Genomic DNA, 72,089 nt, shown 5'->3' with positions numbered 1-72,089 from the left:
ATGTCTAACCCCTGGTTAGCTCAATTGGTAGAGCGCTCCACCTGTAATGGAGAGGTCCCGGGTTCGATACCCGGACCAGGCGGATCTTTTCGGTCGCGCACCAGTCACCTAGCTGTGTTTGGAGATTTGTGTTTGTCCTTTGTCCCTCTTGTTCCCCTTCTCCAGGGATTATTTTCGTCACTTAAATTTAGTGCTTGAAAATAGGTGACAATTGTAGCGGGCAAACGCTGGCGGCACACTTTCCCGTGTTGATCATGTGACCGATGAGTCGCTCCACTCGCTCCACTTTAGAATCCCCTAAATTATACTCGTGTGAAAAAAAAAAGGATTGGGGTACCTGTAAAAGAAACAAAAACAACTAGCATAGCCAAGGTTTCTTCCTTTTTTTTTTGTGCTGCTTTTGGGGAACATGTACACCGATATCAAATTATTTTAAATCTTTCAGTTTTCTGTTGACAACAAAAGGTTGGCACTTTTCAAGTATGGGGACACTTGATATAGACAGTGTATTAAGCTCAAATTATTAGGACATTGCAACCAAAACTATACTGTGTATATATATATATATATATATATAAAGTGGCTATAATGAAGACAAAGTGCTCAGGTGGCAATTGTTTGTATTCTTTTATTTTCCAAACCTGATTATACAATTTTATATTGAAAATATTTTCCTCTAAAAAATAAATAAAACTCATAAAACAACCTTGTAGGTACTTTTGACACATTGTGGAAATGGAAATCTGAAAAGGAGTCCTTTTCCAGCACCGGACTATCAAACTATAATAGTTATAGTAATGATACTTTCAAAAGCCAGAAACAACCCTTTGAATATGAAACAAACCAGAAAACTTACATGGAAACAGGGAACGTTTAACCAAAAAACAATGTTATGTATGCATTACAAACATATTAAGTCATCAAAATATGCAACATCACAGTCACTTCACCATTTTAAAAAAAGAATACCTGAAAATATGTATAACACAAAAAGGGATATGATTTACACCAAGCAAGATACTGCGCCATAAAACCAAAGTTTCAACAATAAAAGAAAGTATGAGTGGGTACCCAAAAATAACCGGAATGAATTTCAGGAGGCCGGGCATTCGTAGTACCAGCATCCACCTCTTGCAGCACCCTTCCCAAGTTAGTTTGCCGACCGGCGGCGTCTGCTAAGGATCTAGCGGCATGTTGTGAATTTCCCCAAGCGCTTCAAAATCATTCCTTGTTTTTTGCAATGTCTGACTTGAAGGACCTTCCACATCCATAAAATGATTTCCTTTCAAGACTTTTCATACGGGTGAACAGAAAAAAGTCACGGGGCGAGGTCCTGAGAATATGGGAGGTTGAGAAGCGGTGTCATGCCAGGACAGTGTCTGCTGAGGCATTGTTGTGATGGAACTATCATTCCCCCTTTCCCTCCTATCGGGGCATTTCTGCCTTACTAAGTTTCGCAAGTGTCGCAAAATTCTCCGGTAAAACACCTAGTTAACAGATTCACCAAGAGGAACAAACTCTGAGTGATCAATGCCCAAATATTTTTGTGTTCTTCTTCAGTTGAGGAGGTTAAAGGTCGCCCAGAACGAGGTCGCTCATCGATCAAAAAATCACCAGTCTTAAAGCGAGAAAACCACTTGCAATTTCTTATTAGCATCTTCCTTGTAAGCTCTCTGAAGCATTACAAGAGTTTCTGGCACAGTTTTACCTAAAGCAATAATTCACAGCCCCATGTTGTTCTTTCATATCAGACATCGAAAAAAAAAAAAAAAGATTTTGAAGTGCTTGGAAAAAATATTTGCAGCAGACAATGCCAGTCGGCAAACTCGCTCAGAAGAGGTGCTGCAAAGCGCTGCTAGCGGCGGAAGCTGGTACTACAAACAGCCCGCCTTTCAGAAATTCATTCCGGTTACTTTTGCATCCAACCTGGAACGAATCACTGCACCAAAAGCTTTCGATATATGCCATGTTTAAAAAAAAAGATGGCAACCAGTCAAAGAGGCTCAATAGACCTTATGAAAAATTGTTTGGTGATCTGACAACACTGAGAGCGTCGCCATTTTAATGTTGGCAAGCGTCGTCGGTACCAAAGCACGGTGGAGGCATCAGAGAGAGCCGTACGGGCAGTGTACGGTAGCGCAGCAGCTGTTTTCCGCCTTCTGACCATGAAATGTGGACAAACAATTTAAGCAACCAACCACAACTGTCTGATGAAGCTCTAGGAGGCCTGTGCACGCTGGCAACAACCTCGTCGAAGCAGCGGAGCAAGTCCTTCGCCTTTGCTGTACAAGCTTACACACTGCGGGTTGTCGCCAGCGTGTGCACAGGCCTCCGAAAGTTTCATCAGACAGTTGCGGTAGGTTGTTTAAACTGTTCGTCCCCGTTCCATGGCCAGAAGGCGGAAAACACAGCTGCCGCGCCATCACACACTGCCCTCCACCGTGCTTCAGTACCGACAACGCTTGCTAACATTAAAACAGTGACGCTCTCAGTGTTGTCAGACTACCAAGCAATTGCGCATAAAGTTAATTGAGATGAGGCAATTTTCTCTGTAACATCAAGCAACATCAGCCACAGTATGTGCCCAAATAATGGCAGACTTCGATAATTGGTGCTGCAGCTACCATACTCCATTCACCTCTAAGCTGAGACTGTGGTGGAAGCTACGTCCTCGTTAGATTAGTCATACGCCTCTCTTTTGCCACATCATCACGCTCCCGGCCATACCCACGCGCAAAGAGTTGGGTCAGGTGATAAAAGCAGTGATGTGATTGGTCATAGCCATTTTGGAGCAGCTGTTTGAGCAGCCAAAAGTTCATTTTGGAGAAGCAAAAAGAGCTCTTGGAGCACAACCGCACACTTCATTTTCATTTATATCACTGCAAATGTGAGGAGAGATGGCAAATATTAGGAGAACAAACACCAGCTGTTTAGTTGCTTGTGGAAGCACCAGACACGGCAACAAGACAACGACTGATGAAGAACAGCGCAAACGGCTGTGGACGATGATTTTAGGTACGAAATCCCACTAAAAAAATGTTAAAATACAATCATTTTGAGCACCTAGATTTATGTGTCCTTCAAGTTCTAAGGGTGGTTGCAACAAAACTGCAACTCTTAATTCAGAAAAAAAGAACCCATAAAAAATAAACCTACAAGAGTCCATATATACCTTCTTGCACCCCGTCTCGCTCTGGAGGAGTACCTTTCCCCTTAATATGCAGGTGTGCTGCGGCGAAGCAAGACACGCAACATAGCGACGCCTAATTTGCAATTGTTGCTTCACTGCATTACACCACGCGGTGAGAAGCGCACTCAACAAAGCTAACTAACCCACCAGAACAGACCACGAACACGAGACTTGTTGTGAAACTTCTAAGCACTGTCAGTGCTTGGTGCGAAATCAAATCGAATAGTATGTTATTTGAGACGATTATCGAAAGTCCTGAAAACCCGCACGAGCCTACGCTAACGATTCGCCCCGGCAGCGAGGCCTGCAGCTGTTATATTTTCAGTATTACTTAATTGAACTTAAGTTCTGGTGCAATGTTTGTGCAAATTCCTCACATTTTGATCAAATGTAGCAAGTGTAGCAGAATAAGCACTTAGGCACAGTTTGGCACAATTGGCGCAGCAATCACATCACTGGGTGATAAGAGGGAGGCGGCTGATTGGTCCGGCAGGGTGAACATAGTATAACTAGTGCACACTTTTGAAAAGGGTCTATTCAAGGGTAGCTGACAAGCTGTTGTTGGCTGCAATACAAATAGCAGAAGCGCATACTGCAATGTTCACTTGTCTCCTATGATTTTGATATAGCCTTTGTTCTTCTCATGGGCAACACTGGATCCCACCGCTGCCGGCATGTCGTGGTCGAGACAGGTTAACGACGACAACTGATTCATTGCATACAATACGTGGTCCTGTGGGTTGTCCGGCTGGTGGCATCTATTACATGGTGGGCCTTATCTGCTAACCCTCTTTCGCATCTTTTTGCTGGTGCTTGCCACATGAGGTGCTGTGCTCGGCGGTGGGCACTGGTGTTTCCCACTACAGTTCTAAATCACTATAAAAAAACAAAACAAAAAAACAGGGTGACAAACCTGTAACAATGTAGCAAACAGATTTGTTTTAGGCTGGCTTCACACGAAAAATCTTTTTCAACATTTTGACATTGCAAGGCGAACAGAATTCTGGAAGTTTCACAATCTAAACCAACAAGCACGCCCCCCAAAGGATTGAGGATCCATTCCACCGCCTGGCCATGGTCTGACGAGCAGCTGAAATCTCGTTACATCTTGAAGTAGCAATAGCTGCAATTCCAGTCTCCTGAGTTCACGAGCAGCAACCGCTGAAATAGCAACATGCTATTTCTGGTATGATCACTATCCAAAAATACAAATAGTTCATGCTGCATAGACCCAAACTTTCGGAGTGATCACTTGCAACTATGCCTATGTCTTTTGCTGATGCACCTAGAACCATAAATTACAAAACTAGAAAAAATTAAAGCAATCAAATTTTGTTGTCAATTAACCTTCTGATCCTGCAGTGATAATGAAATTAAACTACAAGCATATACAGGCTCATTAAAAAAAATATGTTTAATATCTATCTTGAGTGAATTGTTATATTTTTATTGTGAATGTCCCATTCTTGCAAGCACATCTAATGCAGTCGTTGAAATGTGACAGAGACATCTTGGGACATTTGGGATACGAGTCACTTTACCACGGCCATTGCTAGCCTGGCTCCAAGCATGCCGGTTGGCCGTGTCACCGAATACTTTATCCAGAAACATACATTTGTCTCCATTCATTTACGGCAGCGCACCCACACTGCCAAATGTTGCTCTCCTAACGGTGTAGACACCACGCATCTGAGAGAATGCATTAGGATCACACCGTCCACACTGTACAGCAGTCATGCCGCACCAAGGGAGAGGGCTGCCGTGGGCACATCGAGATACCGGGTTTGCCGAGACAGTAGAAGCAGAGGTCTCAACTAATGCTCCAGGTGTCCGTAACCATAAATGGCAACAGTCATCTATTGTTGCCATCAATCGTCCCAATAGACAGATCTCACCAAGCGTTCCACGCATGCGTGATGCCGCCATAACTTTAGTTCACAGGTGGAAGTGCACGAGACGGCTCGTGCCGTCTCGACACGTGCGAAGCTCCAACGGTGTTCTCCCACATGCAGAAAGACTAAAGTTCCTTTGATGCATTGTGGCAGCGGCGGCTTAACGAAACTGGCTGGTGAGATTGGTCTATTCAAAGGCAAAAACCCTGAGGCTGCTGCACATCCAGTCGTTCCAACCATGCAAAGCCTCTTTGTGTCCAGGCCATTGGGTTCTCATGGGGTGAGATATTTTCATAGTAAAGTATCTGGTGTCGTCATGTCACACCCTGGTGGTTTTCAACACCCATGGGCTATATAATTCCTCTTCACTTTCAAAGAATTCTGTTACATCAGAAAGATGAGAGGTTGAAAACAGGGATGGAGAAGAACGTCAGAGGAAAGGAGTGGTGAAGCAAAGCGACTGACCGAATCGTCCTAGGCGAGCCAACGCAGGACACCTGTTTGTGCTGGGCGTGGGCTGGGGTGGTGTGTTGCCTAACCTGGGTGGCCTTTGAAGGTAACCTAGCCCGGGCTTGGCTCAACTGCCAAGACCCTAGTTTCATCAGACACGGGGACACCTAGCACAGCCAGGCTTGCAGGGGGTCTGAACCCATGCTGGGCTCGGGGCTCATGGTGATTGGTGACACCACTCACCGAACACCCACAAGCGCACAAGTCTCCTGTGGCAACGCAACCCTGTAAAAAGGCATTCAGTACATGAAGTAGATACTGATCAAGCCAAGCGAGAGATACACTTCAGCTGAAAAAAAAATTAAGGCTCAGCTCAGACATATGATAGATGCCCAAGTGCAGTTGTCTGTCAAAACCAATGTATTTTACATGCTTTAAGTGAACTAATAGTTATCATAGATAAACTCAAAGCTACAAAGCAAAATGTACCCAAAATACTGAAAGCTGAGCTAAAGTATGCACAGCTTTCTTAACCAAAATACCTAAGACTGCTTTTATTTCACTTGTCTTTCTAATTAAGTGACATCTCTTTTTCAGCTACAAATGGAATGTGCTCATGTGAAACCTATAACTCCATGCTAAATCTGGGTCATTCCTCCTCTGCAGTGTGCTGGCTTGCTCAAAATAAAATCAGGTGGCCTTATCTTGGTCTCAACAAAAAAAAATTGTCGAGGCTAGTGCTGCCTTAGCAAAGCTTTTTCTTGAAGCTTCCTTAGATAGACCGACTGAGTTACTTTCGAACAAACCAGCCAATAAATAGATTATGGACAGACAGAATCAAGATTACACATTCCACTGAAACGAGTAGCCAAGTGAAATCACCAACTAGCTGAATGCTCAGGCGGTTGTAACCTGCCAACTCAGTAGCCTTCAACAAAAACTCTTTTCATTGCATCAGTAGGCAAAGTAGATGTGAAACACGTGCACAACAAAGACAGGCATTGTATGATGGTTCCCACATGAATCGTAGCTGGCGTCCTATGACACTGTGACATGGCACGTCCCGATGTCGCATTGTGGGGAGCTGGCCGACGCAAGCAGAAATTGCAACCTCACATTTTGGTAATTTCACTGCAGTGTCAGGTGTATGCAGTTTGAATGTTTTTGTGTTCTGCGAAGCTACTGCAAGCACCATGAGTGACAAGGAAGGTGTTGTGATATCACCATCTCAACTACAAACAAACAAAGCATTGCAACAACGACAATGATGCCGAGAAGCGGTGCTAAAATGCTGAAAGGTAGTGCATGCTTTGGTTTTGCTGCATAATCGGTTTTGTTTTAAAGTTCAGAAGGTGAAGAGGAATTGCAACAGTCAGGGTCCTCTGGGGTAACAACCGCTACGAAGTCACATAAGCACTGTGGAAGGTGTTAGCTGTGCCAGGGCTCACGTTTCATAATGACGCACTGTGCCTGTTGTCAGGCGCCCGTCACTATATACCTCAAGCAGTGCGAGAAAGATGTGCGTAGGTAAACAGTAACAGCCAGTCAAGCAGCACCAAAACAGGACCTGGAAGGGTACATGGGCTCATCCAGCTTTGACACCAGAGAAGCCTGAGCCAAGCTGGGCTTTGAGTGGAACCTCAGCAGAATCCACGAAAGAGGACCAGACAAGCCTTCCTTCATGTACGTCACAAAAAGGTGCCTACCACACACTATTAAGTATATAGGAGGTCGAATTTGGGACGCAGTTTTCCCTCAAAATAAGCTTTAGTCACTTTCCATGATCCCGAGTGTTGCTTGGGGTCTCGTGAAATGACAGCCCCGGCAAGTTCTTGCCCACAGGTACCACGACAAATGCCAAAAACAGCACCAAGAATACAAGAACGCACGAGAGGCTTATTTGCATTCACATTTTCTGCCTTGTATAGGAAGGCGACACACCCTTGTAGTGATAGCTGGCAACTGGCAATTGAGCAGGCATTATCAGTATACAGGAGGCTATGCTCCATGACGCCTATCCCTATCCTGGGGCCCTATGTTGCGCTTTTTGGACTCCCACGGTGACTAGGGAGAGGGAAGTGACGTCAAACACGCAGCAAACGCAGATTGGATGTTGATTGGTGAGAGTTGCTGATGACGAATTTCCGCAGAAGAAAACAAAGAAAAAGTGAGCTTTGTTTTCTTCTGCGGAAATTCGTCATCAGCGACTTTTACCAATCCACACTTAATCTGTGCTTGCTGCGTTGTTGACGTCACTTCCTTGTTCCTAGCCGCCGTGGGAGTCCACAAAGTGCGACATAGGGCCCCAGGCAGGTCAGTCATGAAGAGCTTGGCACAAACCATCTTCTGGAACCCCGGTGTTGACAAAGATATTTAAGACCATGTAAGAAGGTGCGAAACATGTGCCCAGTCCTGTTAAATGCCCCTGGTGCAGGTTAGGGTCAGCTGATTGGATACCAAGCAACGATGAACATGGCTTATATTATGTTGTACAGCTGGAGAGTTACGTGATACTGATCGACACAAAGCAGATAGAAGCATCGGCCGAGACCACAGTGGAAGCCCAGTGCGACATCTTTGATCGATTTGGACAGCCAAGGACACTTGTGTTTGACGACAACAAACCCAGATTAATAGTACTGTTTTCAAGCAGTTTTTACAACAGTCATGTACATCACCCCACCACCCCTTTGTATAACCCGCAGTTCATCAGGTTATCCGAGCATGCAATATGTGGAGACAAGGGGGAATTTATGAGGTTCAACCTCACAGTTTTTGGCACCAGGCTTGCAAGCACTTCCCCGCTGTTGTTGAAGTTCCACTGCTGCAGAACCTCAGCAAAAGATAGGAAGTATTCTTCTTAACTGTTATTTGGCTACCACATCAGATCCTTGATTGATTTTTGTCTATATGCATTTGGACTCGTCCCCGCACATGGGAGGCAACCATCCTTTTGGTGTGGGACAGACTGTGTGGGCGCGCAGTTTAGGCCTATGGTGGATTCCTGAAATTGTCTGCTCACTTGATGGTATACGAATGACAACAGTAGGCACCTCAAGAGGACAGCACCAACACCAGGCAGATCAGCTCTGGACACAGCTTCCCCACAAGTGGGCCAGCCTACCTGTTGTAGTTTTTTGACGGAGAGGCAACAATGTTGGAGGTTCAGTGGTTCAATCATCAGGCTGCTCCTTGGCAGCAGGAGACATCCAAAAAGCGCTGGTAGAGCGGCCAGGTGATGGGGTACCCTGATGGGAGACGAGTAGTGGCGGGGTTCACAGTCAGCGCGAACCCTGCCAACGACAAAGCAGAGGTGATTGAATTTTAGGTTTAGATTTCATTAATTATAGAGCAGAACATCAGAACTGAAGAATAAGAATGGCAAAGAGGTTCAAGCTCGGACTCGAAATTGCACTCGTAATAGTGCAAATAGTGTCTGTGACAATGTAACAAACTAGTAAAAGCCAATTATTAGATTCTCCTTTCCTTAATTTTTTTTTAAACAAAACCCCAAGAAAGACATTAAGGGGGTACAGAATCAAAACTTGGAATATTTCCAGAACACTTCGAAATAAGTGAAATATGATCCACGATATCTGTAAATGATAATGGCACGCTTGTATTTTTAGCAGATGGCTATATTTTTTGTTCCAACCGACAGATTCTGGCGAGCGCTTCAAAAACAGCCATCGAGTCGGCACGCAAATCTCGGGATATTTACCCGTAACGTCACGCTCGCAACGTCACGGGCCCATACGAGGCCAAGGGTATAGTAATTACGATCGCCGTCACTAGGTGGCGCCAGCTTTATCGTCAGCGCGTTACAATTCTGACAAGTCGGAATGCCCGAGGTACGGTGTACTAGACCTGATACGTGCGCCAAGCGTCGCTCGCTCCCGCACGCCTCCATCGGACACGCCACACCGTGGTGTAGCTCCTGATGGGCCCGTGACGTGAGACATTCCAACAAAGCTCAGACCTCAACTACCAGGTGGTATTAGGACATTTTTTTATTTGTTTTAAAATTGCTTTTCTTGCATTTATAGACGAAAGACTACTGTTTGTGAGCTGCTGTCATGAAGCAGACCATGTCTACACAAAGAAGTCGCTAAAATGTTGCTTCCGTACCTCATTAAAGCAGAAGGAAAAACTACTGCTCTCCCATTCTTAATATTTTTTTTTAACAGTAGCTATAGGAAGACTACAATAATAAAAATACCAGAACACAACACTTATCTTCTAATACACACAAGTGATCAATGAGAAATGATATTGGAAAAACTTCATATCCGAGGAAAGTTTGTCATAATTGAGATAGTCGCAATCAGAGAATTATGTTGACTTAATGGCAGCTGTTGTGGTCACAGGCATTTATGATAAAAACGTTTTCTTAGAAGAAAAATCGAAAGAGAAACAATTAATTTCACAGCACTGCGATTCACCGAAAGCGCCCGTCTAGAACGGAGGAGATGCTAGCTCGTCCGCGTACGGGCAGCCATCGATAAAGCTTCGTGTCGCATGCTGGTGCACGCTCGTTCTTCAGCATATGGTTTAGAGCGAAGAGACCAATGAAGACAGCGGCCATATTGTAAACACCAACTTCTTGGGAGGCCGGAGCTGGGTGGCCATCCTGCGCACTGACTATACTCCATTCATCCCTAAGCTGAAACTGTGGTGAAAGCTACGTCTTCAATGGACCAGTTATACATCCCTCTTTTGCCACGTGATCACACTCCCGCTCATATCCATAGACCGAGGACTGGGTCAGGTGATGAAAGGGAGGCGGATGATTAGTTCGGCGGGCAAGCAGTTCCCATTGCAGTCTCAGCTCAGAGCCGTGTTTAGAGAGTGTTTGGTCAGTGCTAGGCGCAAGCAGAGCCTGGGCATGCACCAGAAGCAGAAAGTGGGCTTGACATTCTCTCTTGACCAACCAGAAGCCTAAAAGAATCCCTAGCGGTAGTAGCGAGAAACTGTTTTAACCATAGGTATATGTTGGTGCATGGTTTTAATAAGCACGTAAATGTGAAATGTAGTGACCCTTCATGGTTTAAAATAGGGTGCACAGGATGTTACAATCATGATCATGCAGAAAGATGTAAGAAACAAATGTGCCGCTCAACTCTGTTTTGCTCGGGGAGAGTGTGACCGCTCAGACGGTAGATTGCCGGCCTTCGGCGCACGGATTATGTCGATCATTCCGCCAGTCGCACTCTTTCACCATAATTTTGGATGACGTGATTGAAACATCACATGTACCACATTTTCAGTCACCGAGAGTTACTCCGACGCACTTATGAATTTTGTTTCTCGCAACCACCGCCAGGGTATTATTTCCGGCTTCTGATTGGCCACATTCGAATTTGTGAAGACGCCCTGGAACACGCCAAGCCTGCTTTCGGCCAATGGCACTTCCTCATTTGTCTCCTATACTTCCCAACGAATGGCCAAACTTTCTACATATATGGAACGGAGTATAGGGCAGCGTGTCTTAATGCAATGAAATTTCGTAAAGTCCAAAACCGGGTACAGCAGAGCGACCGGCCAAGGGGAAAAGATCAGACGGTTTGAAAGGCGTGTCTTGCAAGGCAGACTGGTAAACTGAACAATCACGGGCGTTGGAACACTGTGAAGAACATCAGGGGCTTATTTACTGTCCTAAAAGAACTGAAGGAACACAAGTGTTGGAACACTGCAAAGAACCTCGGAAGCTTATATATTGCCTTTAAAAAAAAAAATGAAAAAACTGAACGAGCACGAGCGCAAGAACGTTGTGAAAAACCGCGGGGGCTCTTTTTGTGTCCAGAAAAGAGTTAAACAGTCGAAAAAACGGGACGGGCCGACAGGCTCGGCCAACGCACCAAAATATAGCGGTAGCTGACGCGCCGAAATATAGTGGTAGCTGACGCACCAAAATGTAGTGATCCTCTGGTGGAGAGGCGACGATGATGGAGGTTCGACGATCCGGCTGTTACTTGGCAGCAGGAGACATCCAGGAAGGGCCGGTAGAGCGGCAGCGCTATGGGGTGTCCTGATGGGTGACGAGGCAGAGGCGATTGACCTTTAGATTTAGGTTTAAGAAATCATAGAGCAGAACATCAAACCAGAAGAACGCAAACGGTGAAAGAGGCGAAAGTTCGGGCTCGCGCTGGCGCTTGTAAAAGCACAAATAGCGCTCGTGACGACACAACAATCTAGTAAAAGCCAATTACTACGCTGCCACTGAATCTCAACCTGCTACTGAGTTGGAAAGTTCGCGCACTACGTACGTACAGCCAGGAGATACAACCACGACGGGTGCAGCTCAGACATTCAACCAGTCCGAGATTGATGAAAACAGTACGGGCGACACAGACACATACCTCTGAGCATGTTTACCCTGCCGATCCTCGGTCCCAGTGTTCAATGGTTCAACACGATCAGATATACAACTAATCATTTTTTTTTTTAAATATTCTTTGCAATAAAATAGGTCAGAAAGATATCCTCACCTCAGTTCAGCAAACACCCACGCCGCTTGTTGTTGTTATGGTGCCACAGCTACACGCTACACGCCACCACGGTCCACGGCTGTCGAGACCAGTGTTGCTGCGCGCGCTGACAAAATGTTTATTCCACCAATTTACGCGAATTGCACAACATATGTGATCTTGGCGGATCTTAAAAGATCACGAAAGCTAAGGAAGCATATCATTTATAGTCTTCCAGTAGTTATCCAAGTTACTAATATTATTTACGACTGCCTGCACGTGAATATCGGATTCGAAAGTGAATACCACCCTGTCGTCACCTGCAGAAAGGCGGTCATTCCACAGCGGTTTGGGGTCGTAACTCGCCTTTTGGGGTAGTCAAAGCCTCCAAAGCGCCATTTGACCACCCAGGGTAGTCATTTTTTCTTAGAGTGTAGCAGGCACTCCGACTCGACGCAGCGATGCTCTGACGGTCCTTGGCGAAAACCGTCTGCCCACGACCAGCTGGCGCGCTACATGGAATATGCCCGCGCGACCCTTGTGAACCCTTCCCGTATTATAGTTTGATCGCTGACCTCAATTTTATATTAAGAGGTCAATCTCTTCCTCTTGTCATCTCCTTGTTTTCCGAGGCAACGGTGACGAACGCTGTCGTCGAAAAGGGGCTCTCATCGATTCTATCTCTGTCTTGTGTGATATGAAGCTCAAATGAACGCCGTGTGGATTACCTTCGCAACACGGTATGTACACTTTGTTATTAGTATTCCATTTTTATTCTGGCACGACTGCACCTCACTGTCGATCGCTGTAACAGTTCGTGGGTCGCAATGCCGGTCCAACCTTTCTTTGCGGAGTGTCACGTCAGCATCGAGTTGCAATTGTAAAGGATCGGTCCCGAAGCGCTTATCAATTCGCGATCCAACAGCGCAAATCCAGCACTTCGATCAAACGCGCGCGTCCGCTCCGTAGTGTGAACAGGCTTTTGATTGGCTTTTGCTGACACTGTCGTAGTTTAAACGTATCTTTTTTAACGTCGACTTGCTCCTGCATCTCCGAGGCCGCAAAAAACGCCGCGGCAGTTTGTTCCCATCTACGTCGCTTTGCAAACGACTGCGGGCCGTATTTTACCAACGATGAAAGTTGTGTTGACTTGGTAGCGATCGAGTTCGTAGCAGTCAATGGGGGTGGTTACGCATCCCGGCCTCGGCATTCGGGCGAGTTTAAATCATGTTAGCGTCGACATATCACTGCACGGACACGATCCCCAGACAAGCGGTAGCAGAAAGGCCGCCTGTGTTTGTTATGAAAAGTTCACGTGCTCCGAACGGCTCTGAACAAATGCCGAGCTCTCCGATCGGTTGTTCGTGCTGCAGAAGACGCCGTCGCCATGGCAACAGCACCGGTAAGTTTCAGTTTTTCCGTACGACAACGTAGCTTTCCTCCTCACTTAAGAACGCGTTCGTGAATACCGATTTCTCCTCTTCTTACGATGTTCTTAACTTACGAACTTTTTAGCTAAGTTGTCGTAAACTAAGAAGCTCTTCGTGAATCTGGCCTCAGGTGAACCCTCAACCACGTATTTGGCAGAACTAAGACGGCTGGCGGAGACCTATCAATTTGGAGATAAACTCGAGGAGCAACTGCGCGACCGATTTGTTTGTGGTATGAATCACACGATGGCCCAGAAGCAGTGCCTAACAATTGAAAATCTGACTCTGACACGAGCTGTGGAATTGGTAGCGGGATAGGAAGCGGCTGAGGATCAAATGAAAATTCTCAAGGATGCACGCGCCACCGCTCAAGACGAAGTGAAACAACTAGCAAGCACACGCGCTGCCTGCTGGCGTTGTCTGAAAACCAAAGACACTCCTCAAGATTGCCGCTACAAAGGCTACGACTGTGACGCATGTGGACGAAAGAGTCACCTGCGGAAAGCCTGCAAAAACAGCAGCGTGCAACAAAGAAGAGGGAAAACGTCAAATCAGCATGGAAAAGGCAAACGCAAGGGACCAGCCAAGAAAGGAAAGGGAGCGGTGCAACAGCTGAAAGAGGAAGAGAGAGAGCGGAAGAATATATAGTCCTGCGGACAAACGCGGATATGCTGACTGTACGACCCCTCAAGAAAAGCGTCTTTATTAATGAAGTGACTCTGGAGATGGAGGTGGACACCGGAGGTACGGTGACAGTGATTCCAAAGCGGCTGCAAGGAAAACTGAAGATTCGCGCGCTGGAGCCTTTCAAGACCAAGCTTCGCACTTGCTCAGGACAAAGCTTGAAAGTCTGTGGTACTGCGGATGTCCAAATCACAAGCAACCAGAAGACCAGGACGCTGCCACTAACCGTGGTCAATGCAGAGGTGCCACCACTGCTGGGAAGAAATTGGATACAAGTCCTGGACGAGACATGGATGCCAGCACTCCAGGTGAATACTGTGAAAGATGCGCATTGCTTAGGTGGTATCCTGGCCGAGTGTCACGAACTTTTCAAAGAGGAACTAGGGTGCTTCAAAGAAGTTGAAGTCAACCTGCAGCTGAAGCCAGACGCCCAGCCAAAGTTCATGAAAAGCCGGAAAGTTCCCTATGCACTCCAGCATCTGATCGAAGCACAGTTAGATGACATGGTAAAAAGAGACGTCATCGAGCCAATAAACTACAGTGAATATGCAACGCCTACAGTCAACATTCCAAAAGGAGAAAAAGAGGTCCGGATCTGTGGCGACTACAAGCTCACGGTAAATCCACAACTTGAAGTGGACCAGTACACTCAGCCAACAGCCAATGACTTGTTCACGACTTTGAACGGTGGGCAGAAGTTCACTAAGTTGGATTTAAGACACGCCTACGAGCAACTGGTGTTGAATGAGAAGTCTCGCCATTATGTCACCAGACACAGATACAAGCGTCTACCTTATGGGATCGCCTCCGTTCCTGCTATCATCCAGAAACAAATAGAGATACTATTGGGAGGGATTCCAGGTGTCTGCGTGTTCCTGGACATCGTTTTGGTAACCGCAGAGGACGATACAACGCACTTAGAGAGGCTGCACGAAGTACTAACGCGCATGAAGGATCGTGGACTTCGGCTAGCGAAAAGGAAGTGCCTGTTCATGAAAGACAAGGTGGACTACCTGGGACATGCAGTTAGCGTTTCTGGAATAAGCACAACGAGGAAAAAGGTCCAGGCTGTACAGGAAGCACCGGTTCCCAAGAATGTGAACGAGCTACGATCGTTCCTGGGACTTGTAAACTATTACCGACGTTTCGTGCCCAAGTTGTCTACGATTCTAAAGCCACTTACGCTTCTGCTGCATGAAGACGTGCCGTGCAACTGAACACCAGAGTGCGACAGGAGATTCCAGGAACTCAAGGGAATTTTGAGCAGAGCCCCAGTGTTGGCTCACTATGATCTATAGCTACCACTGACTTTGTCTTGCGGCGCTTCCCCAGTTGGAGTTGGAGCCGTGTTAACGCACGTAAGACAGAGCGTCCTATTGCTTATGCGTCAAGGACACTTGCTCGAGCAGAGGAAAATTATGCTCAACTAGAGAAAAAAGCTCTAGCGATCGTCTTGGGAGTGAAGAGATTCCATGGCTACATATATGGACGTAACTTCAACTTCGTAACCGAAAACAAGCCGTTGGCAACCATCCTTGGACCCAAGAAAGGCATGCCAACAGTAGCAGCTGCAAGATTGCAAACCTGGGCAATGCTTCTGTCAGCATATCAATATACAATGGTCTGCAAGAAATCAGAAGACAATCTCAACGCAGATGCCCTATCTCGCCTGCCAATTGATGGACAAGGAGAAAAGGTGGATGACTATGCCACAAGTTTCTACTTGGGACAGCTAGACCTGTGTCCAGTAGACACCAAGACTCTGCAGGAGGCAGGAGAGAAAGACCAACTCTACAGCAAGGCACTGAAATTCACTCAGACCGGATGGCCTGAGAACGTAAGTCCAGATATGGAAGCATACTTTAAGAGGAAGTTGGAACTTACGGTGGAGGAAGAATGCTTATTGTGGGGCCGAACAGTTGTTATTCCAGAAGCATGCCGAGGAAGAGTACTGCACGAGCTTTATGCGGTACATGACGGCATTGTGCGTATGAAGAGTCTGGCAAGACTGCATGCTTGGTGGCCCAACATAGACAATGACATTGTCAGAAGAGTCTAAGAGTGTTCTCTGTGTCAGAAATTTCGGAACGAACCAATTAGAGAATATTTCCACTGGCCGACACCCGAACAACCCTGGAAAAGACTGCATATTGATTTTGCTGGCCCGTTCCTAGGGGAAAAGTTTCTAGTTGTCACCGACGCCTTTTTTAAGTGGCTAGAAGTGGAAATAATGTCGAGCACGATTGCGGAGAAAGTCGTGGAAGCGTTGCGGAAGTTGTTCGCACTGCATGGACTACCGCGAACTATTGTCTCGGACAATGGACCACCCTTCCATTCTGAAGTTTTTCGAAAAATTTTTAAGGGGAAATGGAATCCAACAAGTTTTGCGCTCCGTTTCATCCTGCAACGAATGGTGCAGCCGAACGAGCAGTACAAGTGCTCAAGCAAGGACTGCGGAAACAGGCCGAAGGGTCATTACAAACGAAGCTTTCCCGAGATCTGATGGCTTATCGTTGCACACCACACACATCCACTGGTTTCGCACCATCAGAACTGTTGTTCAAGCGAAGAGTGAGAACAAGACTGGATCTCCTTCACCCAGAGAAGTTATTGGAGTTTCAAGCTCAGAAAGAACCAAAAAGGAAGTTTGAAGAAGGGGACGGGATTTTGGTGCGAGACTACCGAAATGCAAAGAGAAGTTGGATTCCAGGCACAATTCTGAAGTGTCTTGGGAGAGCGCACTACAAAGTCAAGGTGCCGAACGGAGTTTGGAAACGGCACCTCAACAAACTTCTTCGCCGACGAAGCCAAGTTTCCGGCACCGGGGAATCCGAGTCAGATACTTTGTTCATTCCCGAACAGGAGGAAAGTAAATCAGCGGAACGTGGGAAACCAGATTTAAAAGCAACTGTCTCTTCTCCGGGTGCCCGAACAACGTCTGAAAGCGCGGAACGCCGATACCCCTCGAGAGCACGCAAGCCGGTGTCTCGGTACGGACTGTGATTAGTCTGAGGGAGTGTTGTATCCAAGAGTAGACACACGAAACGACGAGGAAGAAGCGAGCTCGAGCTGACCGACGCGAGCCAGCGAGCCAGCCGAACGCTGCCGTCTGCCGATACCGAAATCACCGTGATTGTAAATAGTTGTTCTATGTATACTAAAGGTTTATTCGTAACGGCTACGAGTACTCCATGACCTTAGAAATACAACAAGAAGGAAACACGAAAAGAAAACAATTAATTTTTACAGCACCGTGATTCGCCGAAAGCACCCGCCATGAATGGAGAAGATGCCAGCTCTTTCACGGACGGGCAGCCGTCGAGGAAGCTTCGTGGCGCGTGCTGGTGCACGTTGGTTCCTCGCCATAGCGTCTCGAGCGAAGAGGCCAATGAAGACAGTGGCCATCTTGTAAACGCCAACTTCTTGGAAGGCCGGAGCAGGGTGCCCATCTTGCGCGCTGAGTCCATTCCATTCACCCGTAAACTGAGGCTGTAGTGGAACGTATACGTCCTCGTTGGACCAGTCATACGTCTCTCTTTCTCCACGTGATCACGCTCCCGCTCACACCCACACGCAGAGAACCGGGTTAGGTGATGAAACGGAGGCGGCTGATTGGTCCGGCGGGCATGTAGATCCCACTACAGTCTCAGCTTTGGGACGAACGGAGTATAGGGCATCATGTCTCAATGCAATACAATTTCGTGAAGTCCGAAACCGGTTACAGCCGAGCGACCGGCCAAACGGAAAAAGATCAGACGGTTTGAAAGGCCACGTCTTGCAAGGCAGACTGGTGAACTGAACAATCACGAGCGTTGGAACACAGTGAAGAACTTCAGGGGCTTATTTACTGCCTTGAAAGAACTGAAGGAACATAAGTGTTGGCACACTGCAAAGAACCTCAGAACCTTATATACTGCCCTAATTAAACTGAACGAGCACGAGTGCAAAAACGTCATGAAAAGCCACAGGGTATATTTTTTCTGCCCTGGAAAGTCTTAAACAGTCGAAAGAACGGGATCGGCCGACAGGCTCGACCGACGCACCAAAACGTGATAGCGGTCGACGAACCAAAATGTAGTGATTCTCTTGAGGAGAGGCGACGATGTTGGTGGTTCGACGATCCGGCTTCTACTTGGCAGCATGAGACATCTAGAAAGGGCCGGTAGAGCTGCCGGGCTATCGGTTGCCCTGACGAGAGACGAGGCAGAGCTGATTGACTTTTGGGTTCAGGTTTAATGAATCATAGAACAGAACATCAAAACAGAAGAACACAAACGGCGAAAGAGGCGCGAGTTCGGGCTCCAGGTGTGGGTTATAATAGCACAAATAGCGTCTGCTACGACGCAACAATCTGGTGAAAGTTAATTACTACACTGCCACTGAACTGGAACCCGCTACTGAATTGGAAAGTTAACGGGCTACGTACGTACAGCCGGGAGGTCACAACCATGACCGGTGCAGCTCAGAAATTCAGCCAGAAGCCCCAGATTGAGGAAAACAGTATGGGCGACACAGTCACACACCTCTGAGCATGTTTACCCTCTCGATCCTTGGTCTCAGTGTTCAATGGTTTAATACGATCAGATATACGACCAGTGATTAAAAAAAATAAGCTGCAGAATAAAATGCGGCAAAAAGAATATCCTTACCTCATTTTTGCAAATACTCACGTAAAACCAAAAGCATGGTTGAGAACCAGTGTTGCTGCTCGCGCTGGTGAAAGTTTTATTCCACAAATTTACGTGAATTGCACGACAGATTTGATCTTGGCGGATCTTGAAGGGTGACGAGAGCTTCAAGAGAACACATTTTATAGTTTTTTTAGTAGGTTCCTAAGTTACTAATATTATCGCGGCGTCGTGGCCCTGGGCCACGACGCCGCGATGAGGCTACGCCACTCACTGTTCGCACTTCTGCAGATACTGCTCCTCGCTGCCCTGGGCCAGTCGCCGCTTGTCACCTCTGCCCAGCTGTTCGTGCCGTTCGAGCAAGTCTGGCGTACAGGGGTGCTCCCCATCTTTGACGAACCATCGGTTGGTGACAACCTTTCTGCAGTTTTTGTGGCAGCACCAGCGCTTTCGGCGACCATCCGGTTTCCTGCCTGGCAACAAGGGACTGCTTCCGCCGTCCCGCCCACTTCGTGGGGTGGTGAAAAGCGCGCGCATTTCGACGCCACTTCGGGCCATGACGCCGCGATGAGGCTACGCCACTCACCGTTCGCACTTCTGCAGGTCAGTTATATTGATGCGCATGGCTACCGTGACGATGATGTTTGTGTAATTGAGGTGTCGTGGCCCCCTTGTTCTTGTTCTTGTTTTTCGAGGCGTGTTCGCGCACCTGCATTGTACTTCTGGCGCCTGTTATTACTTCATGGTGACATTGAGTCAAACCCAGGGCCCATGTCTAAGGCTCAGGAAGAGAAACTTGTCTATGTCTTCGATGCGGTTAAGCGGATGGAAGCTTCAAATATTTCTGTGCTTGAATCCGTAAATAAGGTCTTGCACATTCATATCACCCTGAAAAACGATTACGAATCGCTTTCAAAACGTGTCACGGAACTCGAATCTAGGGTAGAGTCTTCTATCTCTGCACAAATCCCCGCAAACAATGATGCGAAACTGTCACATATGCAGAGCCAGATCATCGACCTGCAGTCCAAAATTCAGTCGCCTGGTTCTTCGGTAGCCACCACAAGCCATAACAATATTTCAGTTATCCGGGACAAGATCGATGATCTAGAAAATCGGTCACGAAGGTCAAATGTTTTATTTTATGGTATCGCTAACGGTGATCCAACGGAATCGTGGGAGGCCGTTCAAGAAATCGTAACTGATTTTTGTCAGAATCAGCTCGAGCTCACTGTCTCTTCTATCGCCCGTGCACATCACTTGGGGCGCTTTTTACCCGAGAAAACTCGGCCTGTTATTGCCAAGTTCTTCAATGATAAGGAGGTGGAGGCAATAATAGGTCGTGGCAGTAAGCTGAAAAATACGCCTTTCGGCCTGTCACGTGACTTTTCTAAACCAGTTCGAGAAAAGCGGCGAAACTTACTGCAGTTTTCGAAATCAATAAAAAAGGAAAGTGACCGTGTGAGGCTCGTTTTTGACCGGCTTCACATCAATGATGATGTTTATGTATGGGACACTAATTCAAATAAAGCCGCACCCATTACTAATCACGCTGCGTTATCTGAATCCTCTTCCGCTACGGTTTGACTGCAGCCCGACCCTACCCCCCGTTCAACACTTAATCAATCGTTAACATCGCAACAAAGCAGTTCTGGTGGTGTTCGTTTTTTGTACACGAACATTAGAAGCGTTCAGTCAAAAAGCATTCCGTTGTCTTCCCTCGTTGATTCCTGTACACCAACAATCGTCGCATTAACTGAAACGTGGCTAAGCGATGTCATTCCTGATAGCAGTATTTTTCTCACGTGGGCAGATTACAATTTTTTTCGTTGTGACAGGATACATAGAAGGGGAGGTGGCGTACTTCTGGTGATAAAAAATGATGTGCTTGCGGTACCTGTGCTAGTTAACTTTTTTTTGGAATGTGTATGGGCTTCCCTGAAGTGTGGCGGCCGTGTCATACTTATAGGTGTTTTTTACCGCCCACCAGAGGCAAATACTGACTTTTCTAGTGAATTTACCCGTGTCCTGATGCTACTGTGTTCTCCTTTTCCTAATTCTCTCTTAATAATTTTTGGCGATTTTAATTTTCCGAGCATTTGCTGGTCAACTCTATCCGTTAGGGATGGCCATAGTGCATCACATAATTTCGTCCACTCTTCTCTCGACTTTTTCCTGGTTCAGCTAATTACCCATCCCACACGGCGGTCGGCCACATCAGCTAATATTCTAGACCTAGTATTTACCAACAACCCTGATATATTTTCTGAAATTACTCATCTTGACGGGCTTTCTGACCACGACGTCCTTACTGGAAGCGTCCGGATTTTCCCTAACAAGCGCAAAACTACCAACAAGCAAATAAGGTGCTATAATAGAGGTGATTACGATAGCATTAACAATGAATTCCTGTCATTCTCAAATAAATTTTTGGAAGGGTATTTATCCCGGTCCGTGGAAGATAATTGGCTCATGTTTAGAAATGTACTTACCAATTTAATCAACAGGTTCATTCCTCTTATCACCATCAAAACTGTAAACACCGCTCCGTGGTATATACCAACAGCTTCGACGCCTCAATAACAGAAAGAAGAGACTTTACCGCCACGCCAATAAAACAGACCCCCTTTCAGTTTCCTGGTTACGCTATAAAACATGTGATAAGGAATATCAGTCATTGCTTACAACAACTAGACGTCATTTCTTCAAACATGATTTATCATCTATGCTACTAAATAACCATCGGAAACTTTGGCGTGTCATTAATCCTGTTGAGCATCCTGATATCGTCCTTACCGCCAGTAATAATGACGTCATTCCCATGTCTCAGTGCGCACAGGTTTTTAACGACGCATTCATATCAGTATTCACATGTGAAGACATCTCGTCATGCCCGAAAGTTAACCTCATTCCTGATATCAGCATGCCAGAAATAATAATAACTGAAGCGGGTATATACTCCTTACTAAATAAACTCAAAATTTCTCCTGCTTCTGATCATGTCGGCTTTAATAATAAGATACTAAAGAATATATCAGCTAGCATCTGTCCCATACTGTCAGCCCTTTTTTCACAAATGTTATCGTTAGGTTGCATCCCACATGACTGGCGAATCGCAAAAGTAATTCCCATCTTCAAGTCTGGTGAACGCTCATCGCCATTAAACTATCGTCCCATCTCGTTAACCAGTACCATTTGTAAACTTCTTGAACATATAATACACACACAAGTAATTAACTACCTGGAAGATCATAACATCATACATAAATATCAGCATGGTTTTCGCCGAGGATACTCATGTGACACGCAGCTCGCCAGCTTCATTCATGACATACATTCAGCTCTTGACGGTGGATCCCAGGTTGATGCTGTTTTCCTCGACTTTTCTAAAACTTTTGACCGTGTCCCTCATCACCGGCTTCTAACCAAACTGTCCAGGCTTAACATTCACCCTAACATTTTGGCATGGGTAAAAGATTTCCTTTCGTCTAGAAAACAGTTCACGTCCGCTAACAATTGTAACTCTTCCTTCAAACCAGAAACCTCGGGAGTCCCACAGGGTAGCGTACTAGGTCCACTACTGTTTCTAGTCTACATTAATGACTTGCCATCCTGTGTCTCATCCTGAATTAAAATTTTCGCTGACGATTGTGTAATTTACCGAAGAATTTCCTCTGTCAATGACCAGAAAGCTTTGCAAACTGATCTAAATGCTATTAATGCATGGTGCTCTTCCTGGCTAATGACCCTAAATTGCTCTAAAACAAAGTCTATGTCTTTTACTAATCACGTACCCCGGATTCCTCCCTCCTATGTGTTAAATAATAATACTGTTGACCCCGTCTCCACTTATAAATATCTTGGAATTCATTTGCAACCTGATCTGTCATGGCACTACCATATAAAGCTCACCCTGGCGGCTGCTAACCGCGCTTTCGGATTTCTCAAGCGTAACCTTAAACAGGCTCCTCCTAACATACGCAAACTTGCCTTTTCCACACTAATACGTCCGAAATTAGAATATGCCTCAGCCATTTGGGATCCCGAACACGCTTACATCATAAACGACATTGAATCACTGCAAAATCGTGCCGCTCGCTTCATATTTTCAGATTATTCACGTCATTCCAGCGTCACAGCACTAAAACGCCGAGCAGAGCTACCCGAACTACTCCATCGTCGCAAACTTTCACGCCTATCTCTTTTCCATAAACTTTACCACCACGCGTCACTTCACGGTGATTTCTTCGAGCCACCTGCCGTTATTTTTCCACGCCGCGACCGCCCCTACAAAGTTAAACGCGTAACCTGTAAGTCATCTGCTTTTTCCCGGTCATTCATTCCACGTACCACAATCGATTGGAATAACCTACCATCGCGCATTGCCTCAGAAAAAGACACCACGAAGTTTCAAGAACAAATTCAAAATACTGATGCCATCTAACTTTTCCTGTTTTACATTGTTGTTTCCTCTTTTCCGGAACGTGCAGAGCAAATGTGTACTATTTTGTTTTTACCTTGACTCAGCTTTATTGCAGTGTGATGAGTGAGTGTATGTTTTTTTATTTGTTTTTGAGTGTATCCTTTATTTTTTTTTATTAAGTGTATTGATTGTTTTCTAGTATTCTCATATGTTGTTCACTGTGCACTAGTTCCTATTGGAACGATTTATGTACCCCCCCCCCCCCCCCCTATGTAATACCCTCTCACGAGGGCCTTGAGGGGTAATATGAATAAATAAATAAATAAATATACAACTGCCTGCACGTGAACATCGAATTCGAAAGTGACCCCCCCCCCCCCCCCCCCTTTCCGTCGTGACCAGTAGAAAAGTGGTAATTCCACAGTGGCTTGGGGCCTCACTTTTCCCGAAGACTAGCCACTCGCTCTTTGGGGTAGTCAAAGCCCCACAATTCTATTTTGACTACCCAGTGTAGTCATTGTTTCGTAGAGTCTGCTCCGTCCACCGTCCCTTAGGATGCTCTAAGAGGGGGGTGGCCTATATTATTTTCTATGTCCAAGAACTACCGAAAAACGTTGATAATGTGATTGGTACCTTCTGCATCACGAGCAACAATTTAGAAAAGAACGAAAATTAAGGAAAGACTCAAAGGAATAGTACAGTGGCAATTTCTTTTTGTCTCACCTATCCTCGTCTTACGAGGGTATATATAGGGTGACCCAAGTCACCAGGCTCGATCTAAAATGGACCGTAAAAATTGACGCCTGCACATAGCAAACTAAACTTTTCCCCAAAGGTGTATTTCACAGGTCGTTTTTTTCTTGTAAATTTACAAAGCGCGGCTCTCTTTCTGTAACAAATAGGGCCAGGAAACTTGGCATAGTCTACGGCGGGCGCCGACGCAGATGACAAAGTTGAGCATAGCGGTGTGTTTGGCGTTTCTATTCATAGATGGCGTCGGGACCAGCGTGCGAAGTTGCAGCCGACCAGCGGAAGAAAGCAGACGACACGCAGACGAGATCCGTTGGAACTAAAACCGCCGTCATTATGCAGACGCGTTTTTTTTTTTATATAACTTTTGCTTTTATTGTTCGCAATCATTTTTTAGCCAAAAGTACATTTCAGAAAGATTATGTTCATTTTAATAAACCACGGTGGTCGCGAGCCGTCGCAATAAGGAGTAGCGCCATCTATCAATACGAACGCCAAGCACACCCCGCTATTGGACTTGATCGTCTGCGTCGCCGCCCGCCTTAGACCAGGGCAGGGGGGCTAAGCTCGGCGCGGCGAGATCGAGGCGAGTTCTCCGCCAAACTCGCCGACCGCCGCGATTGGTCGGCGCCGTGCATGACGACACGCGCCGACACTCCATAGATCATGACGTCACAACGGAGGGTTTGAGGCAGTCGGAGAGTTGCATATTCGGAACTCGCGGCGAGATGCGGTGACGTCATTGTGACGTGGCAGAAGCCGCCGCGGATGGGAAAAGCTTGCCGGCTCCGACCTAGGCGAGTTTGGGCGAGTTGGGCGCGAGATCAGGGAGAAGCGTCCAAAATGGCAGCGTTTCCGTTCGCGTTTTGGCGTCGGCATAGGTATTTAAACCATGCCAATGTGTTTGACATGGACGACGTTCATTTTCAACAACACTATCGCCTCTCGAAAGACGTGGTAAGGTGGCTGTGCGATGAACTGCGTGGCGAACCGGGCTTGAGGCGATGGAGCCGTGAATGAACCGTCGCCCCCGTCGTGAATCCTACAGCCAAATTCTACAAAGTGAATCCTAAAAACAAATGTCTTTTTACGGCAATCTGCAACCAGGAACGCAATTTATCATTACCTACAGGTTTTTACAATTATTGGGATGGTTTTCTGCGCTGCGTAGATGCAAGAGAAACGCACTTGATAAGATTTAAACTAAAAGAGGTTAGAAGAAAAGCAATCTACATGAATGGCGCAGACTAACAACTGTGTAATTTCTTTCTCATCTTTCTCCCTCCACAGCGTATTTTGACGAACAGATCGGTTGTTAGTTGTTTATACGCCAGAACATGCCAGAACATGGCGACATTGTTGCCTGTAGATAAGTGAATTAGCCAGTGCGGTACAACCGCTAGCCTGGGGTCTTTAACGTGCACCACGCAGTAGTGATACACGACCGCACGCCGGTGCGATGCTCATCCAGATCGACACGGGCAGGGGTGGGGATTGAAACCAGGCCCCCCAGGACTCGTACCCTTTACCGGATGGACCCTACTCCCGATGGGACAGGGTCTGCCTCAGGCGACTACGCACGGGAACCGCCATGGTACCTAAACGTACTGCAATGTACACTTGGAACAAGCAACGACTGAAAAGGTACAACGAAGAGAACTCAGAACCCGCAGACGACATGGACGAAAGTCTTTGCCGACAATGCAAGGTCGTGGCCTCAGAAAATCACGTTTTCTGGGACTGCATAAACATTTTTGAGAAAAAAGAAGAAATTTTACTGACCATTCCCGCGGATCAAAGACCCAAGAGCTTGGCGGAATGGACCAGACCATCCGGCTCACCAAAGCACCGAAAGGAACTATTCGACTCCCTCCTTCGGTTCATTAAGGAGGCTCACCTGACTCACTTCATTTAATCCCCATCCCCCACCCCAGGACAGCACCGACGGCTTAAGCCCAGCTGACCTGGCCCTGATGTTTCTTTTATTTTATTATTATTAAAGACATTTTCAAACAAACCAGGCCCCTGGGTTCTGCAGCGCGAGCTTTCGCTCCACGTGCACCCTTTTCTGAAAAACATATTGTGGCTGTGTAGCGACGTGGGGGGAGAAAGATGAGAAAGAAGTTACAGAGTTGTTAGTCTGCGTCATTCCTGTATGTTGTTTTTCGCCTATTCTTTGCTTTAGTTTAAATCTTTATCAAGTGCGTTTTTCTTGCACCTACGCACCGCAGCAAACCATCACAATGTCTAAACACCTAGCCCATATCCAAGCAATATTTGTATCATTAGGATCCGTGCTGTTACCGATTCTTATTTCATTTACGATTTAAATAAAAAAAATTAGGTTCTGTGTATGTTTTTAGAGCCTAAAATTTGGTCTGCCACAATGTGCGACTTGTCTCCCAGCTGTAGATGAGAAATTTAGCCAGTGCAGTACAACCGCTAGCCTGGGGTCTTTGACGTGCACCACGCAGTAGTGAGTGATACACGACCGCACGCCGGTGCGTTGATCATCAAGATCCAAAGGGGCAGGGGTAAGGATTGAACCCAGGAGCGGAGCGTAGGGACCAATCGGAGCTACGCTGGGGAACTCGCCGCCGCCGTGGGGGTCGGAAATGTAAGAGGAGGAGTGGGAAACTCGCCGGGGCGGAGTCAAAAGAAGCTCCTCCCCTCCCTCGTGATGTCGCATCGGAGAGATTCCCGCCGAAGGCGAGCTTAGCCCCCCAGGTCTCTTGGTTCTATTTTTTACAGAAGGAGAGCTACGCTTCGTAATTTTACACAAAAAAAAACAACTGACCTGTTAAATACACCTTTGACGAAAAGATTAGATTGCTACATGCAGGCGTCGATTGTTACGGTTCATTTTAGATCGAGCCTGGTGACTTGGGTTACCCTTAATTTCCATTATTTTCTTTTTGCGAGAGCACGTGAAAGGAAAACAGTGCTTAACACTATGCGCACGTGCCCGTATAGACCGACACGCGGAGCGGCCAAGCGGAGCGGCCAAGCGGCTCTGTTTACCAACACGTCCGGACGGCCGCGCATGCGCGGTAGCTATGTGGGCAAAAGCGACCCGGTTCTCTGTGGTTTCTTCATTGCGTTGTGTGGCGTGCGCTCGTTGTTGACGTTCTAGGGACGCTTCTAGCTTCATTTGTGAGTCGTATTTCCTGGCAACGTATTTTGTATGCTATGCCCGACTATTTGAGCTCGCTACCCGAGACTGAACGGCGGCGGTATCGAAAGAAACTGTGCGTGGACGGCGTTGCCTACGAGGATCCGTACGCCGCAAACAAGGCCTGCTGGACTTCCGACGTGAAGTTGCTGCCACCGAAGTCGACGGTGCACGTCGTCGTTTATTTAGTTCTTTCGCCCGCCAGTTCACGACCGACACGGAGCAGGCGTTCAAGTCTCTCGAGGCCTACGATTACTTCGAGTCGGTTTCCGCACTGCCGGCGGAATCAGCAGACTGTGGGTCTGCAGAAGTGTATTTATTAATTTAATAAATACACACAGCGTCTTCAAGTCAACGTATGCTATTTTTTCTACTCACGACCACAAGGCATGACAACCAGTAACGCTTTGTCCGTTCTGCAGTCTTGGCGGTAACACGTTACAAGTAACGGCGTTACCAGGAACGCGTTACTTTTTTCAGTAACGTAGTAACCTACTCGTTACTTTTTCGACACAGTAACAAGTAACGTACTTACGTTACTATTTCAAGTAACGTAGTTACGTTACTCCTTACTACAATTACACTTCAATTGTTCCCGTGTTTTAGGTCTTCCCTCGTGAGTATTTAGGTGAAACCGTAAAAAGATATAAAGTAATTATGTCCAGTTTCTGCATGAACATAATGTTTCTCGATATATGAGCTTATGCATACCTGTATCGTCAAAACCGTAAGACGTGTTACATCATAATTTAAAAGGTAACGCAGAAGTAACGTGCGTTGCTTTTTATCGGTAGCGGTAACGCGTTCCTTTTATTTTTAGGTAACGTAGCTCAGTAACGCCTACCTTTGATTTCAAAGTAGCGAGTAACGTATTTCGTTACTTTTTTTTTTTGCGACGCCTACAACACTGCCGTTCTGTCGCCGACCCCCTTCTGCTGGGTAGCACGGGCGTAGCGAGCCTCCGACGAGCGCTTGGCCGGTGCTTTGTGCGCGAACACCGTGGGAACAAAATCCGGGTGGTCTTGATCCGACGACGGTTTTCCTGCACATAAGCAAGCCTCGGGACAGAGATTGAAATGGAAGCCGCACTTGCCTCCAAGAAAGTTCTTGCCGCACAAACGGTCGTTCGCGCGAGGCGACCATAATTTTCGATCCACTGATATTATCCACCTTCTATGCCTTTCAGAGTCTGTTGGGAGCTTGTAGAAGCTCACTCCGCTACTTTTCAGTGAGATTAACGGCCACACAGCTTCGCGGCATGCTGAAATGCTATGACGCCCATGCGAAACGTGCGCCCTTTTGCCCACACCCCCCGGCTCCGGCGCGATCGCAGCGCCGCCGCAGCGCCGTGACGTCAAGCCCGCGTGTCGGTCTATAGGCCCGTATGTAAAGAAAAAGTAGAGTACTCCTCGCTTAGCGCTGCCTTCTCGTTTGTATTTTTTTATGCTTTTGACGAATCATGCGAGTATAGCAAGCTCGGCCCACCTGTGACTGACGTACCCATATTCCCGGGGCAAGACTTACGCTAACTTGTTCGCACCATAAGCCTCGCCCAGCACTGCTCGCAGTAAAAAACACTCTAAGCTACGAGAATACATTTAACTGAAATGTTACTGAGGGTTTCTGGCCTCATGTGGGGGGACGCAGCACAGCACAAGGCGCTACAAAGATTTATGTCTGCCGTAGAGAGCGACCAAAAGTGAACGTAGGCAACATGGTTCTCGCAGGCGGTATGGCGGTAGCAGCAGACGAGAGAGCGGCAACCCTCACTATTCCCATAATGCCTCTTGTGCATCGCTTGAGGGCGTGAGCTACTTTCCAAAAATGTGCATTGAAGTGACGTCAGTGCAAGCCATTTTTATAAAGAGAGCTTCTGAGTTTGCCGCCGTAACCACTCACCGGTTAGACGCTGGAAAAAGGGGAGAACATCTGGCAAAAAAGAAAATCAATAAGCGAAGACCACCATATAGAACATTTGCTATATCCCCCAAGTGCCCCGGCCTGCGCTAAAAGAATCATGGGAACGACGTTCCTTCAGCCCCTTAATTATCGTTAATTTCAACCCTATTCTTGGTTACACAGGTTTTGAGCGTAATTCGGAGTCACCCTGAACAAGCGCCTGATATACCCCAATAACCTGTCATATTGATTTTAAAATTCCTCCTCAATGTCAGCGTTTTAATTATATAAACAGCCCAGCGGACTCCAAGCACAATCCTGGTTTTTGTTCTGAATTATCGGCTTTTTAAGCAATTCATGATCAAACAACAATCCCGAGAATGATAATATTGTAAGAGATTTCTGCAGCTCAGCCAGGTTGAAAGGTGGCCCGCATGCGCAGTATCAAAAATGCTGATGTTGACGAGCAATTTTAAAAATGATACGACAGGTCCTTGGGGTTTATTTGGTGCTTGTTTAGGGTGACCTCGAATTTCGCTCAAAAACTGTGTAACCATGTAGTTGGTCGAAAATTAGCGATCACTAGGGAGCTGAAGGAACACCATTCCCATGATGCCATGAGTGCGGCCCGGGGCGCTTGGGAATACTGCAAATGTTCTAATGTAAAATACCATATGCACCCATACGCTCCCTATACATTATATAATTGAAAAGAACCCCGTGACACATTACTAGGCTTTTGTATTTTCGGAGCTCATTTTTTTATGTTAGGAGGATGTTCTTGGGGATTTTATTTTTGCCGAAAATTTGGAATTTCTCTAAGCTTATTTTGCTACAGTGTTTATTTTCCGAAATTGGGAATTTCATTTTGCAGTGCTTTCTATTTTTATAAACTAAAATCAAAAGATATAATATCAAGCTGTGAGTCTGTGCCAGGTTAAAAAAAACTCGCATCTATAAAAAAAAATTTCTTCAATTAGATTTGGCATTGGCGCTCTTGCCATTGTCAAAAAAAAATCTGTCCCATGACAAAACGTTCCAACAAATATTGCTTCGATAAACCTTGATACCCCAAAATTGCCGAACTTCTGAAGGTAGCTATTCGAGGGCTTGTTTTCATTCCACCCTATTCCACCTACTTACCCCGAGTCGCGCGAGGTGGAGTGGTAAAGGGTGTAATATAGAAGCCTCAACTGGCCTCCCTCTCTTCCCGCTTTCATTAAATCTGCATGGTTCATTGTTTTCGCTTATCCCAAATCACGATCCCATCTTCCTCTCATAAACACAAAAAATATCGTAGCAAAGGTGATGTCCCGAGAAAGAAGAGAACGAGGCCAAAAACTAGGAATCCTCGCAATAGCAGTTGGAAGACTACGAGCAGAGCCAGCGGTCGTCAAAAAAATTGGCGATATGTAAGCGGAAAACGCCACATTGCATGGTGTAAGACGGGGTCCGGTCGACGTTCTCCCCGTAGCAGGAAATCCGCATTCACTTCTGAATAAGGTAACGCCCACTCCACATTCACTCGTCTAGGTGAACAGACCGCGAGTGTCAGCGCAGGAAATTCGGCTGCCTCGGACCTGCCATTTTCAAAAAAAATCGTGGATTTTATAACGAACCACCTCACGCATGCCGAAGCCTCTTACGCACGGCGAGAGAGCCAGCTTCTGCGAAATGCAACCTCTTTCTTTTGGGAATTGACCGAATCTCTCCGAACGCCTGTAGCGTCTGAAGGACTGATTGCTTGACCCCATGAAGCCCCATTTCGATGACGTTCCAGTCCAGACCCCTTTGAGAAACCCACGCCTGCGACTGCAACCACCAACGTACAACGGTAGCGCGTCTTGGCCACCCTACATATCGGAATTCAACCTCATCGCTGACGCGAACAAATGAATTGAGGCCCAAGAAGTTAAATCCTAGGCTTCATGTCTAGCCGCGCCAGCGTTGACCGTATTGCATCACTTGTCACCTGAAACTGGCTAGTCCTAACAGGCCTTGGTCACGGCATTGGACGAGTGATTTGGGGAAGGGCAGCTTCGCTTCCTCCATCACACGCAACTCGCCACCGCCGTCGGCCTGCGCTGGAGACTATCTCCGACGTCAAGGATGACATTAAGCGCCTCGCACGTCTTGCGATCCTATGCTGTCCAGAGGACACGCTTGAGGCAGTCGCTACCATGGAATTTATCGACGCCATTTCGTTTGTTAAAGTACATGATGCGGTTTGACTTGCACGGCCTAAGGTTTTGCGGGTAGCACACACTTGCGCCTTGGAGGTATATGCTCTGCGACAGGCATATCGATCTATGCGTGTAGAGTTCTTCACGGAACCGCAAACGCCAGCTATAAGGCCGTAAACACCTCCAGTTCTCACTTGCTTGAAATGCCACCAGCAAAATCACGGGGGCGCAGTGCCTGAATGATGACTTTGGTCCTAGTAGCCGGACCTCAGCGACAGTGCCTCCAAGACAAATGACGTCAACTCGCGTCTTGACTTCACTGACTTCTATCTACCTCCAAGGCGCCGTCAATGGTGCACAAGTGCGTGCACTTGTCGACACAGGCGCAACAACGTCTGTAATCCGGCAAGAAATGTTGGTGAAGGCCAACCAAGTGGTCCGACCAAACTCCGCTGGCTACGCTCTACAGATCACAACAGGGGAGACGATAGCTGTTCTGAGCTACACAATCGTGCCTTTCACCGTGGGAAGCCTTCAAGCTGCTTTGCCTTTTGTCGCGGCTGTCGAGGGGCAGTGCATCCTTGTTGTTAAGTTTATCAAAGCACACGAATGCGTGCTTGACTTCAATGCCGTATTGTTCCATCTGAGCACCCACTCGCTTCCCCTGGGTGCTGCTACAGTGACGGTGCCCTGCAACAGTGGACTCCCAATAAATACCGCGTTTCCGTGGCCGTGTCTTCAAGCATTACCAACGAAGATGACCCAACACGTGTTACTGCTCTTCAAAGGCGTGACTGTTCGCCTCGATGAAACCGGCGCGGGTAAGCTTACTTAGCCACTTGAAATATCTAGAAATATTTTCAGCACGGGCGACGGAGATAGGGGCTTGTCACCAGCCGCAACACACCGCCGCATTGTGATGGGCCAGGCTACCCCTATACGACAGCCTCCTTGACGCGTTCTCCTTGAGCAGCGGTCATCTGTTAGCGACATGATAGGGACAATGGTACGACAGGCCGTGATCGGAACTCGCGTGTTCCTCTTGGCCTTCACCAGCCACACTAGTAACAAAAAAAACGGGTTAACACTCTTTTCCGTAGATTATCGACGTCATTATCATGTCACTAAGGACACTTTCCTTTGCCGCAAAGTGACGGAATCTCGGACGATCCCGCCGGCTGCGAGTGCTTTTTTTTCGCCTGAACTAAAGAGTGGATATTGGCAGGTTCCCACACATCCGGACGATCAAGAGAAGATCGCCTTCGCTACAGGTCATGGCTCATATCAGTTCCGAGGTATGCCACTCGGGCTCTGCAACGCACCGTCTATATTTCATAGACTAATGGAATTTGTCCTTCGCGGTCTCATAGGCACAGTTTCTCTTGTTTACTTCGACGACATTGTGGTCTTTGGCAAGACATTTTCTTATCATCTGGAGAACCTCGAGGCCGGGCTTGCGTGACTTCAAAAGGCGAACCTAAAACTTGCACCAGAAAGTGTTCATTGTGCACAAGGGAGATTGAATGCCTTGGCCCATCATTTCGATGGGCCAGCTAAGAGTTAAACAGAAACTCTCCGCTCTTGCTGAATGGCCAACCCCGAGGTCCAACGCTGACATTTAAAGCTCCACTGAGCTGTCATTGTACTACCGAAGATTCGTCCCTAGATTCGCCCAGATCGCCAAACCCAATTTTTTTTTTCTGGCAGAGATGAAAGTCTCGTTTGTCTGGTTCTTAGAATGGCAACTGGCAATCGAGACACTCGTAACGGCCCTCACGTCTACACCAACTCTTGCCTTCCCAAAAGACACAACACCACTCATCCTTGACACCAATGCTAACGCCTTTTGAGCTGGTGCTTTAATATTGCAAGAACAGGACGGGAATGAGCGTGTAATTGCGTAATATAGTAAGGTTTTTACGAAGCCAGAACGCAACTACTGCACTACCCGACGCGAACGTTTGGCCATCATCAAGTCTATAACCCATTTTTATCATTATCTTCTGGAATTGAAATTCATTATCCGAATCGATCACGCATCATCACCTTGGGTGTTGAGTTTTATAACTTCTAATAGACAGGTCGCCCGATGGCTGTAACGCCTTCATCAATAGAACTTCGACATGCGGCACCGCCCCGGCTCACTCCACACCAGTGCCGACGGCCTTTCGCGTCGCCCATGTCTTGAGAAGCCGTGCAAACGGTGCTCAAGCACTGCGAAATGCAACTGCATCTCGCTCAAAGCAATTCCTTGTGACAACGCAACGTGGACACCGGATGGTCCTTGGGCAACTCAACTTGACGATCCGGGCATCGACCCGCTGATACAATGGATGATAAGAAACAGCCGACCTCAAGGCAAAGAGGAATCCAGATAATGCCCTACCCTTAAGGGCTACTTGGTGCAATGGGACTCTATACCTGCGCGACAAGGTTCTCCATCAACGCTGGGAGTGCGCTGCGTGTGGCTCTGTCGTCTAGCAACTGGTACTGCCACACGCACTCTGCTCCCACGTATTTCAACAACTGAACAACAGCCCAGAAGGAAGACACTTCGGCGTGTGTCGCATGATAAAGATTCGCCACCTCTTCTAGGGGCTACAGTGCCACAGTGACGTGTAGCACTGGTGCCGTCAGTGCGACATGTGCGCCTCTCTTGAAGGACCTCACGTCAAACAGCGAGCTCCACTTTAAATATATGTGACGAGGGCGCGTTTGGAGCACGTTAGCATTGACAAGCTGGGTTCACTTCTCTAATTTAAATTTGGTAACATGTTCTTCCTAGTCATTATCAACTACTTCACAAAGTGGCCGAAGGTTATTTATTTATTTCGTATACCCTCAGGGCCAAAGGCATTGGAGAGGGGAGTGGGTACAATGTATTTAGCATAAATTTTTAAAAAATGCAGTGATTATTAGTCCAGTAAATTGACTTCTAGCTATACAATATTAGCTATGGAGTTCTTGAACTACTGGTGACCTTCGATTGTTGGTGTTCGTGCATGAGATGTAGGGGGGGGGGGGGGGGGGGGTAAATTATGTTTGGCTCGCAAGGAAGGATGAGGAAACAGTTTGTGAAAGAGGCAGAGACGAGAGGTCTTGCGGCGAGATGCTAGAGAAATGCAGATCAGGGTTAGATTTAATTGTACTGATGCTTGCAATTCCATTATAGTTGGGCAATATGAAACGAGCAAAATTATTTTGAATATTTCAAGTGAGTGTATCGAGTTTTCATGGCTGGGATCCCAAACTAAAACGGCATTTTCGAGTTTAGAGCGAATTAGGACTCTGTATAGTAGCGGCTTTAGGTATGAAGGCGCTTTTGCAAAGTTACGTCGAAGATAACCCAACATGCGGTTAGCGTTATTAATAATGTATGAAGTGTGAACGCTCTAGGTAAGGTTAGAGGGAATGTGAACACCTAGGTATTTATAAGAAGATACGGCCTCTAAAGTCACAGTATTAAGAGAGTAAACGTGTAAGTTATTTTTTTTTAGCAACACGCGTAAGTTTGCACTAGCTAAGGTTTAGTTACATGCACCATATTTTTCACCTTACAGGGATGGCGCTAAGATCAGATTGAAGAGTGGTTATATCGTTATCACATAAAATTTCCCTGAAAATTACAGAGACATCTGCAAACAAATAAATACTGAAAGACACAAGAAGAGAGATCATTAATGTCGATAAGAAAAATGAGAGGTCCAATTACTTAAGCATGGAGCCTTTGGGCACACCAAAGTGGGCGCCACTTGGGCGAGGTTTGAGACTGTTAGCTGAAACGAACTGAAAACGGGTAACAAGAAAATATTCAAGTCATCAAAGACGTTTGGGACAGATAGTAAGTTGACTTCATTTAAGAAGTAAATGCTTATGACACACCTTATAAAATGCTTTCGAGAAGTCTAAAAAGAAGCAGTCGGCAAGTGATGATCGGTCACGAATGGCATTTAGTTTATGAGGGAAAGTTACCAATTGAGTTTCGCACGAATACGTTTTACGGAAGTCGTGTTGTAAAGTTGTGAAGAACAAAATCGATTCACGAAATTGGTGAGATAAGGAAACAAGATGTGCTCTAAAATTTTACATGGGATGCTTCTGGGCGAAATTGGTCAATAATTAATTGGAAAATTCTTGTTACCTGATTTGTGGAGTGGAAAAACCTTCCCCACCTTCCACTCAGCAGGGAGAAAACCATTGTGAAGTGAGTGTTGGAAAAAGTTTTGATAGAATAATAAAATAAACACTTGTACTTTTTAAAACTTTTGGGTCAATTAAATCGCAACCAGGGGCAGAAGACTGTTTAAGTGATCTAATTATACGTTCGACACCACTGGGATCAATGAAAACAGGAAATATTGCAAAGTAATCACGTTAGCTTACATTAGGTAATGAGACGTCTGTAGTTATGAAAAAGTGGCGATAACATATTTAACTAAGAACGATACCACATTGATTAGAAGGAATGACATTACCAGCACTGTTGGCGAGGGTGATATTGTTATCATCGTTTGGGTTAATACTACGCCAAAACTTTTTTTTGTCAGTTGTTAGCATGACTGGCAAAGTATTTTGAAGATATTCTTATTTAGCTTCCCTTATCGCTGTTATGTATTTCTCGGGAGTAAGCTGAGAAGTCACCCAGCGCGCGTCTTTAGAAGAAAGTTTAGCTCACCTGCACACTCGCTTTTTTTATATAGATAGGCGTTCTTGTGAACGTTAAACCACTGTGCGTTAGTGCCAGAGATGAATGTGTGAGTAGGGATCTACTTATTTGTTAGACCATTAACCTTGGCTACAAACATGTCACAGTTGTTTTGCACACTGCGTTTATCAAAATCATTTAAGAATATATGAGCGAACACAAATAATTCAGTATTTATGGTTTCAAATTTCGCATTTCTGTAGGGTAATGATCTTGGGTCGCGACAGGTTTATGTGAAGTGAAAGTAGGGAATGATTGCTCATGCCAGGTAAATAACTGATGTCAGTTACAAGATCGGGCTGAGGTGTTTGTATGAGATCAAGTACGTTCGCGACAGATGGGGTCGTTCTGGTAGGTTATTTTTACGAATTGTGTGAATGAAAAGACAAAGCATAATTCTAAAAATTCATTAGCTAGGGTGGAGAAGGGGGCCATACTAGGTGTTTCGCTATCCCATGTTATGTTTGGAATATTGAAATCACCAAACAAAAATAAATGTAACGTGAGACAGTGAGTTTTCACTAGGTTGTTTGCAACATGCAGATCATTTACAAAACTAGAAGAATAAGTGTGGGTGGGGGACGATAGTAAACGCCAATGACAATTCTTTGATTACCCAATTCAATGATAGTTCACACTGTCTCTAAGTCACTGGGGACATAAACACTGAGATCGGAATTCTATGGATATCGCCAAACAAAACCGCCTCTCTGATGGGTTATGCGATCACAGCAATAAAGAGAAAAACAATGTAGGTTTGGAAAACTTTACGGTCACGGAACTGAGAGTGCAGCCAGGTCTCAGTTGGGACTATTATGTTAGCACTGCAGCTTTCGGCAGAAGTTAAGGAATCGCGCTTGTTAATTACGCTCCAATGTTAGAAAAAAGTACTGAAACATTAGATGAAATTCGTTCACTGCCCCTCGCGTTTTCCTTGTCATGCCACGTGTAGAGACTTGGCTGGTGATTATCAGGTGTATGTTCTGACTCAAGTGGTATCACGCTTTCAATTGCAGTGTCATACATGTACTGCCTCCTGTCTATGACAAGTTTGTTATAGCGAAGCTGAAACGGTTGTTCTCCTGGCTGATTTTAGCAAACTCAATTAGCCTTTTTTTTTTAGAGCGTAACGCGTAGCAGGCAATAAATCTTCGCTGACATTGACGTTCTTTTCTTTCAACTTGGAGCGTGCGGAAGGTATGCTTTTTTTATTTTGTAGCTTGCAAATTGAACTATGAGAGGGCGACATTTATATGCCGTGTAGAGCCCTACGCGATGAGCACGCTCAATTGCACCGCCCAAAAATTTGTCAATAGTGCTCGCAAGAAATGTTTTCACTTGTTCTTCAGATTGTTGCCATGATTCACGAGAATCCGGAATTCCATGGGGTATGAGGTTGTCGCGCTGTAACCTGTCTTCCAGTTCGTTTAGCCGCAACTGTAATGAGTCATGCTGGGTGGTCAAGACTTTCACAGAAACCAACATACCGGCCGCATCTTCATCTAAACCGTCAAGTTTTTTTTTTTTTTTTTTCTTCTAAGGTATGCAACCTTTGCTGGATGTGACCGATTTTAGTTTCTCTGTTTTTCTCCTTTATTGACTTCCCGTCAGCGACCGATTCAGCCCGACTTTTTGCCGAGTGTATAGACCGGGTCTGAAGGTCCTTTAGAAGGTTAAAAATATCTAACAGCTGCTCAGAGGCTTCATCAGGCAGAGATGCAGCCTCAAGAACATCCTCCGAACGAGTAAGAGGGCCCGGATTCGTCTCGACGTGGCCGGAGCGCAACAACAATAACACCATCAAAAAACAATCACAAGAAATATCGCACAGCATTGCAGGGCTCGGGAGAAAGAGAAGACAATGATTGTCGCATTTTTTAGCGTAGATTGACGATTGTTTTCGCACCTGCGAAACGAAGGAACACGGCATGAGAGTCAAGTTGTTGCCACTGCTCCCGAGCCCACTGGAGTAGGGTTCGCGTAGCAAGCTGTTTAAGTAGGGGGCGGGAACTGATGTCGCTGTTGCTGACGCCGTTTTGCCGAAGATTGTTAGCATCCCAGAGAGCCGATCCAAGGTGACCTATACTTCGTTTCAGCTTCGGTCCGAGCGCGGCCGATGTTATGAGCCGAAGGGCCAATCAAACAGCGAAAAAGGCACAACGTCATGGCGTGCTCTCTGCACTTGATAGGAACAGCCTGTATTCGCCGTCTCTCTGTGCGTACTCCTCCGCCGGCTAGTCCTATCAAGCGCAGAAAGCACGCCATGACGTTGCGCTTTTTGATTGGCCCTTTGGCTCATAATATCGGCCGCGCTCGGACCGAAGCTGTAACGAAGTATAGCTGAAGAGGCACACGTGACTGCCGCACTGGGGCGATGACATGAGCAGAAGCGATATGCCGGTCGAAGCAGAAGCCGAGGGTAAACATTAGAGCAGAAAAAACGTCAGGATTCTCTCCGAAACGCAGAAACGCGGCATGAGAGCCTTGTCGTTGCCACTGCTCCTGAGCCCACTGGCTCTGGAGCAGTGGGCTTGGGAGCAGTAATTTCAAATCAGGCCGCCCCCGAAATTGCTGACGCCCTAGTGAAGAATTGTATCACCCAGTACGGTCGCGCCTGAGCATTCACTCGGATCAAAGCAAAAACTTTAAATATCACGTGTTTCAAGAAGTTTGCAAGATTTTCAACATCGCAAGGACGAGTACCACACCTTTCCTTCCGCAGTAGAACGGCTTGGTAGAAAGAACAGACCACACCATTTCATATCTGTTGAAATTTGTAAGTGATCGCCAAGATGACTGGGACAGCATCGTATTCCTATTTTTGTACGCATACCGTAAAGCAGCTCAGGAGGTCAAAGATTTTACGCCAGCGATGATGCTGCTCGGTCATGACTTTTGTAGGCCCTGTGAAATCACCCTCTCACGAGCATCAGAACCGGACACAAACCTTCTGTCTATCGATCTTAAAAAAAAAACGAGGACAAATCTCAAGCAAATGCACGCATTCACTCGACAACGGCCGTGAAACGGCCTCACTCGCAAGAAAAGACAGTAAGACGCACATGTCTCAACACGCCCTTTTTCACCAGGCGACCGCGTATGGTTGTACAACCAGTTTCGGAAGCGAGGAGTGTCCCCAAAGCTGCTGCGTTGCTGGCAAGGAACCTTTACGATCGTGAAACGGTTCAGTGACGTCGTCTATCGCATACGTCAAAACTATCGATCCCAGGTTGTCGCGGTTCACCGCGATCGACTATCGTTGTACGAAGGACTTCGTTAAGCCTTGATAAATTTCCAAAAGGCGGGAGGGGCCCGGGGCGGGGGGAACACGGAGCGCTCGCGACAGCAGTTAGAAGCTTACGAGCAAAGCAAACACATGTCCAGAAAATGAACGTCTTGTAAGCGGGAAACGACACAATATTGTCCAAATTGTAAACCGGAAGAGTGGCTTTCGTAGTCACCGAAAAATACAATGACTTGTTTTTCTGAATGAACTTTGACAATATAAACCCCCTTTGTTCATTATATGAGATTTGGCATTTTTTCGGGACCTTGGGTCCTGTGCGTTGACGCATATATAATGTAACATACAATTACTAACCACAAAATTAAATACATTGGGGTATATTTATTTTTCACCAATTGCACATAAATAGCCCAAAAGACAGACGAGCATCTTTTTGTTTCCTAAACTGATATGAATTTCAGAAGGGCATAAATATAAGCTCGAAACTTCCAGAAATACTGTTTCGAGAGGCTGATGTTATATTCGGTTTTACGTGTACGTTTTTTTGTTTTGTTTTTGGCCCCCGCTTCACAATTTTGCGCTTTAGCAGTCATGCGATCTTAAATGTTATTATGCTGCCTTATACTATCGTAAGACTGATATGTACTAGAGAGCTTGGTCTGAACTTCTGGTTTTCGTAATGTTGTGAACTTTGCAGCTCACAAGGAAGCTGAGTTGCTTCCCATTGCTTGCACGTAATGTCATCGCACTAATGCTGGTTGGTTTTTGGTCTTGTTCTTGCTGAAAACATCCCATCTGGTGGTACGAAATCTATGATGAAGGAGCTGTGGATTCAGCAGCAAGGCCACCACAATGGCAGCCAACGCAAGGTCAGTGCAAGCCATGGATTTGGGAGGAACGGATTATTCTTACTTGGCTCGGCGTAGCGCGAAACGTCTTAAGTGTGTGGCACAACAAAAACCCCGCTTTATAGAAAAAGTGCTTTAGCAAACAAAAAAAGTTCCCCTCTGGTTTGTGTCGCATATGCGGGTCCGATAAATCTTGACAATACAGCCTGTCCTTAAAGCTCTTTCCCCCCCTTATTCTTTCAATATATTATTTTTTATTCCTGAGCGACACTTCGCCTTTTTCCCTTTTATGGTGTCAACTAAAAATTATATCTGCGTCACCTGATAAAATAGCAATCTTTCACTGCTTTCGTCTCACACGCAAAGACTGGAAAGTTTAGACAAAATACGAAGGTGATCTAAGCTGTTAAATGAGACTGAGAGTGGCTGCCAACGTTTGGCTGTCCCTCTGAAGACTCAAACAAATTTATTTCTACCGTAATATCCCGAGAGATGCCCCCCCCCCCCCCCCAAATGTAGTCCAACCCTATTATTGGGATGATTTGCTATTTTTTTGCGCAACACCGAAAGGTAGCCCACATCAAGTAATTGCTGGGCCCTGGCTAATTGTTTCCTCGGAGAACGGTGTTACTTAACCACTGAGACAGATAAGCGAACATTCCTGACTGGGAAGAACAGTCATATTTAGTTCATCAGCACTTCGCACGATCCTCAGTCTCGAGGATTACAAAATTTAAAACCAATATAGTTTGTTTTTTACTTTGTTAACGGCACACCAAAGGTTAACCCACCCATTATTTTCATCCGATTTGCTAGTAATTGTAGGGGGGCTATCTCTCGCGATATTACGGGAAGCATTCCCGCCTCAACCCCCACAACTTACAGCTGCGTCGTTCCATGTAACCTCTGATTAAAAAGTCACCATCAGCCCCGCTTTCAATGCTTCTATCCTCCGGCACCACTTTCTGAGGAAATTCAGAAGTATCGGAAGCACGTTTCGGACTCGATTATATGTACATATTAAATGGGTCGTGCAGAAAATGTTGTACTTGTAATAAATACCAGTACGAGCTGATCCCTGGCGTTGATAACCGACGAGACACCCATTAGTTTTTCTTACCAAGCAATGGCACATGCAGACACGCTAGAGATGGCAAAGCAGAGGTGGGGATGGGCTAAGTTCCTGACATTATTAAAGTTTCGCTCTTCTTTTCTTTGACTGAGCACGAGACAGTGCCACTTTGTTTACCGAAGCTTTTATTGCCATGAGCCAGAGCACTTTACTCGGGCTCATGACCATCGAGTACGTCATCGCGTGAAGCCGTGCTGTCACGTGACGTCGCGGCGTCAACAACTGTATTGGTTCTAGTGAAACTCGGTATAAAGTTCCGGGTTAACTTGACGTCAAGGTGCCAAGTGACAAGTTTGTGGAATGTCGAACCGGTGTTGTTAATGGCATACCGCTTTCCTGCTGTGACTCCCATGTAGGCTGAACAGGCCGTTATATGAATGATTGCCCGAGAGAGCACGCTGCCACCTTAAAACGGTCAACGTCTGGGCATTTGGCTGCGCATTGCAGCCGATGTGTGTGTACACCAGTGTTCAATGACATTGCACACATTGGGGGCTCCGGCCGCTTCACGAGAGCGGGCGCTCGGCCACCGCTCTCGTGTCAGGCGTTGCCGGAGGGGGCTGGGGGGCTGCGGCCGCTTCTGCTCCTCACGGCGCCGAGGAACATGGCGGCGACTGAGGCATTTCTTAGCCCCAAGAGCAAACATAAGCGTCGCTGCGGTCGCCGCTTCCTGATTGGGTGAGGTGGACCATGACGTCAGAAGAAGGACTCCGCTTTGCGATCTCGCCTACGGATTGCTTCCCCGCCCCGGTTTCCAGATTTGGCCGTTGTGTGCCACAAGCACTTCGAGAAGCGGGACCTCGTTTACCCGGCGTACAAGAAACTGAGTTAAACCGATACCGACGTGCTTTCGTGTCTTTTATAAACGTGCTTGTCACTTTTATCTTTGTAATTGGGTTATAGATCCCGAGAGCTATCGGCGGAGACCATTCCGCCGATGAACCTCCGTGTCGGTCAATGTGGCACAAGGCAATCGTGCGAGGGGTCGGTGAAGCGGCGGCGTAAGTGTTTCAGACGCTGGGATTCGGTTCCTTGCATGTTCATGAGCTAGAAGAATATAACACCCCGCACTGCATGCATTTCAAATGGCATTTATATCAAAGACCTTCGGGCGGTCGGCAAATTAGCTCACGAACTCGTGGAACAGGGTTGTTTTACATACATGTAGCTTCTTCGTGAATTAATGATTAGGTTCTTACACGTATTCAGGCATTATCTATTTGTTAGAAGATGCACAATTACTGGAAATTAGTTTGTATGGTAGCAGAAAAAACGATCGGATTGCCTTCAGTCGCCTGTATGAAAATGTACTGAACCGCCAAAAATATGCACTGCAATAGTGTACCGTAAGTAGGAATGTTTATACTTTTTTCCAGACATTCTTTCTTTATTCCAGGCCTGTGTGTTCGGAAAATACGCATTTTACTTTTAGTTGTCATTTCCAATTAAAAGAGACACTGCTGCAGGTCCCCAAATGCTTCCTCAGCCTCCAAGCTCCCTACAGCTGGACTCTCTAACAACAAAGGAAAACAGGAGGAAGAACAAGCATTCGTATGGACGTCCAGTGGCAGATGCTGTACTAGTGGCAGAGAATGTTTAACCTATGAAGTGTGACAGTTTGCGTGGGAAAAGCTTCTGGTAGTTTAGCTTCAGGACAATTTGATTTAGCTAAAATCTCAATTGTAGAGCGTAAGGACTAAATAATAACGGGCTAGACACTTCCGTTTGCTCTTGTTGTACATTACTTGAGATGATATAAACAAGTCCACAGATACCACCAGTGGAGTCCATTGAAGTACTATCCGAATCCAGCAACGGTCAAATGGCGAGCAACGTATATAAATAAATCAGGGTGTCGAACCGGAACCGAACCGAACCGAAAACCGGAACCGAACCGGTATTTTTTCCGGAACTGAACCCGAACCGTTATATTGTTATCGCGATGACCCCGAACCGGAACTGAACCGGAAAAAATAACGGTTACCGGCTCATGTCAAAACGGTTCGGCCACGTGCTGTTGACAATGAATGTGCTATCAATGCCAGTTGTTTTTTAAGTGCCGTCAACTGACACACACCTCGCTTACATATTTTTCTTCTCCACTCAGTCTTAGGAATATAAAAGCTGCATCCATGAATCTTGACAAACGCTGCATCCTTTGGATGTCCAGGTAATATAGTGTGCGGTGTAGTTAGTTTTGTGCGAGTGGCGGTCGCTGACGAAAGCCAGCACCACGATGCATCCGGTTTCGTATAGGCACTTAGAAGCTAACATATTTGTGAGACAGCGAACTCTTCTATTTGAATATTTATCCTATTACGTCCTTCTGGCGTTGCGTTCGGTGAAGTGTTTTTCATATTCCGTATCTTGTTTAATGAAAACTTCTTTAAGGGTCTAATTTGAGTTACCGAAGGCTAGTTCAAATAAAGAAAGCTGTATTTTCTCCCCACTGTTCCTTCAATTGCTTACACGCCGAGGTGGCGGGATAGTTAGCGAGTTCTACTTGTAAGTGGGTTTGTAAGGAGGTCGCGGATTTTACAGCTACTGCGTCGGACCCAATTAGATGAAGTCCGAATACGTAAACGTCGGTGAGGTAACCTTTGAGTGCACATAAAGAAACCATTCCTGGTAGAAATCCCTGAGCCTTACACTACGATGTATCCCGTTTCGTATGTGCTGATTTCAGATGTTTTATTTGTAATTTATTTTGATGTTGCAATTTGTCATTTATAATTTCCGAACCGGTTCGTGAACCGGTTCAGCGCCCCGAACCGGTCCGCGAACCGGTTCGCGGATCGAATTAATCAAACCGGAACTGAACCGGAACAAAATAAATTTACCTGAACCTGAACCGTAACCGAACCCGTATTTTTTTCGGTTCGACACACTGAAATAAATGTTCCTTTATTGTTTACTTTGCCCCTGTACATGAGATGTCTCACTTGCAATTTTCTTTTCATGACCCAGACTATATTTAACATGTTGCTCGAGCAGCATGCAGATTTTCCACTTCGGCTATTTGTTCAAAAACAGCGATACAAAAAAGATCGAAAAAAGTATATGTAACATGCCAATTCATTCAGACCATCAGAAGCATTGATTGTGTGAGATGAAACTCTATACTGATGCTCCTGCAACTGTGGCCATATTTCTTCAACGACGACGACGATATTAGGGTCTACTACAATTCCCTAATATAGCCGCCGGCCGCAACTTCGGCAGTACCGAAATGTGGCCGTCCACGCCGGTGCACCGCATACGAACTAAGGGAGCGGAAGAACGTCATTCATGCTTTCGCATTCACAACTCATAAGAAGTGCTTACGTTTCCTCTGAATATTTTCCTAGTGTTCTTATTTCTACGTGTTCTGATCCCCGACCGGCCAGGGCTCATCTCGCGACACCCGGGCCCGTGCCATGATGTGAAGATCTAAAGACCGATCATGCCTCTTGGTTGCACACATCCCAACCTGTCTAAACATGCATGTTTGTCTAATGTAAAACAATCAAATTCTGGATGCTTCTGCGGATTTTGAATTACGGGCTTTCAAACATTGAGCGAGGGAAAATTAAATAAATAAAATCAATTACGATTTGTTTTTGTCCTTTTTTATTATTTTACGATTTTCGGTCGCAGTGGAAAAACCACTTACAATCATTGAGCGTGAAAATTTTTGTCCAAAGTGAGCAAATCATTAAATACTTTGTACGGAACGTTTCAACTCAAACATAATTTTAATCTGTGTAGAGAAGGTGCCTCCTCCCCAAAGTTTGCGCTGCTAAAGTGGAAAGAGATGGGAGGAGTTTCCGTGGAACTCTTAACCTGTCACCTACTATAGACGCAATCGATCAACGAATCATGATGTTTGGTATGTCAGCTCGGAAGATTAACCAATGTGAGGCAATCTTAGGAAGTTTAAAAGTACAGGTCCACGGTCTGGCGGAGAAGGTAGATGTTCTAGAAATCCATAGTCAACGCAATATTTTGATTTTCTACGGAAGTCAGAAGGAAAATAGCGAGACTCTAACTTCTATCAAAAAGTTTGTAATTACCGACCCTTTCCATTCAAATATTACAGTGAAAGTGACCAGCTTTGAACGCGTACAGATATTAGGTCGAGAAATGGCGCACAACGCCCATCCAGTCACCGTTAAACATTTGCCTTCAAAGAAAAAAAAAAGCTGTTAAGAAACTCTGCTAGATTTAAATATTCAAGGAGATATATATATTAGGATTACTCACGACGTGTGCAGATGATAAGAAAAAACCTGTGGCAGGCAGTTAATGACAGGAGAACAGCTGACGACAACATTTTTTTACTGTGTGATAGGCTGATCATTAACAGAGAGGCGTATGTTTGGGACCATAAAAACGCGCAAGAATTAAGGTTTTCCAGAACCGGCATGGAACAACACATGACATATAAATTATTAATAATGTCAGCTAAAATTAATAAATTGAAATGCGCTTAGTATGCCAAACAAACTTTAAGATATTGAACAGTTATTGCTTCTACATTCTCCGCACATCATGGTTGCCTCCGAGACGTGGCTACATCCGAAAATTGGACGTTCTGAGCTATGCTTTCTTTAGTATAACATTCTACAGAACGACAGGCCTTCCATAGAAAATGGTACACCATTATTTTAGAAAAAACAAATTACAGTTACGCACGTCTGGGTGCCAGTTTAAAATGAAGTTCTGTTATGTGACATAATTTATGAAAACGAAACGTTTCTTGGGTGGTTTGTGCAGTATATATAACACCTAGTACTCCTCTTAACATGAGTAGTGACCTAAATAATCTTGTGATTCAGCATGTTAAACATACAATTTTGTTTGTATTTTCTTCTGTGATTTTAATCTACCATTTTCTCCGACAAATTATTTTATATACTTAACTGCCTTTCCAGGGCGAATGCCCAAATTATATATATATATATATATATATATATATATATATATATATATATATATATATATATATATATATATATATATATATATATATATATATATATGATAGGTTATTTGTACGTGAGTATGAACTTGAAATATGTGATAGTATATCTGACCATAAAATGATGCTTGCGTCAATCTCTTTAGAACAAAATAAAAGTCCTCGACCTGTTGCTAAAAGCGTTCCCGATTTTTCATGGTTTACATCCTTGAGTTTTTTTTTTTTTTTTATTTGTCTTTGACCTGTTTGAGAAATTGTCTATTGATTTGGTTTTGGCCACTGAGTTTTTGTGGTATAGTTTTATGAATATAGTAAGCCAGTTTGGGTCGTAATTTATGTCTCACAGGATAAAACAAAGAATTTGTTCGTTATCCGTCGGTAAGTAGAGACATTTTGCAACTAAAACGTAGAGTTGCCTGAGTGAGAAAAAACTCGAAAATCAACAGGACGCTATATCATGTCCTTACCTTCTTTCGGAACTAAAAATTCGTCTTAAAAATTAAATTTTGAAACGAAAGCAAACATTTTTTAATAACACACTTTGTGCCTTTGTGATAAACGCGCCCCAGAAGTTCTGGCAACATATTTCACTCAAGGAGCAGTCACCTGTACCGAGGAATGCATCAGCAATTGTGTTAAATTCTTTTTAGATCAGTCTTTACTGATATCGGTGGTGCGATTTCAAATTTTCAAGAGAGCGATGTGAACAAAATCAACAATTTTTGTGTTACAAAGAAGGAATCTACCTTTTTTTTTAATTTACTCTTGAATAATCTGGATACTAAAAAAGTGCGAGCCCGGATATGATATTTAACGATTTCTTGAAGGGTTATGCATATTGGGCCTTAAAGGATTTACACGTCTTGTTTAGAGTATCTCTCAAACATGCAGTTTAACCAGGTCACTGGAAGGTGCCAAAAATTATTCCCAGACACTAGAACGGTCACAAGATTTAGATGAGACAGTTGGTACAGTCGTGTGCGATATGAACGTGAACGCCGAACCGTCGAGCGCTCCGTGCTATCAGCGCCATGACGCGGCTGCCGTGGCAGCCACGTCATGGCGCTGGTAGCACGGAGCGGTGGACGGTTCGGAGTTCACTTTCATATCGCGATAAGAAAGCGAGGCGTCACGGCAGCCGCGTCATCGCGCTGATAGCACGGAGCCGTGGACGGTTCGGCGTTCACCTTCTTATCGCGATAAGAAAGCGAGGCGTCACGGCAGCCGCGTCATCGCGCTGATAGCACGGAGCGGTGGACAGTTCGGCGTTCACCTTCATATCGCGATAAGAAAGCGAGGCGTCACGGCAGCCGCGTCATCGCGCTGATAGCACGGAGCGGTGGACGGTTCGGCGTTCACCTTCTTATCGCGATAAGAAAGCGAGGCGTCACGGCAGCCGCGTCATCGCGCTGATAGCACGGAGCGGTGGACGGTCCGGCGTTCACCTTCATATCGCGATAAGAAAGCGAGGCGTCACGGCAGCCGCGTCATCGCGCTGATAGCACGGAGCGGTGGACAGTTCGGCGTTCACCTTCGTATCGCGATAAGAAAGCGAGGCGTCACGGCAGCCGCGTCATCGCGCTGATAGCACGGAGCGGTGGACAGTTCGGCGTTCACCTTCATATCGCGATAAGAAAGCGAGGCGTCACGGCAGCCGCGTCATCGCGCTGATAGCACGAAGCGGTGGACGGTTCGGCGTTCACCTTCTTATCGCGATAAGAAAGCGAGGCGTCACGGCAGCCGCGTCATCGCGCTGATAGCACGGAGCGGTGGACGGTCCGGCGTTCACCTTCATATCGCGATAAGAAAGCGAGGCGTCACGGCAGCCGCGTCATCGCGCTGATACCACGGAGCGGTCGACAATCCGGCGTTCACCTTCATATTGCCGGCGGGTGTACATATTAGTGATGGGAGACGTAGAAAGGACGGGACAAGACAAAACCGCCAAACAAAATCTTTGCTTCAGTACTCTTCTCTTTTTATGTGTAATCATCTTCTTCAGAGGCTGTTCACATATACCCAATACAAATATTAGTTTCAAATATTATTTACACAAGAAAATTATTAAATTTACCGTTACCGGGTCGTCCTTCGAGTTATTTGGGCGCGGCACATCGCAAATACGGTTTTTATTTGGTGCAAAAAAAATATTTCTGCACGTGAGATGCTCGAGGCACCGGCCATCGAAGAACCCGTGGAGGAGTGTGTTAGCACCTCGTTCATCACAATCCACACCATAAAAAGAAAACAGTTTGTGATGTGTGCCACACCCAGGTAACTCGTTGGCAGAGCGGGTAATGGTAAATTTAAATACTTTTCTCTTTTAAATGTCATTTAAAACAAATAGTTATTTTGTGCAAATATGAAGAGACTTTGAAGGAAACGATTTCGCATACTAAAAAGTATATGTACTAAAGCAAAGTTGTTAGTTCGCTGTTTTTTCTTCTCCCGTTCTTTAAATGTCTGTTTCTGTAAGTTCAAGCCGACCCGTCACAAAGACGGAGACCCGAACATTGCATAGTACTACCAGTACGTTTCCGTAACAAACACAATCTTTAAATGCACACTGACAGGGTATTTATGCTCGCCAAGGTTTTTGTTTGTACATTGCATTCGAGTGCCCAACTGCCCAGTCTGTCTATGCTGGAAAAAGCGATGAAAAAACTTCATCGTGACGTCACCGGTGGGAAGAGCCTAATCTCAATCGGCGGCAAACTCAACTGGCAACGAACTTCATCGCGGCGCGTTGATGACGTCAACGAAGAGCGGCGATTGAGTTGTAACTTCATCGGGATTTGTCCCCAAAATATGTCCCTAGAGGGAAATGCGCAACGCCGCATCGAAGGTCTTGTAAAAGCAACATTTTTAACTTATGAAAATGTAGAATGCGGCACAATTCAAATAGAATTACCGGTGTTAAGTCTAGCTCGCATCAATTATGTCTTTTTACATAAGTTAAACAATTTAGATGATCGCAATGCGTGAGCTGCATCGCGATCGTGATGAATCGTCATGGCCGATGGTGGACGTTGCGCGTAAAGTGCTCCTGTGTCTGTACGAAGATTTGCCTCACTTTTGGAATTTTCTCTGTCAAGTCGGGCTTTTTCAAAGGCTATCACGTCGCGATTGCCACTCGGCAGTCTGGTGGGGGACGTGAACCAAGTGTCCTCGCTGAACTCGAGGAGTAGGACAGAATCTTGGCCCATATGAGAACGGTTCCTCGCAAAGACACGGAAGAAGGCGCATGATTCCGAGGGCAGACGCGGCTCGTCCGTCTCCACACGGCATCTCGGCTGCAGTGTCGGTAAGTGCACGGCATCTCAATGGGCGGTTTTAGCGTTACGTTGCCGTGCGCAGCCAAATTGCTACTGGGAGCTCGCGCTGTAACTTAGAAGCATGCTTTTCACACCAGCCGTACCGTTACCACCGCAGAACACGGTAACGGTCTCCTAAAACTTTCTACTTGTAGTAAACAGACGCCGTGTTGTTTTTGGTCTTATTGACTTTGCACGAGTGTGCTGCCTCGTGATGTTTCTTTGAAAGCTCGGATCGTAGCGCTCAAGCTGACGAGTTAATTTCCCTAGAGATGTGCACCAGTCATCAGGTAGAGCTGCAGTGGAAAAAGATAAGCACAAGCGACCAACGACCGGAGCAGCAAAATCGCGACACACGGTGGTGGCCGGCACAAAGCAGCCAATCCAAAAGCTTGCATTTCGAAAGCTATCTTATCCCTCAATTTTCTGGCAGCCACCCACACGTTGAGACATGGAACACGACTGGCACTTGCTATCGGCGCGCTCGGGAACAATAGCACTGCCTGTCGTGATTTTGCTACTCCGGTCAACGGTCACTTGTGCTAATCTTTTTCAGCTGCAGCTGTGCACTGCCACCCTGGATGGTGAAGGCCTGAACTGCCCCCAGCTGCACTGTTTAGGACCTCTCGCCCACTCAGCAGGGGCAGCTGGTTGCATTCCACATGCTGCTGGGCACCCAACATTGCAGCATGAGTGCCCTAGTTGTAGAGAAGTGCAGTCAAGGTCTAAAATTGGCTGGCAAGCATTGTTTAAAGAACCGTGGAAAGAAAACTTGTGTCATATACCATTAATGAATTATTCCAGGCCGAGTTTCTTCGTCCTTGTTTTATTCAGTTACATCCAGAGCAGCCTGTGCTCACAGTCTTTGTTGTTTGCTCAACGGAGTGCGGAAGAGCTGGACTTCCACAGCACCAAAAACATTGACGGGAACAACAGTTAACTTGTCATTGGAAATCAGTTATGACAGACAGTTATAGCACAAAGAAAAGTGAATGCAGGACTCTTCTGTTTTCGCTCCTTTTCATTTTCGGACCTTGTATTGTGTTTCGAAGTGAGTGATTTCCAACTTCTCGCTTTCCATTTTTTATGTGATTGACAGAGCAGGCCAGTCTGCTGCAAAGTAATTAGATCATGCTGGGTGCACATTGCTCAAGGCTGCTTGCTTCATAGGTTGTGTGTTTTACTGGAAGACACACAGCATGAGTGTGCTGGTCTGAGCAGTTCCTTGGTTTGGAAGGTGCCCGCATAAACAAAATGTCTTTCAGGAGTCTCGCATTCTTGATATTTCCAGCACCGCATGAGAGTTCTAAAAGAAGGTAAAAGCAGAGGTATGCCATACATTACTGCTCACCACACCCCTGGGATTCTCTTGTTCTATGTAATTTCTGTAACATAGTCTTTAAAAATGCTTGTTTTTATAAACATTCACCCTTTTCGTCTACTTTGTTTGCAGGCTGTGGAGGGACAAGCAGCTGCACATACAGTCATCTTCACTGACCACACTCGTGCTGCCCCTCATGGGGGTGCAGAATTTCCATCCACAATAAAACATGCTCCCTAGGCACCATTTTGTGTCTGTCATGATTTCAGTATAGCATGGGAAAACGATTTGCAGCACTACCTAGGTCATACCCGAAAAAATTGTCATACATCGAACACAAATTTTGGGTCAGGAAATCTCGGTGCAATTGTTTATGTGCCGGGACTCGTATCTCGACTTCAGATGTCGATGTATAGTTTATATACAGGCAACCAGAAATTTCACAATTAACGGTGACACGGCGGTGCAAGTTCAATCGTTCAGATAAGAGCAACCACAGTTAATTTTTCACATTTTCTTCCTCTATGCTTGGAAAAATATACTGTTAGAGCCAGAATGCTTATGCAGTCAATGGGATACAAGATGCCACCCATAAAGAGGCCCTCTTTTATTCTCTGTTGTAATGCCTCGACGTTTCGCTTATGCAGTTTGCATTTTTGCCAGGTTACCCTGCCAGAAACATTGTGCTAAAAAGCTTTTTCAGAAACATCAACTTATTACAAACTTCCAGTTTTAGGTGCCATACCAAAACTCCAACAGCACACGCTTGGTGCGGTGTTTCTTTAGCCCAAGCACCACAGCAATAAAAAAAAAAGTACTTGTCATGTCTATCTATTTCTGTCTGATATGAAACACCAATTTCTGAAATATCAAACTTGTCTGCCATAGGCTTGAGGTAAGTTGTTTTGATGCGTAAGCAATCGCTTTGGACCAAAAAACGTGCCCTTGTATCAAACTACTCTCGGAGTCTATAAAAGACCCCGAGAGAATTGAATGCCGCTTGAACTGTCTCTTAGGTAGACCACTCTGCAGCCAAAGGGACTTACCGTGTCTACTTGATTTGGCAAGTTACAAAGTAAGACAAAACATTGCAAGCGGATACACACAAGTATATTTCACAGATGTGACTAGAGACAAAGCTCGTACTAGCCTCAACAGCTGCTAGGCTTCAAGTTTGAGCAGGGAGACCCTGGTAGGCAGCACATACTTGCAGAGGCGGCCACCTCTCAGATTTTCAGCACTGCACAGTGTGACCTCTGCTTCCAAAGCTTACACCGTCCTCGGGGTCGGACTCTTGGGGCTCAAGGGGGAGGTCCCAGAATAGAGCTATACAAGCCCGCATTGTGCAGAAAGTCAAATTATGTTGCTGTGCCTAGCACCTTTGCAACCACCGGAACCTGCTTTTCAGCGTCCTATTCACTGCTCTACGACAGAATCTTAAGCAATGCTTTTTGTTAAGCTTGGTCTCAGGACAGCACAGTATCCATTGGGGTTGCGAGGAATTGGTGTGCAAGCATGGCTTCAGGGTTTTGTCGCTGTCACCTGAGCACAACAGTGATACAGTATCTGACATGAATGTTTCATAACCTTTTCAGTTCTCCAAAAGCACATCAAGACTAATGCAGTCTCTACTTAAAGCGAGTTGTTACATAGCATCCGAAAAAGCCTGAAATTTAATAATAAAAATAGTTGAAAAAAAAAGTGGAGGTATTCCCCTTGCCTTTCAAAATACCCAAAATTATGACTTCAGAGCAAAGATGTGCAGCGTCAATTGAATTTATAATATCTTTATTTTCCTTTATATACAAAGGTGGGAGATGGGGCATATAATGTCAAACATCAAGCTGCATGACTTGCAGCTTGACGAGGCGCTTTACCCCGTGTGGCAGAAAAGCAGCGAAACGTTTCAGACAACACAAGCAAAAAGCAAGATACGACGCCAGATGGAACATGCAATCGTAAAGTGAAAACGTACAGAACGTGCTGCAGCTGAACAGTTCCCAGATGTTGAGACCCGAGACATTTGGATGATACACATGCAATCACGAGTAAGCTTGAATGCGTGCGATCTCGCACGACAGTCAACACGTTGAATGAGGCGCCCGTTTTCTACCGAGAGCTCTCGTGCAAGCGCATTGAGAAGATGTTCTATTCAGAGTGTATTAGAACACAGCGTACTGAGCACTTACCGACAACACCGCTGAATTCGCATCGCTGAACTTCTTGGTTGTCGTCTTTCCGTCTTCCCTTTCCATGCGAACCCCCTCCACCTTCAGCCCCGGGTTATCGATTATCGCCTCAGTAGCATCCAAAGAGTGCGACTCGCAGCACACCGACGCACGGTGACGACTAGCAGCACACCGATGCACGGTGACGTCTTCGTTGCAGCAAGATGTGCCGCCAGCAACGCACAAGGAGAGCACTTGCTGCTCGGCGGTCACCATATGGGGCCCCTCGCGACGCTGCCAAAGCTTCCACGGCAAATGTCAGCGCCAACGAGTGTCGGGCAGTATTCCCCGATTACGTCCCTGACGAACCTTGAGCGGCGAACAGATAAAAAATGTAGCGATAGTCCGTGAAAGCTCGCTTTGGCCCGCCCCGTCCGCGAGCTTGAACGTCGCCATCTTCATTGACTTTGGCAACTTTGGCTGCCCGACTACTTCAAAGTTATCTCCATCGCCAAACTCAATCGTGACGACATTTTGACGTCACCGCAAACTTTATTATTTCACCAGCATAGCTCGAACTCCATCGGAATCCGTAGGGAAAAACTCAATCGCAACGTCACATCACGTGACCAAAAGGGTGGCCATTCAGCGACCGATTGAGTTAACTTCATCGTTGAGTTTGCGATCTAGCATAGACAGACAGAACACAATTTGCGGCTCAAAATTCTTTTTCGTTCCTAACGAAAACCGTCTATCTATAACTTTTATTGAAACAAAAGCTGAGACTGAGACAAATAAAAAAACGGACAGCACGACACAAAATCTTAAATGCAGCAGAGTTTATTCACAGGAGGACGCCAATAAATACCCATCCACACGAAAACAGGAAGAAAGGAAGGAGGAAAGAGACAACCCTCACGGAGCTAGACAGACAGACACTATTCCCACACAGACAGAACCGCCGCTCGGAAACACCACCGGTTCCCAAGGACTTAAACGTTAAGCTTCTTCAAGGCCGCGAGAGCCAGCCCACACATGAAATAAGCCCTCCCACCCATCCCTCCGTTCCCGCAGACCCTCAAAGTACCGAAGCCACAACAGCGCATCAAGGCCCCACAAAAAAATCAAGCGAGAGGAAACCTCTCGCGCGTTCCCCCAGCACCAACGACCAGCTCGCCTGCGCACTTTTCCTTCTTGCAATTTATCTACATGGTGATTCAAGGAGACGCCAGGTTGTTTAAATCGACCGCAAAATTCGGTTTCTTAACTTATCGCGCTACGACTTTGTGCAGCGTTGCCCAGAGATGGTGCATTTTTTTTTTTTTTTTTTTTTTTTGCAAAATTGGCAAAGAGCGAACTTACCTGAGGAAAAAAGTAAAGGAAGCAAAAGGCTTGGCTCCTATGGAAACGCAGCGACGAAACCAGTCTTCAAACAACACGGCGCCATTTCGCACGGGAGACAAGAGATGGCGCAACGAACGAGCATACGGCATACCGAGAGCCGGCGTTTTGAGCAGACGATCTTTTCGACTCAAAAGCGGCGCGCGTTCCACAGGCTGCGACAGTCGCAGAAACAAAAACAGGCGCGGTAACAACAAGGAACTGCAATTCCTTGTCTGCTAAAGACGTCGGCTCTCGGCGTCGTATGCTCGCTCGTTGGCGGTAGTTGGCGTCGCGACCACTTACGCCATCTCTTGTCTCCCGAGCGAAACGGCGCCGTGTTGTTTGGAGACCGGTGGCTTCGCTGCGTTTCCATAGGACCTAAGCCTTTTTCTTTCTTTACTTTTTCCTCAGGTAAGTTCGCTCTTTGCAAATTTTACAAACAAAATGCACCATATGTGGGCAACGCTGCACAAAGTAGTAGCACGATAGGTTAAGAAACCGAATTTTTCTGTCGATTTAAAGAGCCTGGCCTCTCCTTGAATCACCCTGTAAAACTGGCCGACTGAATCGCGCTCACACTCTTCTCCGTTGTCACGTGCCGTTTTCTATGGTTTAGACACAACCACCAAAGATAATTATACTTGTGGGTCATGGAAGGCACACTCTCAATACTAGGAATGGACGAAAATATGACACCCATTTGTGTGACTTATGAAAAGCGGCACATAAGTCCATTAAAAAAAAGTTGCACAGTCACGTGACTTTTGGCATATTTCTCCTCCTTCACATTTACTCTTCCTCCCCAGTCGAGTTTAATTTTTTGGTTCGAGCAGTTGCGTTTTTTGACTTTAATAAAAATATACGTGACACTGTAGCAAAATATTGATTGTGTTGCGCGAGTGAGAAAAAACAAAAAAAAAATCAATAGGACGGGATCATGTCGTTAGTTTGTTTCGGAACTAAATATTCGCCTTCAACACTAAACCCTCAAAACAAACAAAATGTTTTTATGCTAGACTTTGTCTTTTTAAAACAAACGCGCCCCAGAATTTCTGGCGACCTATTTCACTCAAAGAGCAGTCATCTGTACCGAGTAATAAGCCCCCAAATGAGTTCAATTCCTTTTAGAACAGTCTTTACTGACGACGATGGTGTGATTTCAAATATTCAAGAGAGCAATATGAATAAAATCGGCAAAATTTGTGTTGCACAGAGGGAATCTTTTTTTTTTTTATTTAATTTTTAATAAATTGAGCACTAAAAAATTCGGGCCCGGATATGATATTTAACGATTCCCTGAAGCGTTATGCAGAATGGGCCTCACAGTATGCACAGATCTTGTTTAGAGTATTTCTCGAACAGGAAGTTTTACCAAATGACTGAAGGTGCCAAAAATTATTCCAATACACAGAAGCGGTCACAGGCTTTAGATGAAATAGTTGGTGCATATTAGTGATCGGTCAAATTGAACTAACAGGAACAGACGTAGAAAGGACGGCACACGACAAAATAGCCGACTAAAAATGTTTCTTCAGGGCACCCCTTTTTTATGTGCAATCGTCTTCTTCAGAGGCTTTTCACATACACACAATGCAACTATTAGTTATAAATCATAATTACAACAGGAAATTATTAAACTTACCATTACCTGCTCCTCCTACGAGTTATCAGGACGTGGCACATCGCAAATACGGTTTTTATTTGGTGTGCAAGAATCTTTCTGCACTTGAGATGCTAGTCGCACTAACGATCGAAGAACACTAGTGTGTTATCGCCTTCTCGATTCTCAACCCACACCATACATAACAGTCTTTGATCCGTGTTAAACCGAAAGAACTCGTTGGGGGGAGCGAGTAACTGTAAATTTAGATACGTTCATTATGAAAATATTTTTTTAAACAAGCATTTTTTGTGTAAATGCAAAAAGCCATTGAAGGATACGATTATACATATACAAAAAAGGGTACTAAACCAATTTTTTTGTTAGCTATTTTTTTTTCTTGTCCCTTTCTTTTTACGTCTGTTTCTGTAAGTTCAAGCCGACCCCTCACAACGATGGAGTTTCGAACATTGCGTCGAACTACCAGCCCATTTCCTTAACAAGTAAAGTACGTGAATTATTTGGGCACATTAACTTTAAACATATGTCATCCAACCTGGATAAGCATTATGTTATTTATAAGAATCAAGTCGGCTTTAGAAGGTGCTTAGCTACTGCTACAGAGCTCGCTAAATTCCCTTACGGCTTAGCTGAAATTTTTAATGTTTAGGGAAAACCGACGTAATAGTTTTAGAATTCGCTAAGGCATTCGATGAGGTATCTCATCCGAAACCGTTAGCAAAACTTCATAGCACAAATAATAAATAACACCCAGAATTTAAATTATATATCAGCATATTTAAAGCATCGACAGCAGTATATTCATAATGACAGACTTGATTTGAACCAACTTCTTGTCTCATCGGGGGCACCGCAAGGTGCGCATCTGGGGTACTGACGGTGTGCAGTAGCGCACCGTCAGTAGCCTTATCTGACAGAGGACTCCGATACCTTAATTTGTTTTCTTAAACGCTACAATTTTTCTACTTTTCTTTCCCTTGTAAATTTTCTTTACACTTTTTCCTTCTCTTTCTCTAATTTGTTATCCTAATTGTTTTCTCTTGTTTCGTTTATATCTAGTCTCATTTCCCGTTCATACTCAAACACACACACACACACACACACACACACGTGTGTATGTGTGTGTGTTTTCAATAGTTTCTTTGCTGTGACAGCAACGTTCCTCCTCCTTTTCTAACACTAAAAAATCTCCAGGTGTTTGCCTCTTTCACATTAAAAACGCCATTTGATAGTAGCGCTTTGCCCTGTCCTGTCCTCTTCTTCTACTTGTCCGTGTCTTTTGCGCTCTTGTTCTCTATAGCGCTTGGAACCCTTTGTTTCTGGTTTACATGTGTGATGTGATGACTGACATTGATATTTCTTTCATGGTATTTGGAGGCGACTATATCATATATCACTAAGTATGTGAAATCAAAGGCAATTTTAAGTTACAGGAAGCACTCTCTACTATCTAATGTTGGACACAGAAATGGCGCATAGAATTAAAAATTAATAAAACAACTGTTATGACTGCATCATGTAAGAAAACCTATTTATTTTAATTACTTTTTTTGCTAGGCTAAGCCTAAAGTGTCTGTACGAATATAAATATTTAGGGCTTATGTTTAAAGGGGCGGTGCAACGATTTTCGGACTTCGGTCAAAGATTTCTGGAAGTTGCCCCTTGACACTTCTGAAGTAAAGAACAGAAAACCGATTTCGACTGCGTGTCCTAGTTTTTGCGTAAAAAAAAGATAAAGATTGGTATTTCGGGCACCCCTCAGCTCACTCCCAGCCTTCAGGGTCACACCTGGTCGCACTCCCAGTGACGTCATTCGGAGTGCTGTGTAGCTTCCCGCGTGCTATCTCGGAGGACGCTTCCCCTCCCTCTCTCTGCGTACATTAGCGGGCGCTATGCTGCAGCTTAGAGCCGAGCGAGGTCACGTAATCTTTCCGCCGTAGTTCCTTCGGCTGCCACTTGGGGCTGCAGGTGGGGGAAAAAGCTCGCCTTTTGCTTTGCGATTATGCAGCGGAATCGCGACATTTTTAATGAAGGAAGTGTTTTCTCTATCCTCTGGGACACGATAAACAACGTAAAAATGACGAGATGCAAATTCTTTTAATCATAAAATCGTTGCACCGCCCCTTTAATAACAAGCTCATCTGGAATCAGCACTTAAAAAGCAGTTAATAAAGTTAGACCGACTTTGTTTGCAACGAGGAAAAAAAAGTGCTGATTGTGGTACTAAGTTCAAATTGCGCGAGCTCAGTGTGGCGCCCTTTTACTAAGGGTGGAATTAACAAAGTAGAGCTTATTTAAAAGTTAACTGTTAGGTTTATTTTTAACGCTTATAATACGAGATCACCACCACCTGATTTAGTCAAGAAAGCCCAGTTTCTGAATTTACAAACACAAGCTATGATTGACAGGATGAAAATTATTTTACAAAAGCATAAATGGCTCTCTTCATAAATATAGCTCAAATTATTTTCAAATCTTCTACATCCCAGGTGCTTACGAATAAACTTCCAAGAATTAACAGAATGCATGTTTGAAAATATTGATTTAGAATATTTTTCTAGTTTCGCGCCATTCAAAGTCGAAATAACTTAACAAATGATATTGACTTCGAAGACTTCAGATCATTTTGTAGATATTATTGAATAAACAAATAAAGAACAAAATATAAATCTTATACGCGTTCAAAAAATCATTTATAGCTTTGATAATGTTAGGCTTAGGTGGACGTCGGCTAATACAGAACTTTTGTTTTTCTGTATTATCTTTCGATCCAGGTAACGTCATATTCTCAAACTGTTGTGCTTTTATCCCAACCGCTACCTTTACAATCTCACGGAGTTTGAGCTCTCTACGATGCGTACTTCATTTATCTGGGCCGACAAAACACGGTTCTATTTTCTCGTGAACTCCTTCTACAGATCATTACTGAACCAATCACAAACGGAGAACGCCATGCGACTTGCGCTTTTGATGCTAATTGACTGGTCCAAATAGCTCGTGGCGTCGGCTCCGCCTACACTTAAACTGAAACAAAATATAGGCGAATATTCTCACATATTAAACATCGGACAATCGAACATAACCCATATTTTGCGCACTGTAGTCTGCTCAGTACACATGTTCAAAAGTTAGAAACTTACCCGGACCGGGTCATCTATAGGTGTGGAGTATAGAATACGTTGTTTTTTTAGATCGTTCATTATGACGAGGTGTGACAAATTTTTTAACCACATGGTTTGTCATTGATGATTTTTGTACGATTCAAGCTTCTTTGTGAGCTAATAAACCAGGTATTAGTCGAGTTGTGGTGTAAATAAGTATATTTTATATGCGGACTATGCACCAGGGGCCAATTACCTAAAGAAAAAAACTGTAGACAGCAATTCGCTTCCGCGAGCAAGGCCAGGATTATAGTCACGAGAACGCGGTAAGCACTTCGTAGAGCAGCTTTGTGGCACTTCACCGAACACTGACCAAAGCGGACAAATAACATGGCGAAGTGTTCGCCTGTTTGCCCTGATTTGGTGTAGCTGATTTTCGGAAAACAAGCCGTCGATGTTCGCTGCCGGTTGTTACAGTGCTACAACATGTCGCCCGACATATATTCTTTCCAAATGTAACCGAAACAACGAAAGCATTTTTTTGCGTGTGTGTTTACAGGCGAAGTTCAGCAACTGTTTTCTCCGTGTGACATAATCAGGCTTAGTGAGAATTGTAACAACTCCATAGCGTGAACGTGACAACTTTGTTGTTTACCTAGCAAGTGTTTTTTCAGTGGTAATAGAAGTGGCAATAGCAAGAGCTTTTTGTTTCGTCTCGTATTACTTACACGACAAGATATGACCCCGTTATTTCCACACATTTGCTTTTAATGTTAAAAAAATTATCTATATTCTAAAGAGGACGGATGAATTTACTTTTCTGCACAGCGTTTGGAGAAATAACTGCTGTGATGGAGAGAGAGAACTCTACAAAAGAGTTCAGAAAAAAATTAACGGGGTTGTGTTTCTCCGGCAATTCGTACCCCTCGAAATGTGATAGTATTGTTTGTCTTCTACCAATTATATTTTCCGATGATCACATTGCACCTATAACGGATAACTAAGCGGGGCATTTTGTCAGCTAATAGTTCCTTCATACTGCTTTCCGTCGTAGCAGAACCTTGCTTTCGTGTTTCTACGCTCCGCTTTACTCCAGCTTAGACCGCAGCCGACGCTACACTCTTAACAATAGCTAGTATCATTTACTAAATAAAAGTTAGCAACTGCTTGTCACATATGTTACTAGGTATCTAGTAACCGTAGGGAGTAACTGTAAAGCTAGTCAAGGATAGTAAGTCAAAAGTCTAGTATTGGTTACTAACCAACCTAGTGTTTTTCACTACCTTAAGCTAGTAATCGGCTTTAACTCTCACAAAACCTAGTAACCTAATGGTAGTAATACCCCGTTCACACGGTCAGCATAAAGGTACCCTTAACATAGGTCCCTTTGCTATCCGCGAATCAGCCCGTGCTCTTGGGTGTCTTGGGTCGCGAGCACACGCCACGCGCGGAAAATCGTTTATGAATGGCCGCAGAGAATAAAGGTCCCTTAGCTTAGGTACCTTGAAGGTGGTGTGAATGAGGTATAAGAAGCGCTCTTTCCTATCCTATGCTGCCGTATTTTGTTAATTTTATTATGTAAATGGTTGGGTGGCTAGATTTTCCTCTGCAATTTTGAGACACCGCATTCGGCCTGCAATATTTGTTTATTTCTGTCGCAATAGTCATGCTATATTGATTAAAGGGCCCCCACTGCTATTGATCTTCGTCATTTTCTTCTCGCCTTCCAATCGGACTAATGCTGAGATTCTTGGTGGAATTTCATAAGTGGTGTACGATCCTCATATTACCGGAAATATGCTGCGTTATTTTTATCACTCACTGGAACTGCGCCGGGAATCAAGTTGCATTTTTGAGGATAAAATGCGAGATATACAAACTTGTCTCAAGTATAAACAAAAGACAAAAGTCAAACGTGATCTCCATCTTTTTACTCAGTCATTTCGGGCGAAAGGAAGTTAGACGCACTGAGAGTAATGCCGAAACATTTTTGTGTTTTAATACCTATATGTTATATCCCTCCTTCAGCTTGCTTTTCTTTAACCTTGGGTCTTTGGTGTGGACCTGAAGTGTCAACTTTTAGTGAAAGTATGTAGACATAAAGGCGATTCAAATATGAATGTTTTCTAAATAAAAAATTTGGGTTGTGTGTATGTTTATACAGCCTAGAACTTGGTCTGCCTCAACGGGCGACGGGTCTCCTCGCTGAAGATGAGCAATTTAGCCAGTGCAGTACAATTTTCTAAATAACTGCAGACACACAAAGTAAAGCGAGTATGCAAGCAAGCTGGTTGAGGACAGACATTGTTACCGAAAACCGGGGGCAGGGACAGCAAACACAAAGCTTTGAGCCCTTCTCTTTAGCTTCGTGTTAATATTTTTGCACTGTCCCTAACCACACTCTATGGCGTAGAACGGCAGACACGAGAGATAGTTCATGAGATCAATAATAGGACGCATGATTATTTCACGTTGATTCATTCACTCGCTCTTCATCATGTTCACTATTACAATGCATTGGATAGCCAATAATTTCAGATACAAACTTTTTGATGACAAGCTCAGCAATTAGTAATGAACAACGATACATCTCATTAAAATGTCAGGATATTAATAAAAATACGCAAATAAAAAAACTATTTTTACGCACCTTTTGTAGTAGAGGATTATAATTCATCAAAATAATTTTATCAGATATAATCATATTTACTAGATGGTTATAGTACTTTACATAATGGTGGAAACAAATTATCTGAAACAAAAAAAGGTATTTTTTATAGGTACTTCAACTAAGCGTGTTCGATTCACGCACCGTAGTGATGAAAAGACAGCCAGACATCTGTGGCTTCGACGCATTATTAACAATGAGCTCTGCTCACACTGCAAACTAGACATATTTTCAGAAAACAAATCCAGCACTCTGCTTCGCAAATTGGGCTTCTAGATGAAAAAGTCCAACATCCTACATCCTCTACTTGACTTCCTTAAATTAAGCGCCAATCGTATCATCCAGGTACCGGTCGGGCCTAATTTGTCTAAAACCACGATTTGTAAATAGCGTATTTCTCATGGACTAGAATCTAATGAATTCGGTCTTGGGGGCCTCTTTTCACAGCCCTGGACATGCCATTTGTGCCTGGGCCTTCGCAGTTCTTTCAACAAGGACCTGCCAAAAAAGAACGGCAGTTACCTGAGGCACTCGTCGTAAAACGACTTTTTTTATTGTGATATGTGAACACATAGTGTTATTGCTAAAAATGTCTAGAACAATGCACGGTTAAGTGGACTGGAATGGGGGTCAAATAAATGGGGTCTAAAACTGCTCTATCCACTGCCTCCTGGTAGTTGCAGCTAGTGTTTGAGGCTGCTAGAGCTGGAAGCTGTTGCAGTGACTGAAGTTACACTGATCACCTGGCCCTTTCCAAACAAAACTGTTTGAGTGACCAGGTGGGCTTCGAAAGTGTTGGTCGCATAAATGAGACAGGATGAAACAAGGAAAAAAATTCAACGCGGTCTAACAAAAACATTACAATCAGATAAGACGAAGTGAAACTCAACTCCACGGATTGCAGCCTTGAAGATTGAACTCAGTCAAGTTTTAACAGTGAAGCTTGGCAAGGATTTTAAATCATCGCCGACGCCAATCAGTTTGGAGAAACAATACAGGAACGACAGGGACGTCTTTCGCTGTCCTCAAATGCTCGTGAGACATCGCGAAAATAAGGAGCGTGCACACACAGCTGAGACACAACGACGATGGCTCTCAGCGTGAGCTCCTGCTATGAAATATACGCAGGTGGCACTGAAATCGAGCGGCGGCGGTAACATATTGAATCAACCGTCTTGGGTGTGTAACTCAGCGCAATGCAAATCGATATTAAAACTACGGGGAGAGGCCCCCGTTTTGTAGCATTTATTATATTCATGTTTGCATAATCTCGAGGAACACGTGTGAGTTGGGGCGTATAGGTGCCCAGAGGACTAAAATGAATACTTACGCGACATTTTTGTGGGTTTCATCAACGATGTTCTTCCTTATAACGTGCTTGGAGAAAGCGCCAGTTAACGTCCCAGTCACAGTTCCCCGATACTTTTAGGCGATTTTGACTTCTTAGACGATGTTTACGTGGCAAGCAGCAATGCAGCTGTGTGTGATCACAAGAAGGGGGGTCGGTCGCCGAGTGGGCTAGCGCACACCAACTTGGAGCACGTGGAGCGAAAGCTCGCGCTGCAGAACCCACGGATCCTAGGTTCAATCCCCACTCCTACCCGTTTCGATCTGGATGAGCATCGTACCGGCGTGCGGTCGTGTATCAAAATTGCCTGGTGCAGGTTGAAAACCTTAGGATAGCAGTCGTACTACACTGAATAAATTACTCATCTACAGTGGGTAACGATGTCGCCATGTTCTGTCAGACTATACTCCAGCTGCATAAACAACTCATGATTAATTCGTTTTTTTTTTCTGACCACAAAACAAGAGAAACCGAAACTAAACAAGTGAACTCGAAATAAAAGCACAAGTTTTCAAAAAGAACTGACTGAACTTCAGAAATGTGGTATTTATTTTAGTATTAAAATATGTTGAAGTAATATAAGGCATAATATATTAAATACGCTTGCTCTTTTTACGAATTCAAAGAATTAAGTTGTTTCTCTAAAGTTCACGAGATCTATGCGTAGTCTAACAGCCTAGGCGTCTTATCATTGCCGCCACTACGGTGGTGAGAAGTGGAAGTGTAACGGGCGCTATATGCGCTCATTGATAAAAAAGGGGGCACTATATGCGATGAAAGTTTTGAGAGAGCCTAGATTGTAGAGAGGGTCCACCTCAAACCATGGGCCACGTTTGCAATATAATGGCGGACGCCACCGGCGAAGATTGGTCGCAAGTGCGCATGCGTTGTGTTCTCAGGTGGCGAGGAGGAAAGCAGGCGGAAAGTGTGAAATGCTCGAAGACGAACAACGCGATCGTCACCTCCTCGCAGCTAGTAAGGCAAACGCGCCCCATACACCACGTAATCGAGCAGATCGAGCAGTTGGAGACTCTCTGTAATCTAGGATCTCGAAAACGCTATGGGGCCGCTGTCTGAGCTGCTGGTTGCAGTGCCCCTAGTTGTCCCCAAACATTTCTTCACGGAATTTTCATCCCGGAATTCAGGCGCACGACCTATTTAACGGGTGAAACGTGGCCAAGTTATGCAATTACTGAAACCTGAGTCCAAAAAATAAAGAAGCTATGTGATTTCTCCACACACATACGGCGGGCAGCGCGTGTTTTGCAATGAAAATCTTCACCACCGCAAGGTGCACAGGAAACTGCAGGCGAGTCGTTTTATTGGCAACGCTATGCAGCCCTTCGCATTCGCCCTTCCAGCCACCATACCGCCACCACCACTGCGCCGCGTTCCCTTTCCCTCCTTCTCCTCCCCTGCCGCCCACTACCGTATTTTCCGGACTATAGTCCGCACCCGGTGTATAGTCCGCAGAGGCAAATTTGGGGTCAAAAATGAAAGTTTTTGCTTAAATAGTCCGCACCCGCTGCATAGTCCGCACCCAGTGCGTAGTCGGCAACTGGTGCTTAGTCGACACGAAATTCTTCTCATACCCGACACACCTTGACATATGTATGTTTTCTTAGCTCACAAAAAAAGCCTATAATATACATAAATTATCAATATAACATACTCTTTTATTCACAAAATCGGTCCCGTCTCGTCATAATCAATGATATTGAAAAACATAATTTCTGTATAGTCCGCACGCGTAGATAGTCCGCACAGCCAGAAATTTCAACTTTTAAACATGTATAGTTCGCGGACTATAGCCCGGAAAATACGGTATGCTACAACGATCATGACGGCTACGATTGCGAGGAAGCAATAAATAATTTTTTTTAACGTTTGTTTAAGGTTGCAAGAACCCGGGTATACAAAACGTCTTTAACGCAAACTACAGATGCGTAAAAACTTTTTAAAGCACTGTTTATTTTATTGGTTATGTATAGGGCTCCGTGTTTTCTGATAAATCCGAAAAACTCCGAAAAACACTCGCCGGTAAGATTTTTGTCAATTCGGATATATCCGATGAACTCCGAATATTTATGTGTCAATGCCACCCCCCTCTCCCCCCCCCCCCCCCACACACACACACACACCAGCAAACAAAAAAGTAAAAAAACTGTTTGTTTTTTTACAGTTAAATTAGCACAGAGCCAATGGCTCTGTGAAAATTCCACCATAATTATCTTTCAAAACTCGGACCGCTGTCAAAAGGGGTCTTGTCGTTTGTCTCTTCAAAGGTTGATTCAGGGCAACAGGTCGTTCGTTTTTACATTCGGGTTACGACAAAAGCCACTCTTTTGGTTTCCAGTTTGTGCCATGCGATTTGTGATTTAGAGAAAGAAAAGGGTATGTTTTAGTAACAGTGAAAGCTATGGACCATAGGGATTGTATAAAATAGGGAAAAGGGGCAGTTCAAACTCTCTATTACCTCCTTAACCACTCCACCAAGCGCGGCCGCGGGCTCGATTGATGCAATAGGATGGGATGACTACGAGCTTCCTAGCGACTACCTCCGGGAGTTTATTAATTTTAAGGTATCGGCTTTTATCGAAGCCCCACTTGTGTGTGACTTTTGTCGTGAATAAATTAGTATTGTCAATGGCAATGGCACCAACGCCCAATTCAACTGAAGATATTTCAATTGATACAAGCGCGTTTTATTTTTTATCTGGCGTACGTTTATATTTGGTTATTATTTTTTTATTTATTTAATAGAAAACACAGCGAAATTAAATTCCGAATTTCGGAGAATTGGGAATAAAAAAAATGAACTCCCATAAGCTCCGAATCTTCGGCAAAAAATAAACTCCGAAAAACACCCTCCGAATTTGACGAAAAGTAAACTCCGAAAACACGGAGCCCTAGTTATGTACCTCTCCTGCTTGGAACCTCTCCCCCTCCCTTTCCCATCGCAGTTTCCAGTATTTATAAAAAATAATAAATAGATGCAACCATCCCAGATCCACCACGCAGAAATGGACGTCACGAGACTTGATGTCAGGGCACATCAATTTTCTCGCTAAATTTAGGAGGAAATTAACGTCATGCGGGTTGCGTTTCTTCGCTAAATTGAGCGGTGAAGTTGACGCTGCGTCAAATTTATTTGCCCGCCTAAACTTAGTAAAGAAATTGACGTGACGGTCCTTTAGGACGGTCCTTCGTAATGGTTTTTCGTGGTGGTTCTTGCTGGCGGTTTTCGCATGGAATTCGGCTGATAAAACTCACGCTGCATTGAAAAGTGTGCGCGCAGGAGGGGAAGGGAGATGTCGCTACCTTTCTTCTCCAGGGGCCTTAGGGAAACCTAAAAAAACTAAAATCTTCTCGGAAAAAAAAGAAAACAACAAAAAAACGTGGCGTCTTGCTGGGCATTTTTTCGCACTGCTCCGGCGTCTCAGCGTCGTAGCCGGCACGTGAAAGGGTAAGGCCCCATTCGTCAACGCTGGGACGGGTGATCCGGGCACAGCGCTCACATCTGGATCAGGACCGTTCATTTTGAGACGGCAGCGGCGCCGCTCCACAATGCCGCCGTAGTCCGAGCACGTCGGGACAAATGATGTGGGAGAAGAACACCTGTTTCCGGAGAGCCCGATGACGTCTGAAAGAAAAATTGGGAGGGTTGCAAGCACGCGTGAATAAATAACGTCGATGTTCTTGTCGCTGTCGTCCTCCCGACTTCTTTTTTTATTTTTAACTTTCTTTGCCTACTTCGTTCGGTCACACCATGCCGATAATAACCCATATTTGTCCACTAACGAAACACAATAAGGTTTGTGGCGACCGAGGCAAAGATTTTTAGGCTAAATACGTTTTGTGCTAGGGTTTAAAAGGAAATATCTCATAAAAGCATAACGAAAGCGCAGTGACGGATGTGCAGCAAGTGGAATGCTATTTCCGCTGCATATTTAACGGTGAACTGCAATTAGAGGTTAATGACCATGCCACTGGAACCACAAAACATGTTACATAGGAGCCAAGTTAGCAGACACATGTCTCGCTGAATCTTCCGAACGGTGCTCACGCGACGTCACCAGCGTGGTGTAAAGTGCCTAGATAAGAGCTTCCTACAAGTAGTGACATTCGCTTAAGCACCGACTGCGTGAAGGTGCAGGTTTTAGGAAGTGAATGGTGGCGCACAGCAGAGGTTTGTTCTGAATGCCGCCATTTTGTTCCAACGGAATGTGCTTTGTCATTTGCGTTGGTTGTCGTTACTTGTAAAAGGAGCATCAAGGGACTTTTTAGTGGTGATCGTCAAGCGGCATCATAACCTGGCCTCTTGGCGTCACGATACAGCATGACGTCGCGTGGCACCGTGTAATCTCGTCAAGCCGTGACGTAAACATTATATCATGCAGTTAAGTGACGCAATGACATGCGGCACCACCACCTCACGTTAATAGGCGATGTCACGTGGCATTCTTATTTCAAACGACATGTCAGTTGGGTGCTCACATAACGTCAATTTACAAGACATTACGACTTTATGATGTCAACCGAAACCGTGTACGTTCATCAACACCTTTACCAAATACGATATAGCTTCGCCAATACTGGAAATTCCTTCGAAAACCAATGGAAGCGGCGGCGAACGCGACAGTGGCGCCTCCAACGGACTCGGAGTTAATGGACGCAGACGGCACAATAAAAAAGTATAGGCTCCGCGAGGTCCTCGAGCTTTACAAGCTCCGTTTCGTCACCCCAGCAGCTGAAACAATTCATTGCGGTCAGTCCGCTTGCGAAGCGGAATGCACTGATCGCAACTGCAACGACAATCAAATAAAGAGGTGGGCAGAAACAAAGGACAGTTTATTTAGCGGTCTCAAACGCCACTCGGGAGATCAAACGCGTTTGAAGCACATCTAGGAAGCGGAAAAAAGGCATATAGCTACTCCAACTACATCGTAAGAGGTTACTTTTGATCCGTTACAAACGGCGTTGTTATAATTTCTTACCTGAATAGGTGATCATTAAAACGTGCACAAACAGCGAAAGCGCACCAGCCGCTGCGGCATAAACACAAAACAAAAAGTAACGGTAAAAATGACCCTGATAACGCTTTCCCAAATTTGCAGGAAAGATAGAGTCCCCGTGCCAAAACGGAAATTAAAAAAAGGGGGAACAGACGCGAACAACTGCGAATGAAACAAAAAAATTTAGGAGACGATACAAAGATACAAATCACCCAGCAAAGACCCCCTCCAACGACAACGATCGCGCGGGGCGTCAATAGGAGCATTGGAAATGAGCAACTGGTGGTCGCCGTCGTTGTTGAATCCAAGACAAACAAAGCGAAAGCAACACAAAAAAACTATTAGAAACAAAAGAACTTTTTTTTTAGGTGTTCATTACATGTTTGTTTATTTGCTTTCGCAGCATTTGAAATAACTAAAACAAAACAGAAGAAAGTAATAACGTAGTCCAGCTCACACTGCCAGGTAAATAAGAGTCGCACGCTGCACTCTGCTACGTGCTAAGGGTGTGTGACCTCTTTTCCTTTCGCATTTTTTTCCCCAAGGACTTTGGCAGGTTGTTTGTTTGCTTGCTTGACGAAGCAGTTCAAAAGTACATTCAAGTGCTTGTCGACGTTCATGTCCAGGCAATCCTTGCATACCGTTCCTTTGTTTCGAGTGTTCATCAGAGGCCTCAGGTACGCCTTCAGCAGAACTCTTGTTTGGTGCAATATATCAGTGCAATGTGCGTCGAAGGCACGGCTGATGTTACCGGCTAGGTGACGAGCTAAGTCGTAAGGTGGTGTAATTTTCACATGCGAGTATTTCTTGTTCTTCAACAAAATGGTTTTCGAGGTGTTCCATGTTTGTGATTGCAGTTGGACTTAGCAAGCATGGTGACAGGTCTGACCAGCTCCGAGCCGGCTACATAGGACTGGGAGTTCAGTTGTGCATCTTGTATGTCGTCCGTGAAGTTCTCCGCTACCTCTGTAGAGTTGTCACAATCATCGTTTGAGGCGTCAGTGGCGATTTTGAAGCCAGGCTTGGATAGCTCTTCTAGTTTAATTTGAAGCAACTTAATTACTTACTTTGTTCGGTCTCCAGTAAACGGCAGAAAAATTGTCTACCACATCGCAGAAACTTGTTTTTGCAGTGGTAGGCAACACATGACATGCCTGCCATCCCCAAGTATTCGCTGGTGTACGCCCGGAGCTGGCCAATTGATCAACAAACGATGACCCATAGCAGACGTGCCGGCGTACTCAAGTAAAATCTGAATAGCTTATGAATAGTATCACGAGCTTAAACTTTTAATATATTTATTAAGTACCAAAAAACACATATGAAGATTTACGATTATAAACTCAATCGAAGGCGAGAACAGGAGGTTATCGCAGACGACAGCGGAAAGAAACAACAACAATAACACAAAGTTGCAGACGGCCCTCATTATGTCCGCGCATAAAGTACCACGCGGACCGGCGGTACTAAGAGCCAAACGAAACAAAGAAAATAAAAACTACGCCAAATAAGTCAAAGCAAAATACGCGAAGATTCGAGCATAAAATAAACAACACAAAAAAGAAATATAAAAGCACGAGGAAAAAAGAGCGCGGCGGCGTTGCCTCAAACATACAAGGAGACTTTTAAAAATGGAAGTAGTTGCACGAGTCCAACGGGTGTTTGCCTATGATCGTAGAAGGCGCAGGAGACGTTAGTCGCTTGGCCGCTAACAATCGCAATTTGTGCACCGTATATAACATAACCGAAATCACCTTTACTTGCTCTGCGATACCCTCCACTATTTCTTTTTTTTTTTTTTTCTTAAGCGTGCGAGAAGTCTGGGTTTTTCTTTTTGGTTTCTTTTTTTGTAACTCCACTTTTATTAGTTTCAATAATAGCATCAGATTCGCATGTGCACAATCGACTTGTTCCAGAGCATACTGACAATGCAGTAAGGTACGTGGTTCGAATTTTACTTTCGCGTCTTCATCCGCAGACGATCTTAACGGGATTAGCTAGCTCGCCTATTCGACAAAACGGTTTTAAGTGATACATTCGTGAGTAATAGGAACTGCAACAAAAGGAATTGATTGATAAAAAAACAGTAAACTTGAAACGTAGCTATGCTCTGAAGGTTTTGGACATTGGCCTCTTTCAAAAAACAGGGTGAAGGTACATTCGTGTTTTGCCTGGCTCACATAAGTTCTGACAGAGTGTTTTCTTCAGGGAAGCCCGAATTCGTCTGCTATCAAAACTCCTTAAAAGCTGTAACATCTTTCCCAACCCAAGAAAAAATGTCCTTCACTCATGAGGTGGCACGTATTTTTTTTTTTTTATATTCAAAGCAGCGAATTCACGTGATAATTGTTTTTCATTGGTAACGTCGTATGGATATAGGCAAAACCAACGCGTTGTCGGAAATCCGTCTGCCAGCGGAAACTCCGAGCTTGCCAGGGGCGCTGCGATCATTTTTCGCCCTCTCTCCGCGGGAGTCTCCAGTCTTGGCTTACATGGTATTTGCCTATACTTTGTTTTGTCAACGGAGTCCAGTGGCACGACACCATAGAACCACTAACAATAATATCGTGAATTAATGTCCTTCTATCTACATGATTGGTTTAGCTCTGATAAGACACGCACAGAAACACAACGAACATCATGACCATGTAGATAAGCGCCAAAAAAACAAAAAAAAACACAAGGGCAAGAAAGTAGACAGACAAGAGAGTACTCGCCATTAACTTTTATATGAAAAAAAACGAATCGTATATTTTGTTTTGCATTGTATTGTATTTTATATATCACACGAAAAAAGTCTGGGTTGCTAGTGTAAAAGAACAAATGATTGTCTTCTGAGAGTAACCCAGCCTTAGGTTGTTACAGCACTCAGCGGAGAAAATGGAGAAAACAAGAGGATAAAGAATCATTTCCATACGTACCACATACAAATTGCATTCGATAAATTATCAATTTAGGTTTACAAAATTATAAAATATTAAATATTGGACTGCAAACTGCAGGTCACAAAAGGTTTAAAGTATAGGTCACTAGGTTAGTCCTAAATGTCTTGATTGACTTATTATTTTCCATCATTTGAGTTATGGTGGGGTGTGTATATAGGGTGTCTGTCCAGAACAAACTGTCACGGCTATTTCCGTTGTAACCTTCGTAAGAAAAAAAGAATATTTATTGGCCGATAAAGACAGCGGCGCCTTACTTACACACTTATTGCCATTGGCTTTGATTTTAAAAGCTTTATGTAGACCTCTAGAAACCCTCTTTGGGTGTTTAGCCAAACTTTGCTGTCGCTCAATGACGGGACACATGGGCAACGACTGCAGTGAGCGTCAGCGTCCCGACGTGGTAGCTTGCGTGGCCGCGGAATTTTCACGCTCATGACCAATGAAACACCTGCCTGTCTGGCCGGTATAAGAAGAGCCGCATTACAAGGTTAGGTCATAGACAACACCCGCCATACAATTTGTGTGTTTGGTGTGCTGCCTGGCTTTCCATTAATCTGTAGAATCATAGGAGTTATTGATCCTTCGGCACCACCGCGACATCTTTTTGGGGTGCAGTGAAAACCACTGGTACATTGTACCTAAAGTCACTGGATCCGGGAAAGTAACGCCATTGCCTTCCCACCTGCTAGCCGGACACAAATGCCAACATACACACGACAAAACCTCTCAAGGTGATTGGATTATTGTTGCCGGTTGCCATAGTGATCTCCATTTTGGACCCTTTCAAAGCTTCGAAGCTTCTAAGGGGTCGTAAAGCAAGTCATACCAAGATCGCTCTGGAGCATCATAGTACTGAAAGCGTTCCTCGGCCAATATGAACGTCTTTTTCACTGTCCATTTAATATACCTATCACTCATGCTTATTTCCCCAGATCTCTAACAAGTATGTTGCTCTTATTCCGTGTTTCAAGACAGTAAAATTATTTTTCAATGACCCCAAGCACTGACGCCGCGTGTGATGAATTGCACCTTCGTACCGCCATCAGACGCAACGTCAGTGCCTGCAGGCATTGAAAAATAATTTTACCATCTTGAAACACGCAAGAAGAGCAACATGATTGTAAGAGATCTGGGGAAATAAGCAT

This window comes from Ixodes scapularis, unplaced genomic scaffold (genome assembly GCF_016920785.2).
Source record: "Ixodes scapularis isolate PalLabHiFi unplaced genomic scaffold, ASM1692078v2 PGA_scaffold7__128_contigs__length_106722199, whole genome shotgun sequence".
Lineage (NCBI taxonomy): Eukaryota > Metazoa > Arthropoda > Arachnida > Ixodida > Ixodidae > Ixodes > Ixodes scapularis.
Note: the sequence above shows the minus strand (reverse complement) of the source record.